The sequence below is a fragment of the Sorex araneus genome, chromosome X, assembly GCF_027595985.1.
Source record: "Sorex araneus isolate mSorAra2 chromosome X, mSorAra2.pri, whole genome shotgun sequence".
Taxonomy (NCBI): domain Eukaryota; kingdom Metazoa; phylum Chordata; class Mammalia; order Eulipotyphla; family Soricidae; genus Sorex; species Sorex araneus.
In genome coordinates, this window is record NC_073313.1 from 319167287 (window position 1) to 319239375 (window position 72089).

Here is a 72089-nt window from a genome sequence, read left to right on the forward strand (position 1 = left end):
GCCAGGCTGATTTCACCGGGGTGCCTCAGATGGGAGCAGGCATCGTTCCTCTACCTGCCCCATGTGAATCCTGGTGGTCGTGAACCTCCAGAACTCAGTGAAAAACCCAGGTATGCAGGACCAATGAGGGAAAACACCAGGCCTCAAGGGACTGGGGGTGGGTCACTCCTTCTCATCACCCTGCCCCTTTGGGGTCCTGGCTGTCATGCCCATGAAATGCCTCTGGGTGCCATTTAAGCACATTAATAGGCCATGATCCAGAGACTCACAAATGAATATTGGAAGCGATCAGCTTGTTGCAGAGATGTCTCCGGACCCCAATCATTTAACATTTTAGAATTCTTAGAATCTCATACTATTCATAACAAGCAATTCAAAATAAATTATCTAGCATTTGCCTGTGGGGCAGGTTTGAGTGGTGATGGGAAAATCTGAAATATGGTGGTGGGATTGACGTTGAAATGTTGAATGTAATTATTGTGAACAACTTTATGAAAAAATAAAACTAAAAAAATAAAAGGAGCAGCTCTCTTAACTCATTATTCTGGGACTAAAGACATAGGTACTCGCTTTGAACACAGACGTTCTAGCTTGTGAAATAGTTATAGACAGTAAAGCTGTTAGGCAAAGAGGTGAACTGTAAGATGATCAAGAATAAACTGACATTACAATATATAAAGAAAAAGCAGGAAGAGAGCCATTATAGCAGATTTGATGTTTCTAATTTTTTCAGATATTGCAGTCTTTTCTAACATGTACAAATGGCTTTTAATAATATTTACTGATTTATAAAGTAAATAAGAGAATATAGGCTACTTTGAATAAAATAAAAATGACACATGTAAAATGAGCATTTTAATACAAATGATTAGAATATATTTATATTATATATAAATCTACATATTAGAAGACTCAAGTGAAATTTTGTCCTACAGAGTAACACTTTAGAATTCTCTCTTATAAATCATGGAGAAGAATTAGATGATGACTGTGGAACAGATTCTCCAACTACAATGCTACTTCTGTCATTTAGAGTTTTGACAACAGTTGTAGCTGGAGACTGTAGGACTTTACGAGAAAGTCTCATTCTTCCATCAGCTGGATCACGTCCAAAGTATTTCACCTGTATTAGAGAAAGAAAATGAAAAATTAAAAACAATTGACATCTGAATGAAAAGACAGATTAAATAATGTCATCCAAATAAGGGCGAAGATTAAAGTTTTTATTTGTTCTAAATGAAGGAATATGCTAATAAATGTAATTTGGTTAAGCAGTGAGTATGGAAAAATGAGACTGGGGCCATTTTATAATCTTCTGTTACACTCATCCATGCCTTTATTTTTCTATTGGTAAGGTATCTATACTGGAAGCCCTGGTAAATGATTCTAGTTAAGGGTGTCTGGAGCCTAATTAAGTTACAGGCTATACAGGATTATACCTAGGTCAACTGGACTCTATTGCAAATTGGAGGGTATTGGAAATGTAGTGTTAGGTTCCTTCTGAGGCTGAAATAAAAAATAAGAACAACTCTCTAGAGAGACTTGTCTTAGTTCTCACATCTTACCCTAGAGGTTATTTGAACAATAGGACTATAGAGTGGTAATAAAACAGAAGACTTAGTTACTTAGTTTATAGGTATTAAGTATAACTTGGAAGAAAATGTGATGTGGCCAAAAACGCCAGACTGCAGCGACATCTTTCACTTTTAAAGGGCTAGTTTAAAAAAGGTCACTTTTGTTATCAGAATTCTAGAGCTGAAAAATGTGGTTTTCATCATGCTCAAAACCAATCTTTTTTTGTTTCTGTGCCATACCCAGCAACGTTCAGGGCTGACTCCTGGTACTCAGGGATTGCTCCAGGTGGACCTTGGGGGACCATATGGGGTGCCAGGGACTGAACTAGGATCAGCTGCATGCAAAGCTGTACCATCTTTCTGGTCCCAAGTACAGAAAAAAATTTTTCCCCAAAGCTCAAAATTTTTTTGCCTCAACCAATGAAAAAGCAATTAAAGTCTTAAATCTTCAACGATGCATGCAATGCCTTCAACAAAGTTTTATTATCAGGATGATGGATTTGACATATAATGGTATCATCATGGATATCCAAATCATTGATTCCATATAGCCATCGATAATTCCATGCATTTAAAAAGCCTCTGAAGGTGACTAATATCCTAACAAAACTTTAACCTCCCAGAGCAAAAGAATCCTGTCTTAAGTCGATAATGAATCCTGATGTTGTGTATTAAGACTACAATCAGGTATAGATCAAGTTTTTTGTTTTTTTTTTTTTGCTTTCTGGGTCGTACCTAGTGATACATAGGGGTTACTCCTGGCTCTGCATTCAGGAATTACTACTGGCAGTGCTCAGGGGACCATATGGGATGCTGGGTATTGAACACAGGTTGGCTGCCTGCAAGGCAAACGCCTTCTCCACTGTGCTATCGCTCCAGCCCCTAGATTAAGTTATTTGTTGAAAGTAGTTGAAATTCTCTGGCTTGCTCTTCAAGTCAGTGTTCTTCCTTGTACATGTATCTTGCTTGACTGTCTATGTCTCTTTACTTTTTCCACTCTGAAGAAGCCTGTGTTCTCTTTTGAGATTCTTCCTCTTTTTCTATCCCCGCATCTTTGTAAGTTTTAATAAAAACTATCTTGCATTACAAAAAAAATGTTTAACTTTTTGAAATTTAATTTTAGACGCCAAGTACAATAAGTCCAATGAACAATTTAAGGCTAAAATTTGAATATAAAATACCTGAATTTCTTGACCAACTTCTAATCCTAGAGCAGTGGGATGTTTAATCTGAAAGAGAAGTTTAATTTATTAGTTATGCATAACTACCACATAGTCATATTAGTATACATTTTCCCCCAACTAACAAGTTTTATTGATTCTTCTGATTAATCATAAAGATTAAAAATACAGAAATGTTTAGGTTAAAGTAAAAATTATCCACAATCCTTGTTATAAAAAACTACTGCTAATATCTTTAGTGTGATGTATTTCATTATAAAAGTTGATGGAGAGAATAGTAAAACAGGGTAGGTGCTTGCGTTGCACAAGACCAACCCAAGTTTGATCCTTAGCACCCTATGTATATGTTGCAAAGCTCTAATCACAGCTGGGAATGGTTTAAAGGACTTGAGTGCATGATCTGAATGTGGGAGTCCAGGTCTGGTTCGGTTATTTGCACCTGTACTGCACAATCTCCTGAGTACCATCAGCAGCAACCCCTAAGCATAGACAAGTTGCTCAAACCCCCACAAAATAAAATATATTGAACTTTTAATTCAGTAATATGCTGAGGACACCTTTACATATTTAATAAGTGAAGTACTATAATCAAATATCTAAACTGTATTTTTTTTTTTTTTGCTTTTTGGGTCACACCCAGCGATGCTCAGGGGTTACTCCTGGCTTTGCACTCAGGAATTGCTCCTGGCAGTGCTTGGGGGACCATATGGGATGCAGGGGATCGAACCCGGGTCGGCCGCGTGCAAGGCAAATGCCCTACCCGCTGTGCTATCGCTCCGGCCCCTAAACTGTATTTTTTTAATACTCTGAAGATGATTATTTTTAAATTGATGATTACTTTAAAAGAAGATGATTGTTTAAAATTCTAGTTAGTGTTGGATGAGAAGGCTAACTCAGTGGATTGAAGCTCATGCTTTGCAGCATGAAGCCTTCATGTACTAAACTGGGAATAACCCTTGAGCATCACCAGCTATAGTCCCCAAACCAAAAATAAACATGTAAGTTCCAATGTTGCTAACTGTTATCAATAGGTAATCTAAATGAAAGATATATGGGTGTTCAGTACGTATGTATATATGTAGTTTTGCTATTTATTGAGCTCCCAAAGGTTCTCAGGGAGACTATGTGTCATGGGGATCAAACTCAGGCCTCTCACATGCACAAAACACATGCTCAGGCAATTAAGCTAAATTTTTGCCCCCAGTGTATATATTTTTATTATTCCATGGGTAGAAATTTTTCAAAAGAAAAAGCTGAGAAACAGTAAATTTTTTCAGCATTTCAATGGCTCTTATTAAAATTAGAACAAAGATCTAACGCATGGAAATCTAGGTCCAAAATTATTCTTGCACATTCACAAACACTCTCCAAAAAACTGTAAATTTACATTTCGATTAACATTTCATATGACAGTATATAAGGCTATTCATTTTCTCTTCACACTCTAACCTAGACAGGTTTTAGTGGTAGAGTATCTTGGTTGGTGAGTACACACACACACACACACACACACACACACACACACACACACAGGGGCCAGAGAAAGTACACACATACACACACACACAGAGGCCAGAGAAAGTACACACACACACACACACACACACACACACACACCAGGGGCCAGAGAAAGTTCACATACCACCCCCCCCACCCCCCCACCCCCCAGGCCAGAGAAAAGTGTATAGGAGGTACGAAGGCACTCTGACTTGAATGTGGCCACAGCAGCCACAAACCTGGTTTGATTCTGTGCTTTATATATGATAGTTTCCCAAACCTTTCTAGAGGTAACTCCAGAGCATGCAACCAGGACTAATTCCTAAGCACCACTGGATATGATTCCGAAGTAAAAAAACAACTAGAAAACAAAAACCCCCAACAATTTTCTAGGCTAAAGACGCAGTTTAATTGGGTGGAGTCCATGCTTTGAATGCAGAAAGTAAGGGTCAGTCCCAGGTACCACATGATCCCCTGAGCACCACTGGAAACAATCCAATCCCCAACCCCCAAATCAAGAAAAGAAACTGCTTATTCCAGAAGGGCATTAGGTGGTGCATCACCATGACCACCGGGCTTCCTGATGCACACCAACTGGCACTCTCAAGCCAAAACATACAAAAAAAACTTTTTTAGGGGGGCCAGGGATTTAGCTCAGCAATGCAACACTTGCCCTGCATATGGAGTTGGCCCCTGACAAGACAAAAACAAAAAACAAAAAACCTCAAATAATGTTTTATTTCTGTTAAACATTTTTATTAAGTTTTATCTTTTTTAACAAAGTTTTATTTTTATTAAAACACTGTGATTTACAAAGTTGTTCATATTAGAGGTTTTTTCTACTGACGTATACGTATACTGACGTGACGTATTAAGGCTCTGTCATGTGCTCAGAGATCACTTCTGGTGGGCTGGGGGTAACTGGGGATTGAACCTAGGTTGGCTGAATGCAAGTTAAGAGCTCTAAAGCATAAATAAGAAAAATTATTTTGGTTCACACCTGGTGGTACTCAGGATTTTAACCTGGCTCTGTGTTCAGGAATCACTCCTGGTGGTGCTTTCCTCACCCACTGTACTAACTTTCTGACCTAATCTAGGTGCATGTAAAACATCCTATGATTTTATTACAAGAAATAATTTTGTAATTATTTTGATCAAGAAAATTTAGAAAACAAGCTACAGCTAACTACTATTGATAAATCTGTGTTTTAAAATTGAAGTAACCACTTTAGATGGTTACTTCTAACTCAGAATACACATTCTGTCATGGAAGGAGAAATTACCAACAGTACATAATGTAAAACTTTTGTCAATAGCATCTGTCAGTTTTTTTGTTTTCTTTTGTGATACAAGTCATGAAGAAAACGTATAAACACTGACCACATTTCACTATGGTTATTTTAAGGCAGTTTTAAAAATAAATCTTTTTTTTACCTTCCGTTGATCAAGTTGTGTGTTATGAAGAAGTACTGCAGTCATATTTGGGTATAGTTTAACCATTACTCCAGTGTCTCTATGAAAAAAGAAATAAATCCGATTAAAGCAATAAACATTCTGTATAGCTACTGATAATCAAACTATAATGATGTTTTCATAACAGAACAAGTTAAAAAAAGAAAAAAGAAAAGAAATCCCACCAAACATGCTTGTTTTATTTTTTTTTTTTTGGTTTTGTTTGTTATTTGGGCCCCACCCAGCTGTACTCTGGACTTACTCCTGGCTCTGCACTCAGGGATCACTCCTGGAGAGGTTTGGGAAATCATCTGGGGTCTTGGGAATCAGACCCAGGTCAGGAGAGAGTGAGGGAAGTGGCCTACCAACTGTACTACTGCTTGGTCCCCAAGAACATGTTTTTATAAAGTATGTAAATATGTAAAATTTATAATAATGTATTAAGACTACTTAGTTTTTTCAACTGAAATAATATTCTATAAAAATGGAAATGAAGACTGTAGTAAATATAGGATTTTAGAATATAAGATTTTTCTCTGTATTTCTCTTTGTTCCTGAGTACAGAGCAGGGATAGGGCATGAGCACTGCTTGGTGCAACCCTAAAACCAGTGGGAAAAAAAAAAAAAGTAGTGTAGGGGCTGGAGCAATAGCACAGCAGGTAGAGCGTTTGCCTTGCACGCGGCTGACCCGGGTTCCATCCCTAGCATCCCTTATGGTCCCCTGAGCACCACCAGGGGTAATTTCTAAGTGCAGAGCCAGGTGTGACCCAAAAAGCAAAAAAAAAAAAAAAAAAAGACATGCATCTATGCTGCCATTCTTTTTTTTTTTTTGCTTTTTGGGTCACTCCCGGCAATGCACAGGGGTTACTCTTGTATGCTGCCATTCTTGACTATCCGGATGTAACCGGTGTGCAGATACATTAGTTATGAAAATTTCTACTATGGAAAACAATTGCTGAGTTAAGCAAGTACCCTCGATTGTTTTTTGTGAGGGTTATTTGTATGATGAAAACGGGAAATTTATAGTTTAAAACCACAAGGAATAAAATGCTAACTTACCACTTAAAAATTTACTTTCCTGGGGGCTGGAGCGATAACATAGCGGGTAGGGCGTTTGCCTTGCACGCGACCGACCCCGGTTCTAATTCCAGCATCCCATATGGTCCCCTGAGCACCGCTAGGGGTAATTCCTGAGTGAAGAGCCAGGAGTAACCCCTGTGCATCGCCAGTGTGACCCAAACCCCCCCCCCAAAAAAAAAATTTTACTTTCCTATGCTTTTCCTACTCTGTTGAATTTCACCTGTGACAGTAAACAAATTATCCCATTGCCTTTTATTATTCTTTTCGAATAGCTCTGAACAATCATACTACCTGTGATAACATTTTTTCTTAAAAGTGGATTTTCTGGGGATGGAGAGATTGTAAGAGGGAAAGGCACTTGCCTTGTATATGGCTGAGTCCTGGTTCAAATCCCCAGCATTATATATGGTCCCCCGAGCACCACCAGGAATCACTCTATTCAGTCATAAACAGTCCTTGAATTCCTTCCAGGTGTGGTCCCCAAACAATGGGGGAAGTGGCAGTAGGGAAAAAAAAAATTAAGTCTCTTTTGGGTCTGTTTGCTGACTTGGGAAAATTAAAGTGGCAGATCTGATTAAAAAGAAACCAATTCATTAAAAAAATTTATTTAGGGAGCTGGAGCGATAGCACAACAGGTAGGGCATTTGCCTTGCACGTGGCCAACCTGGGTTCGATTCCCAGCATCCCAATGGTCCTCCGAACACCTCCAGAAGTAATTCCTGAGTGCATGAGCCAGGAGTAACCCCTGTGCAATGCTGGGTGTGACCCAAAAACCAAAAAAAAAAAAAAATTTTTTTTTATTTAGAGGAAACTCAAATAGAAGCATGTCATAAAGTTCTATATAATCATATATAAAAATAGTGTCAACATGAACTCGTATTATAAATTCATAATAATCAGCACAGCAGGGCCAGGCACGTAGCTCAACAGACTGGAGCACATGCTTTGTATGCCCAGTCTGGATCCCCAGTATCACATGATACCCAAATTGCCAGTAATCATCCTTGAGCACTGGGATAGTATGAGTAGCCCCTGAGCACTGCTGGGTATGGCACCCTAAACAAAAACAAAGTAAAAAACCCCAGCACAGCATATTACTTGGTATTACCTAATTTCAGTTATTGTGGCGGTATATACAGCTCCAAATTCCAACTGCTGCTCTTGCTGTAAGTATAAAATAAGCCATCAGGTTCATGAAGGAAATAGCAAAGAAAATAACTACTATAAATCTATACTTACATCATCTTTGCAGATTTCAGTAATGAAGTCTCTTGCTTCATGCATAGCACTGGGTGTTGGGGCAAATATAGAAAATGTTTCTTCATCCACCTGACTAATCGTTACTCCTTTAAAAAAAGGTAATTTGACATACTGAAATAAAATTGCTTATTTTATTGGACACTAGGTCCTAAAATTAAACAAAGGAGTGATCAGACGGAACACAGAAAAATTGTGATGTGTTTAAGTCCTGCTTTAGAACATTATTCACATATTCACGTATACTGGTGAATGAAGGAACTTATTCACCAACATATGTGTCCAACAATGTGGTAGGTTCTAGAGTTAAGTAAGTCAACAGTAAGTCAACGTACTTCTTAGCATTTACTATCGAAGGTGGGATATAAACGCATGTAAATTCTAATTTTGGATGGCTTAGTTCTACTTTCTTTTTTCTATTATTGGGCCACACACATCCAGCGCTGCAGTCAGGAATCATTCCTGGTAGGTTTTGCAGGACAGTATGGAATGCCTGTGATCAAAGCCAGGTTAGCAAGCTGCAAGGCAAGTATTAGATGACTGCTCCAGCCCAAGTTCTGCTGTCTTAATTAAGCAGAGACTAAACTAGCTTGAACCCTTTCTGTACCTTTTCTTCTTTCTCTCTTTCCCTTTTAGACCCTGTAGCACTACACCAGGGGAAGAATCCAAAGGAATTATGAAAGCTTTTTCTCTCAGTTCATTATCAAAAAGATCACGAGGGGCAAATCTATTAGTTTTTAAGTGTAAGAAATTTCTTCAGGCTGAGGGGCCTCTGCTTCTCCCTCTCTTCAGTAACCTCAAAGCTGGTAAGTACTAGCTAACCCAAAGACTGTTTCTAAAACAAACAGAACAAAACAAATTAAAGACACTATTTCTATACAATTTACAGAACCTATAGCACAGCCGGTAGGGCGTTTGCCTTGCATGCAGTCGACCTGGGTACAATTCATCCGTCCCTTTTGGAGAGCCCGGAAAGATACCGAGAGTACCCCGCCCACATGGCAGAACCTGGCAAGCTACCCGTGGCGTATTGGATATGCCAAAAACAGTGACAAGTCTCACAATGGAGATGTTACTGGTGCTTGCTCCAGCAAATAGATGAAGAGGAGATGACAGTGTGACAGTGAGTGCTACAGAGTAAGTTACAGTGAAAACTAGTATAGTAAGATAAACTGTCTTCCTAAATCACTGTCACTGCCATCCCGTTGCTCATCGATTTGCTTGAGTGGACACCAGTAAGACCTCTATTTGGAGACTTGTTACTGTTCTTGGCATATTGAATACGCCACGGATATTGAGTTTAAAACATGGCACCCAAACAAAACACACCTAATTAATTCTAGGTCATACTTTGAATATAATTAAGGACAATCATTTAATTTATAATTTATTAACGGGCACTCAGAAAACTTAAAAGACATGTCAGTGTTAATCCCTATCAGAGATAAAATGGCAAATTACATGACGTAGTTTAAAATAAAAAAAACCCAAACTTCAAACAATTCTTACCTGTTTCAGCCTGAAGTTTTTTTAAATGATATCCACCTGGTCCAACAAATTTTGCTCGTTTTGATAATGGAACCTGAACTGTTTCTGAAATGTAATACAGATAAAAATATAAATATAATGAAAACAAACTATTCAAATGCACATGATTCCAGAACACTTTACATTTTATTTCTGGTTTAGATATATTAAATGACATTTCAATATAAAAGAGAAAAGGTTTTTCACTTGACTAAAGTTACTGAAAATTCTAATGCTTCAAACTATCCCACCTTAAAAAAAAAAAAGAGAAATAAATGCTCTCTACCTGTGGGGTGGGAGAGAATCTAGAAATTTTGGTGGAGGAAAGCTAACACTGATGGTATTTGTATTGGTGGTACTGGTATTTGATCATTGTATGCCCGAAACTCTATTATTTGCAAATCACAGTATCTTACCAAAAAACCCCAAAAAACAACAAGTTATCTCACCAACTATTTCAACTATAAAAGTATTTATACATTTTTGTTTTACATATAAAAAATTTAAAAACAGCATTAAGCTTTCATATGCTAAGGTTTATTTTATCTGAAGTAAATATTAATAGTATATTACCTACAACTGGTCCATTTTCTTTTCTAGATGCTCGAGGTTTTGAAATAGTTTTGTTCATAATTTGTAGTATCTCCTTCTTTGCCACTAGAGGGGTAAAAACATAATAAAAATCATTCCTACATAAATGTAATCAGATACGGCAGCAATCTTAGGCTATCTTTTTTTATTTTGGCGGGGGGATGTTGCTGGGGTTTCAACCCATGGCCTGATACATACCAGTTGTAGATTCATTTTACCACTGAGCTAGCTCTTTATTCTTAATTTTCTTGCATAAAATTCAAATTCTATAGTTTAATAAGTTCTGCACATTCCAATTACCTTGATAATTCTCTATTCCTTTCCCCATAAATCCTATGTTTGAGTTAGTGTATAAGAACGTATTTTTTTTTTCCTGCTTTTTGGGTCACACCCAGCATTGCACAGGGATTACTCCTGGCTCATGCGCTCAGGAATTACTTGTGGCGGTGCCTGGGGGACCATATAGGATGCTGGGAATCGAACCTGGGTTGGCCATGTGCAAGGCAAATGCCCTACCTGCTGTGCTATTGGTCCAGCCTCAAGAACATATTTTCACTGGTCTTTTACTTTAGTGATTAGTTATGTATCCTAGAACTTAATAGTCATGATCTAAGTTATGAAAAAAATTTTTTTTTGGTATTGATAATTAAACCCAGGGTCTCACATGTGAGGCAAGTGCTCTTCTAAACTATCCTCAACCCCTAAAATTTTCATTTTTTATTACCACCTACCTTTTCTTGGCACTAAGGGGGGAGGGGGAATGATCATGGGGACAGACACCTGGTGGTGTTAAGGGATTATTCCTGGCTCTGTATTCAGGCAGGATTCAGGGAGTCACACGAGGTGTCTGGGACTGAACCTGGGTCTGTCACATGCAAGGAAAACATGTACTATATCTACCCACTGTACTATATCGCTCCAATTCCAAATTTCATTTTAAAAGCAGTATTTTAAATTAAGGCTACTTATTTATAAGCTTAACAGGAATCACAGCTCCCATTACCACATACACAATCTTGTAAGGACAATCAGGCACACTGGCTCGTCTTACCTGAGGCTTGTTGAATGGCTTCCATTACAATTTTTAATGGTATTCCAGGTAATTTAATGTCAGCCTGATATGGAAAATCAAAAATTATATACTGATCCAACATAGTTTTAATATTATAAAAATGTTTTTTTTTTTTTTGCTTTTTGGGTCACACCCGGCGATGCACAGGGGTTACTCCTGGCTCTGCACTCAGGAATTACTCCTGGTGGTGCTCAGGAGACCATATGGGATGCTGGGATTTGAACCCGGGTCGGCCACGTGCAAGGCAAATGCCCTACCCGCTGTGCTATCACTCCAGCCCCTATAAAAATGGGTTTTAAAAATACCTGTAATGCAGTTATTCCCTTATTAGTGCCAGCTATCTTGAAATCCATGTCACCGTTGTAATCTTCAATCCCCTTCAGGAATTGAACAAATTATGATATAGTTTTTGAACAAGAAAAAAATTCATTCATGATTACTGTTAACTGTACTTTGAAATAAAAAAAAGTTTTTAAAGTATGCCATGTCACCTAAGCCTACATTAACTACTGCTTCAAAGTTGTGACTTTTTAAGATATAAACATTTAATCAGTCACTTTTTTCAGATCTTCCTCCTCATAAATGTATAAGGATTAATTTAGGATCATCCTAAAATGAGGCATGATAGATAGTAAAATTTACTTTTAATTCATAACCTAAAAATCTAAGGCAAATATGCAGCGGAGAAAAGAACAAGGACCTTTATTCCTTGCATACTAGCCTTCTTCTATGCAGATGATGCTTGTAAAGTTTACATAATCTTCTCCATTAAATATTTGAAAATGTCAATATACATGCCAGAATATCTGTCAGCAAGCGATAATCTTCTATTTCACCCTTGTCAGGATTGTTTTTGGTGACTAATCCTACTGCAACGCCTGCAACAGCAGATGAAATCGGAACCCCTATAATGGAGAAAAACATGTCTGTGTTCAATATGTACATCCATTTAATAAACATATTTATCATCTTCTAAACATTTACTTGACTGTAAGGGAATGATGTTCTAAACCAACAATCACCAAAACTAAACTGGAAAGGTTTTAATATAGTACGTGACTATAAACTTTCTTCTTAAACATAAAATCCAATAAAATAAATCTAACCATTCTCATTTAAAATTCCTAGTTTTCTCTATTCTTAGCAAAATCCTCGTTTTCAAAAAAAATTTTTTTCTTTTTTTTTTTCTTTTTGGGTCACACCCAGCGATGCTCAGGGGTTACTCCTGGCTTTGCACTCAGGAATTACTCCTGGCGGTGCTTGGGGGACCATATGGGATGCTTGGAATCGAACCCGGGTCGGCCGTGTGCAAGGCAAACACCCTACCCACTGTGCTATTGCTCCATTCCCCCAAATTTTTTTCTTAAATTTAAAAAAAGATTAGCAAACTTAGCCTTTAGTGTTTGCCTTTTTTGCTTTTGATGACTTTCTCGTCTCAGAAAAGTTCCCATGTATTTTAATATTTTTAAGCTGAATCACTGTAAAATATAATTACAAAGTTGTTCATGATTGGACTTCAGTCATACAATGTTCTGATACCAGTGTACATTTCCCACTACCGATGTCCCCAGTTTCCCTCCCTCCCTCCCCACCACCTGCTTTTATGGAAGACACTTCTCTTGCTCTCTCTTTTCCATTTGGTTTTAATCCCAAAGGTCTGAATGTTTGCAATATGTTAAGGGTTTGAGCCCCTTGTTTTTCGTTCTGCTTTCTCCCTATTCCCCTTCATGGAATGATTATGTTGACAAAAAATGTAAAATGTACTTTCTCTTCATTCTATTGTGCAGAATTTCTCTGGGCTTTTGAAAAAATTTTCCTCTTTGGTTTATGATTCAACACTGTTAAAGGGGGTGTTCCACTGTATTTCTGTAAATCTATCTTTCAGTCTACCTCCCCATGAAAATTATTAGTCATTTTGTGTACTCTTAAAAAAACTCTTCTTTACTCATGGAAGCAAATAAAATGCATTTACCTGCATCTTGTTTTTAACCTTGGATTAAACATCTTGATAGAGACATACAACCCACACAAAGGCCTACCTTACTCTTTCAAATGACTGCATAATACTTGTGTTTTATAATCAACACTCAATAGAAGTGGTATTTGTTTGGAAGGCCAGAAAGATAGTATGGCTGGATGTGGCCCATAAAGTTTAAAAAAAAAAAAAAAGCCAGGACAGTCAGTGCTCTGGGATCATTCCAGGCGGGGTCAGGGACTATATGGATGCCAAGAATCAAATCTAGGTTGGTTGTGTGCAAGGCATATGCCTTACTCGCAATACTATCTCTGGCCCCTGGAAATAGTATTTCTCCACATCAAAGGAGATGTGAATTTATATTTTTATAAATACATATCATATTCATGAGTTTTTTTCATGGCTCTAAAGATTTCTGCTTTAGCTTATCTTTTTCAGGACTTGTTTCATATTTTCCAATGAAATTTAAACTGATAAATAAATGAAGGTTCAAAGAGGACCTTCTTGTTTTGTTTGCCATTGACTGCCAACTGTTTAGATACTTGGCATGTAGTTGGGATAAAGCTTTGTAAAATGGATACAAGAATATGAAAGTAGTATTTTACCTGTGATCTTAATGATCAGATCATATTCTACTGAACAAAACTAAAAATGTACTTTTTTGATTTGGTCCAAGTTTTTTTTTTCTTTCTTTTTTTAAATTGAGTTACCATGAAACTACAAAGTGATTCATGATAGGGCTTCAGACATACAATATTTCAATACTAATTCCTTCACTAGTGTCCACTTTCCTCCACTAATGCCCCTCCCTTACCTCCCACCCACCAGTCTGCCTCTAGGAGAGGCCAATTTTTTTTTTAATTAAGTTTTTGCATTGTAGTTTACAGTACTGTTGCTGACAGGGTTGATACATTGCACTTTACCACTTTTCAGCACAGGCTTCCCTCCACCATAGTCATTGCCCTCTCCCTGTTCTACCCCCAAGCCCCCACAAGGGACTTGTTTCCTACTGAATATCAGTTCTCACCTTCTTTCTTTTGATTGTAAACTTGGCCTAGTTTTAGCCCTTTTTGATAATATTATACATTAAACGATGTTTTCATTTTATACTTGGTTATGTAGTCCTTGCTTTCATACCTATAGTGTGAATGTGTAAACTCATCACGGAACTTTGCATGTGGACTTTTGATTGTCTTTAGGCTCCTTTTCTCTTTCTTCTTGAATAACCTTGCTGGTGACTTTTTTTTTTTTTAAAGTTTAACATGTTGATGCTCTTTTGGTGTTTTTAAAAAAAGTGCTGTAGGGGGCAGAGCAATAAATAGCACAGCAGGTAGCACACTTGCCTTCCACATGGCTGATCCAGGTTTGATTGTTGGCACCCCAGAAGGTTCCCTGAACCCACCAGAAGTGATCCCTGAATGCAAAACCAGGAGTAAGCCCTGAGCATTGCTGGTGTGTCCCAATAAAACTCAAAAAAAAAAAGAAGAAAACCCTGTTATTAGACTCACACCAATTGGTGTTTAGAGGCTTTCTTTTGGTGTTTTAGATCAAGGGATTATACTGAACCATTTGTAATCTTATTAAAATTCAGTATATGCTACTATGAGAGGTATTGTTTTATGCATGGGTATAAAATGGAAAATTAACCATATGGTTGTTTTCCATTATGGGTTCGAATAATAACTTCTTTAGTGATTGCAACCAATTTTAGACCTTCCCACCTTTAGAAGAAACAAGCAAAATGGCTAACCAGACCAATTAAACAGATCAACTTGCTTTTAACCACTAATAAGAATTTTAACATATATATGTAATAAAGCTGCAAATATAACTCTTTTGCCTCTGGCTTACTTGGTAATTATAATCTGACTTTCCAAGTTCTGTCAAAATATAATTTTAAAGAAATCCTATATTTTCTACAAATTAGGTACTACAAAATAGTAGTAGTTTTGAAGCATAATTCCTTTACCTGCATCCATTAATGCTAAACTTCCACCACATGCAGATGCCATTGAAGATGACCCTATTAAAAAAGAAATAGTTGCTCTGTATAGATTGATTTTTAAAACAGTTGCTATGAGTTATTTCCTTAGCATATTCAATTATAATAATACAAATATTTTCTTTCTGGGCTAGAGCAATAGTACAGTGGATAGGGTGTTTGCCTTATACTCGTCTGACCTGGGTTCGATCCCTGGCATCCTACAAGATCCCCTGAGCCTGCCAGGAGTGATCCCTGAGTGCACAGCAAGGAGTAAGCCCTGAGCACTGCTGGATGTGCTCCTTTAGCCCCCAATAATTTTTTTCTTTCCTTTTATAAACACTTAGGAAAATCTAAATCTACATATTTCTAAACACTTTCCTTTTTTTGTCTTAATTATAGTTAATAACTATAACTATATTTAAGAAACACAGTAGACTAACTTTTCTTAACCACAAATCTGGGGATCTGCATGGCACAATATAATAGCCATTAGTACGGCTACTCTCACTGTATCACTGTCATCCCATTGTTCACTGATTTACTCGAGCGGGTGCCAGGAATGTCTCCATTCATCCCAGCCCTGAGATTTTTAGCAGCCTCTCCTTACTAGTCTTTCCCAACAACTGGAGGCTCTTTTCAGGGTCAGGGGAATGAGACTGTTATTGTTACTGTATTTGGCATATTGTTACTGTATTTGGCATATCGAATACGCCACAGGGAGCTTGCCAGGCTCTTCCGTGTGGGCGGGATACTCTCGGTAGTTTACCAGGCTCTCCGAGAAGATCCCATGTACCACACACAAGAATACTTTAAAAAATAAATATATCAATGAAATAAAAGTCTAAAAATATGCCATACCCACAACTGACTTTTAAGAAAAACTCAACACAAGTGAGAACTGGGTAGCCTCCCCGACACTTCCCCACCACACTTCCAGAAGCTCTGGCTCCCACATCCACACCCCGCAGCCACTGCCATGTGAAGCCCAGCTCTACAGATCCTGGAGTTCCTAGATCACGCAGCCATGGCGTATGCAGCCCTGGGACACTTCCAAATTCCACAATACTGACATCCCAGAAACACACCAAATTAGCTGGGAAATTAAAATAGAAGTCAACTAAGATCAACAAACAAAAACAGTTAACACAGAAGGCTCAACTAGCAACAGTTTAGTAAACCCTCCTACAAGGACTTAATGACCCTATGGTGAGATATAAAATTTTCAAAAATTTTCCTTTACTGAAATAAATTTTGATAATTCCATTAGCTATTTCATTTTAACAAGCAATATGAAATAAATTATTTTGTGCCTGCTATGGGGACAGAACCAGGGGGTGGTTAGAATCACTCTCCCAAGAATCCACCTCTGTCACTCTGGTGGTGGGACTGGTGTTGGAACACCAAATGCCTGAAACAAACGCATCATGTACAATTTTGTATAGCATGGTGTTTAAATAATGTAAAAAAACAGAAAAAGAAAACAAAGGCTACAACAAAATCACTAAGAGATGCAAGGAATAGATAAAAACATGAAGACATTTGTAATATATTTTGATATAATAGCATAGCAGTAGGGCATTTGCCTTGCATGCGGCTGACCCAGGTTCGATTCTTCTGCCCCTCTCAGAGAGCCCAGCAAGCTACCCGTGGCGTATCCAACATGCCAAAAACAGTAACAAACAAGTCTCATAATGGAGACATTACTGGTGCCTGCTCGAGCAAATCAATGAGCAATGGGATGACAGTGATAATAATTAAAAAACTGCATTATAAGCACGGCTACTTTAGCTAAAATAAATAAGTCTCTTAAACGAGTGGTTCAGTGATCGAATTTCTATCATGAGAGAAATTTCTATTAAACAGTACTGCTATAAGGATTCTGATTTCGAGACTTCCTAGGAATTCCTGGCATGCCTCTTTTGCTGCTTAACTGCAAAGATACAGGGTGCTGGTTATCTCACTGGGCGACAGCCACAGTCCACTTACACCTGAGGAATAGAACATCTCGTTTAAATTTGGAGCTTTGTTTTATTCTTTTTAATCAATGTCAGCTATATCTCCGAGAGCTCTTGACACTCTTCAAATAGCCTTGCTCTACAGTTTATAAAAAATAAAGACATGTAACCTAAACAATCTATTTTAACAATTTTACAGTAAACTGATATTATATTGCTTTCAAGCCAAATTATTATCTAAGAACAAACAACACTATGCTTAGCTAAATGCATTTTTTCGCCTGCAATAAACTCAGACACTATAATAATGCAAGTAACATTTCTTCTGAAAGTTAAGAATATGACAGAGCCCCTAGTATTGAATCTAAGGCTCTATATATCCCTGGCCCAAGTGTATCTCTGACTACGGTAAACATAGTTCATAAAAGTCTTTATTTTGAGGCAGGGTGCTGGCGATAAAATCCATGACCTCATATGTGCAAAGTATACACTCTACCACTTAAATCTTATAACTGTCCTCCCCAAGACATATTTTAATACTATACCATTTGATTCTAGGACTTCGGATGTTACTCTTATGGTGAAAGGAAAATCTTTGGGAATAACAGGATACAGTGCTTTCTCAGCAAGAGCACCTAGGTTAGAATAAGAAACAATGACCAAAAGTGTACTAATTCATTATTAAGAATACCATAGAAGTTTATAGATTTGTACTTACCATGCCCAAGTTCTCTTCTATTTACACCAGTTACTTTGCCAATTTCATTTGTTGCGTAAGGAGGAAACTATAATGAATAAAACAAAACCCAACAAAGATGTATATACTAGCAATATTAAGATACCTAAGAAATAATACCAAAATAATAGAAATTGCAAAACAAAAAAACCCAAAACCATGAAGGGGTTTTGGGTGTGATGTTCCAGAAATTTTGACCTGAATAGCGACATATAAAATCACTGTACCATATTTTATCTTGTTCGGTTTTCTGAATCTATACTTTGTTTGGTTTGGGGGTCATGTTTTGTGACTTAAACCCACACTGTGGTTCAAAGGGCTTACTTCTAATTCTGTGTTCAAAGGATCAATACTGGCGATGCTCAGGGGACCATGTGTGGTGCTGGGGATCGAACCCAGGTTGCAAGCATGCAAGGTAAATGCCTTACCTGTTGTATTCTCTGGCCCATTTCACAATAAATACTGAAAAAAAAAATGGGTGGATGAGGCAATAGTCCATTATCCTTCTCCTGTGTACTCTCCCTAATAATCAGCTATAGTTGCATTTTTCATGGTTGCCTCTTTTAAAGTGTTCCATGGTTCTTCAGCTCAAGAAAAAAAAATGCTTTACTCAATTATAATTCCTCTCTTGCTTCTGTAGCATTTAGTTATCTAATAAAGAATTTTTATAAGGGATATGAACCATGAGAATTCCCAAGTTTATGGTTATTCTCTAGCAAACATTTTCTAGCTTAAACATTTTTCAATCATTTAAGTAGATTTAACAGAATTGTTTTTAGGATTCTGGATAGCCAACAATGATCATTAAAAAGTGAACCAACATTTTATACCAGTCTCCCTGGGCATATGTTTCAAATGATTAAAACTAGAGGTATTGTACTTGTGCTTGTTTCCTTAAAATTAGTTGTTTATACAGGGCCAGAGTGATAGTGTAGAGGGTAGGACATCACAGGGGGTAGGGCTTCTGTCTTACATGTGGTTCGATCCCCAGTACTCCATAGGGTCCCCCCAAGCACCACCAGGAGAACCAAGAGAAACCCCTGAGCATCTCCAGTTGTGGCCCAAAATAAAACAGCAAACAAAAAGATCGATTATGATTAAGTTCAATCACAAGCCCAATTATGTAATTTCATATAAAGTAACTTAATATTTAATACCTTGACTTTTAAAAATTATTAACTAAATATATAAATATCAAGATTTAAATGAATTAGATGGATAAAGTGACTTGTCAGATGAGATATTTCAAAAGCCCTATACTGTTAGGCACAGTTGTGAATAAGCACAGTCTTCGCTAACTAAAACTATACTGCCAACTTGATTTTAACTTTCAGGAATGGGAAAAAGTTGCCTTACCTCATAGTGCAGCATGAAATTTTTATCTTTTATCCCACTACAAACAAAAAATACACATTAAACTAAGTTACTGATAGAAACAAATTAATTCAATAAATGAAAGTATTAAGGGGATTTTAAAAGACAAGTGGGTTATGAGAGATGGCCTGAAATTAAAACTGTTAAGAATTAGAAAAATGAAGGTCAAAGCAGTGTTTATGAATTTAGAAGACAGATGTGAGTATTCAGTAGACATATTATCCTGTACTCAGGGATCACTTCTGGCAGTACCCAGGGGACTACATATGCAGTGCTAGGGATTGAACCACTGGTTGGCTGTAGGCAAGGTAAGCACTTTAAAACCCTTGAACAACTTCTCTGGTTCTATATTTATCATAATTGAGGAAAAGACCAAGACACACGGTATCTTGGCACAAGTAATATTCTTCTCAGATGAAATCACAAAAGGCATACTTCCTATGCAGAGGATTTAGAGCTAGAGCTGAATATGCATACTATAAATTGTGTAGTCTTGGGAAAAGATATCTAATAAGACTGAAGGAGAAATAAATTTTGGCAGTTTAGGGAGGGGTACAGGAATTATTAGCACATTTTCTGCATTTTACAAAATGAGGATGCCAAAGGCTAGAAAAGCTGAATGATAATGTACCCTCATGTATGCACGTTATAGATTTAAGATCAGAACATAAATTAATGCTCTGGTCAAGTTCAACGCAGGGCAAACAACTTTTGGCCAAAAGAAGAATTAAAATATAGACAAGGTAAAAGAGATTTAGAAAAACAGATTATGATTACAATGAACAGTTCAGAGTTAGGTATATAGTTGAAAGATCAAATTTATCAAACAGGTGTAAAAAAAATTGGTGATACTATCCTGAAAATACTGGAGATATCCCAATGAGATGTACATAGAAAAGGGAGGCTAAATTAAAAAGTCTTCTGAGACCCTTCATCTGACAAACGGAAGAAATGCTTTCAGACACTAAGGAAAGAAGAACTATGGCTGAGTCCAAAGATACTGATATAATAATGTTGGTATTATATATTCTCATCATCTAAAATTATATCCACATATACTTATGTAATGGTACCAACATAATTAACAACAACAATTAATAATTAACAACACAGAAAGCCCAGTATTTCTATATACAAATTCAAATTATGAGTTGGGATTAGACAAGGACCTCTACATTCTTTTCAGCAACTAGGGATCCTGCTTATATATTTGCTCCCTTGCATATTACAGAAAAACCTACACCTAGGAACTCTGTCTTAAAGCATAATTCTAGAGACAGAGAATATACAAAAATACACAAAAATAACATCAAAAATTCATGAGCTTTGCCAATATTTGTTTGACAAAATGGGTTAAAAGATAGGGGCCGGAGTGATAGGACAGCTGGGTGGGTGTTTGCTTTTTTATGCAGCCGACCTGGGTTCGATTCCTGGCATCCTATATGGTCCCCCGAGTACTACTGGGAGTAATTCCTGAGTGCAGAGCCAGGAGTAATTCCTGAGCATTGCTGGGTGTGACCCAAAAAGCAATAAATAAATAAATAAATAAATAAATAAATAAATAAATAAATAAATGGGTTAAGAGACAAACTACAATAAGAAAAATCCTGTTATGTAAACAGGAGAATTAAGTATAGACATATAGGTTTAAAACAGTAACAATAAGTAGCAATGTATCACGTACACTTCAATTTTATGTACAACATCAGTACTAAAATGTAACTTACTTTATAGCTGTTATAATTCGGTCAGACTTAATATTAGATTCTAATGAATCAAACGTAACAGTACAAAGCACCTAAAAAAGAAGGAAAAATTTCTTAGTTTTTAATTTACTAATAACAGACAAAAACTAAAAATGTCTGAAGAACCCAAGTAGCTCTTTTTTTAAAAAATTAATTTATTCTTTTATTGAATCTCCATGTGGAAAGTTACAAAGCTTTCAGGTTTAAGTCTCAGTCATACAATGCTCGAACACTCATCCCTTCATCAGTGCACATATTCCACCACGAAGAATCACAGTATACCTCCCCCCTCCCTCCACCCCCAAGTAGCTCTTAAAGAAATGGGATATATTCATCTTATACAAAGGCTGACATGACAATACTGAATACAGAAAACACTTATTCACAAATATTAAGAGTTATGTATAAACTACAGTTAACTAGGACCAGAGAGATAGTATAGTGAGTAGGGTGCTTGCCTTGCATGAGGCCAACCTGGGTTCAATCCATCCCATATGGTTCCCTGAATAGCACTGTGTAATCCCTGAGCATCTCTGGGTGCGGTCCCCAAACAAAATATAAACCACAGTTAACTAAAAGTCCAACATTATAAGACTCAAAGCACATATGTAACTGCGGGAAGAACAGGAAAAAGGGCTACTTACAAAAATGTACCATTAGGGAAGACTCAATAATGATCAACCAGAAAAACTGCCCACTTAAAGTTTTCAAAAGTCAGTCATCTTTGGAGGAGTATAACATAATCCACAGACTCTATAATATATCATTCACAATATCAAGGATATTATAAACTAAAAATTTAGAACAAAAAATAAAAAAGAAAATTGGGTTCACCCTTGAGAAGATACAATGAATAGGACTGGTTAAGTCACTAGGTTAACAGGCCATGTTTTTCAGTTTTTTGTTTTTTTTTTTTTTTGGTAAGGATTTTGGTTTTGGCAAGCACCCTATTCACTGTACTATCCTTTTGGACCCTAAGACTCTTTTCTTTTGAAGTTACTTCCTGGTCTTCACACAAAGATTTTTGAGAGCTACTGCAATTGTACTGAAAACATCTTCCCCTTTGTTTTTAATTTTGGGGTCACACAGCTGTGCTCAAGGCTTACTCGTGGTTTTCTGTTCATGGATCACTCCTAGTTGTGCTCAGGGAACAATGGGTGGACTGGGAATGGGTAGGGGAAAGAAAGCTGCTTGCAAGGCTAGTGTCTTACCCCTATATTATCTCTCTGGCTCCATAAAAACATGTTCAAGAAATTATGACTAAAATGCTTTAAGTTTTGTGAAATACAAGTTTGTACATAAAAATTAAATTAACTCTTGCCAGAAAAACCATTCATTTCACAACTGTATGCTAAAAATCAAGACAAAATCTTTTTTTTTTTGTCTTGATTTTTAAAAATCAAGATTTTGACCTTAAAGTGTGCTAGGGATGTGTCTTTAAATTGTTTAGCAATACAGCATTTGTGTTGTGTGTGTGTGAGGTTCTAGATGTGATTCCCCAGTACCATAAAAATAACAAAAGCACATCAATTAAAAATAAAAATAGGAGCCAGAGTGATAGCATAGTAGGTATGGTGTTTGCCTTGCATGTGGCCAACCCAGGTTTGATCCCTGGCATCCTGTATGGTTCCGCGAGCACCCCCAGGAGTAATTCCTGAGTGAATGAGCCAGGAGTAACCCCTGAGCATTGCTGGGTGTGATTCAAAAAGCCAACAACAACAAAAATAGGACATTGGACACAAAGATTTAAATAAGTTGGCTTTTCATCAGAAAAAAACATAAGCCCATAATTCTGTAGCCAACAAGGAGGCTGCACACAAAAGCAAAGAACTTTTCAGATTAAAAAAATATAAAAATTCTTAGAATACTTAAATAATAATACCAAAGGAATACCCTTCTCCCTCCCTCGCCTCCCCCCCACTGAAGAGCTATAATAAATAAGATTTTGAAAAGAAATTAAAAGTTTAAAATTATACACTTGATCCCTGATCACCAGCAGGAGTAGTCCCTCAGGACAGAACCAGGAGTAAGCCTGCTATGTGTGGCCCCAAAACAAACAAGAAAAAGATAAAGTTGGGGGTCACTTAAAAAAGAGTATTTTCCCTCTTTTTTTTTTATTAAAAAAAAAATTTAGAGGGCCCTCCAGCACACCTCCATTCTTTAGAGCTGTCTGTCCAGTACCTCTACTTGCACATAATCTTATACTAATGGGTTCAATCCCTAGTACTGAATATGGTCCTCTGACCTCTGAGGAGATACAGAGGGAGGAGAGGCCTGAGCAGAGTCAGATGTGGCCCCATACCTCCAACCACACCAGAAGGAAAAAAAAATGTATATTTTAAACATTAATGAAAATATTTGAATATATAACACATTTCACATGATACATAGCAGATACCATACCATTAGGTCTAATTAGCTCTGAATTAGAGTTAGATTAGAGCTTTTAGAATCAGAGTTAGAGCTTTTAACAGCTATTTATTACCTGTGTTTGGCCCCTTTGGAATAAGGCAGATCCATGAAGAATTTTAAACATATCTACTTCGCAATTTATATTCCTAAGTGAAGTCAAATCTCGACCATCACACCTATAGTAATAAAGGAAATCAGTATTCAAGTGGTGCAAATTTTCTAACCCCAGTGGCATCACATAAAAATCACACTGAATCAGAATCTTGAGGGTTTTGACCCATATGTACCTGTACTGTCAAAAAAAATTTTTTTTAAGCACTTCATGCTTTTCTCTCATTATGCAGTTGGGGCTGCTTGCTACATACACATTCTCATAGATACACACATCAAATAATCTACACATCCATTTATAAAGCATACAATTTTAAGGGTTGGAGATAAAAAATAGGGGTTAAGGCACTTGCCCTGCATGTGACCACCCCCTCTTTGAGATGCAGCACTACATATGATCCCACATATCATACCATCAGGAATGATCCCTGAGCAGTCAGGAGTAAGCCCTGAGCACTGCTGTACATTGCCCAAACCACCCCCTTCCAAAAAGTAAGATAAGCCTTTTAAAATTCATTTGGAAAAAAACTACACAATTTGTCTTGAACAAGATACCACAAAAATATGTCTATTTACCTTTTGTATTCATTCAAAATGATACTTCTGAAAACTTCCTTTGCAACGGTATTAAAGGATTCTATTAGTTCATATGGATCAGCTTCTGGAAATTTTTCTATAGAAGACAAAACCAAAACAGATTTTCAGTTTGGTAATTGGATTTTCACTTAAGTTCAGTAGTACCAAGGCAGTTAACTAATAAGAGGTAAGCCAAGAAAGATCACTCTGAATATTTAATCCTTAGGAGTAGAAAGTACATTAAATGTTCTCAAGTAGGAGAGACATATCAAGTATTAAATACCTCAAATATGCTGCTATGGGAACTTAGTTTACTTGTTACTGGAACAAAAGTATGTTTAAAATCATCTCTCTATCACAATATATTACCTGACTGTTGGATAATGACCCTAAGTGTTTTAGGCTTCATCAGTTAATTGTCCCTTTTTCTCCTTCCAGAGAAACTTACAGTGCTCTTGCGAGTATCCCTAATCCTGAGTTTATCTTTAACCTTTTCTTTGTGTTTCACTCTCACTGTCATAGTTCCCCAAGTTAGTCTTCATTATATATAAGCCAAAACTTTCTGGTAGCTTTGGATTTTGCATTTATAGTGAATTACCTGCTTTTCTATTTCCCCTATAGCCTTTTTATGTTTTACCATAGAGCAATGTACTCTGTGTAAACACAGAAAGACCGTTAATGCTGTGCTCCTAATATCTGGAAGTTGATTGACTCTGAAATATGTCTACTCCTGGGCATCTGTCATAATCACTCTACTCAGGCTTTGATTGCTGTAGTTTCTAACACCCCAAAAGGGAGGTCCCGCTGTGGAATTGGGATGGATCTGGGTGGACTGGCAAAGCTATCCCAGCATCGAAACTGCACAGTTTAGAAAGCATAAATGCATGGTCTTGATGCAAGCTGTTATGACTTAAGAGAGGACCCCCATGGGGAAGGTCAAGCTGAACTGGTCTGAGAACTTAGTCTGGGATTTACAGTAAAAGTCTTGCTTGCTCTCAGAGAACTAAAAGCCCATGGGATCTTTATCTCTTATTGTGTTTATCCAAATAACTGAGAAGTACTGGTAAGAAGCAGACTTAATTGTTTAACTTAATTGTTTGATATAATGACTAGAGGGAAAGAAAAAAGCAATAAAGATGTCCTTGGGAGATAGAGCATCTCCTTGAGCTTATCTCCCCCCAGATAACTGCCTCTGCTGGAATATTTTACCTCTGTAAATCACAGAGAATGCAATCCTATACCTCTGACCCCTTGCGATGTTCTATAAGTATGTTAGCAGCTCTGAATTAAACGGGCCATTTGCACCATCATCAGTCTGTGGTCCCCTGCCCCTTTGTCTCTATTAGAGAGGCCTGGGGAGGACAGGAAGCGGCTCTTAGCCACCAAATACACGAAGAACCCTCACACTTTGTGAACCCACACCTGACAAATTCAGCAAGAGATCATGAAAGAATCTAATGGATGTTCTTTTCCCCATATCCCCCTTCTTGGGGAGCTTTCCAAGCAATGCTCAGGGGACTTCGTGGCAATTCTCAATAATACTTAGCCAACTGGCAATTCAATGTTAGGTCCTAAGGATGCAGAGCCACCCTGGGGGTGCTTGGGGGCTTCCAGGGCCACCCAGCAGTGTTGTGGAAAGGGGACAGGAAATGTGGGGCTTGGATTTGAACCCAAACTCTGTGAACACAAAACATGTACACCTGACCACTGGGCTCTCTCCCTGACTTCTAACACTTGCTAAGAATTGTCTCCTTCACTGTTTTGTCTGGGGAACACTGATCTTAGTCTGCAAAATTACAAATCTCCAACAACTCTTATTTTAATCATTTTATCAAATCATTTATGAGTCAGGTATCTATTTGTAATGTTAGTGCCTTTAATCTATGTAATGATCTATGAAATTCTATTTTTTACCTCTATAAGTGAGGTAAATTGAGGTCAAACAACTAGTAACCAACATAGCTGTAATCTGAATACAAATGTTTACGTAAGAGGCTTTTAATTAATTTATTTTTACTGATTTTTACTGATACATTTCAGCACAATTCCTGGTTCCTGGTATTCAGATATGATTTGTCACACAAAATTTTATTTAAAATATTACTCAATGTACCTAAAGAATACCAGAGAGGGACTGGAGCGATAGCACAGTGGGTAGTGCATTTGCCTTGCACGCAGCTGACCCGGGTTCAATTCCCAGCATCCCATATGGTCCCCTGAGCACCGCCAGGGGTGATTCCTGAGTGCAGAGCCAGGAGTAACCCCTGTGCATTGCCAGGTGTGACCCAAAAAGCAAAAAAAACAAAACAAAACAAAACAAAACCCAGAGAGTTCATTATGCTAAAAAACAAAACAAAACAAAACAAAAACCACTTTTCTCTAAGTGAGAGGAAATCATTATACAAACTCTGAATAAACAGGATGAAACATAGCAGTAAAAGTAAAAATCTTGGGCTGGAGTGGCACAGCAGGCAGGCTGCTCTTGCCTTGCAGACTGCACCCACACAATCCCCAAGCACCAACTGAAAAGATCCCTAAGCTGTGCCACAAGTAAACCAGGAGTAATCCAGGGTGTGGCCCCCCCAACAAATAAAAGACACATTTTTTTGTTTGGGGGGGGCACACTCAGCAATGCTCAGGGGTTACTCCTGGCTCTGTGCTCTGCAATTATTTCTGCCGGTGCTTGGGGGACCACATAGGATGCCGGGGATTGAAGCCAGGTAGGCCGTGTGCAAGGCAAATGCCCTCCCCGCTGCACTAGCCCTACCCACTATTGCTCTGGCCCCAAAAGACAAATCTTGTAGTAGTTGTTGCAGACTTTTTTTATTATTGGGCTGGAAGAGGGGCACGGTTCACTTGGCTCTGTGCAAAGGAATCACATCTGGCACTTCTTGGGGTGTTGGTGATTCAAACAAGGTTTGTGGCTACAGCCACATACAAGGCAAGCACTTTTTTTTTTAAATCTTAATGATAGTTACAAGCTTTCATGTTTGAGTTACAGTCATACAATGATCAAAGACCCATCCCTCCACCAGTAAGGCAAGCATCTTAACCTCTGCTAACATACCAATGCTAACAGTCCCTGTTACTGTCATCCCATTGTTCGTCGATTTACTCGAGTGGGCAACAGTAACTGTCTCTATTCCTCCCAGCCCTGAGATTTTAGCAGCTTCTCTTTACTCATCTTTCCCAATGATTGGAGGCTCATTCAGGGTCAGGGGAACGAGACCTATCATTACTGTTTTTAGCATATTAAATACGCCACGGGTAGCTTTCCAGGCTCTGCCTGAGTGGGCAGGATGTTCTTGGTAGCTTGTCGGGCTCTCCAAGAGGTGTATATATATAGATATATATAGATATCTATCTATATATATAAAACTCCCTACGAGTAATATATGGAATGCTAACAATAGTTATTAATTTTAAAATATTACACTAAGAGGTATTTATTAAGAACTCATTGTCAAATTTGGTATACATTCAGTCTTGACTGATATATAATAAAATTATTTGCTTAATAATTTCTAAAGGGGGAGGCATGTAATCCCATCAACACTCCCCCACCCATGTAATGCTCTCGTGTACTGAATACTTCCTACATGCTAGGCATAGGTGTAAATAATTTACTCACTTAATCCCCTTAAATCACATGTAGTATTCCAATATCAGATTAGAATTTTTTAAAAATATCAGGTTTTCAAGTGACAGAATAAAGGATATCCCATTTTATAGGATAAGTGTCTATAGAGTAAAGATTATACAGTCAACATTATTTGATCCCACTCTTTGTTGGGTGTAATGATACATTTATTTATTTACTTTTAGTTTTGGGGACGCATTAGCATGCTAGGTGCTCCTGGTAGTGCTTAGGGGACCATATGTGGTGCTGGGAATTGAACCCGATTTGACATGTGCAAGGCATACTACCCTGGTTGGCTGTGTACCACTGTGGCTCCACACCACATTTATTAACATTCTTGAAATGTACCATTTTTGCATATAACTGCAAAATTTTAAGAATCACTGAAAAGAACTGATTTCTGCACAGTTTCACAACTGAAAACTATAAAAAGTCTATCATTTTATTTAAATAATTTTGAAATTAGGGAAAATGAAACTTACCTTTTAGTTGTTCTTCTGTATCTAACCTTATCTTGTTGACAGCTTCATCTCTGGAAATCTAAGGGTTGAGGTTCAGTTACTATACACAATGGCAACACTGAAATAGCACTATTTTAAAATTATTTACAAGCAACACATCATAAGAGTATTCATATTTCTTTAAAGCCAGTATTTCTTTTAAAAACAGATTAGAGCTGGGTGGGAGTGGTGGTACAAGAGTTACTGCACAGCAGGTAGGGTGCTTGCCCTGCACGCAGCAGGTCTAGGTTTGGTCTTGGCATCCCAAATAGTTCCCTCAAGCACTGCCAGGAGCAATTCCTGAGTACAGAGCAAGGAGTAAGCTCTGAGCATTGCCAGGTGTGGCCCCCAATAAAAAAACAGAGAAAACAAAAAAGATTAGAACTGGTTATTGGTAAACAAGAAACATTACCCATTTAACGTATTTACACACATTCATAAAACCTGTACTAACAAAGAATAGAGAAGCAAACAGCTAAGCTTTTCTTTAGTTTTCTATTTAAAGACTTTTTTGTTTGTTTTATTTTGAGGCCACACCTAGTGGTAATGTAGGCTTTCTCCTGGCTCTATGGTCAGGGATCATTCCTGACAGGCTCAGGGGGTCACATGGAGTGCTGGGGATTAAACCGTGCAAGGCAAACACCTTACCATTGTATTATTGCTCCAGCCACACAAAGAATTTTTATATAGCACTAAGATCATAACAAAATTAGGAATTGTGACAAAAGAATCCCCAGAATTTTCACATAAAAAATTAGATATACATACTTTATCATGTTCATAATCTGTAAAAACTGCATAAAGTCTTTCCATGGCAAGTCTGTTTTAATAAAAAAAATAATGTCAGCATAACAGTATCTAGAAACCAAGGCAGTTTGCACTGTAAAAATTTAACTGAAATACTAAAGTGTATAATAAATATTTCATAAAAATTAAAAATATGTATTCATAATTCAACACTGCTAATAAGTTTGCTACTTATAGTGACAGAACAGATCTCTCTTTTCATCCACTTCTTGGGCATCAATCACACATAATGATATACAACCCCTTCTCATTATAACTGTCCAATTAATTTCATCTTAGATTTTCCACATACATACTCCACACACTTCCTTTAATTTCTTGCTAAAAGAAATGATATTTTTTGCTCTATGCATTTTGTATATTACAAGAAACTTGTTGGCACGTTTATATACATCATTCTTAATCTCTGATAATTCTCAGATTAACAGTCGAGACAAATATTAAAATGAAAACTCATGATTTTCCATATTAATTAATTTGCTCGTATTTTTGGTTTCTGTGCAAAATCTGGGGTGTTTCGGGGGACCATGCAGAGCCAGGGATCAAACCTGAGGCTCCTGTATGAAAATTAAGGCCTCTTGAGCCTGCCCTTAACTCACTTCATAACTACTGAGCGAACTATGCATGTACAATCACACTTGAAGTACTGCCATGAAGTGTTTATACCGCATTACTTTGTAAGAACCTAAGTTTCATAGATATTTAAATACTTTAAGCTTTATTCTCTGAGAGAGCAATATGTGAATAACATGGATGTTGATCAGTATGTCTCCCCTTTCATTTTAGATTCAAACTTGGGCCCTTGAAAAATAAAGTATGCTTGTTCCTTTTAAGGTATTAAGCTGCTATTTATAATAGCATTGTAGCACTGTCATCCTGTTGCTCATCGATTTGCTCAAGTGGGCACCAGTAACGTCTCCATTGTGAGACTTACTTACTGTTTTAGGCATATCAAATACACCACGGGGAGCTTGCCAGGCTCTGCCGTGAGGGCGAGATACTCTTGGTAGCTTGCCGGGCTCTCCGAGAGGGACCAAGGAATCGAACCTGGGTCAGCCACGTGCAAGGCAAATGCCCTACCTGTTGTGTTATCACTCCGCCTCTTTACTTAATTTACTTAGTAATTCCAGAAATTTTAGGTACCAAAAGTCTCTCAGCGATCAAATAGAGCACTGGTAGGATAAATTTTGCAACCAATTTTATAACTCTAGAAACTTATGTTTAATTAAACTAAACCATTACTTTTTGAACCTGTTTTCATGTGTCATGATTAGTTCAACTCACAAGATTTTCTAGGTCAAATATTCTAATCCAATACAGATACAAATATGTATATTTCCATAACAGCTTAAGACCTTTGAACCATCAACTTTTATGAAACATGAGAAAACCTTTTTTTCTAACTTAATTTCAATAGTTCTTGTACCTTAGTTATTTCAAATCATGAACTTTCTACACCAGATATTTTTAACAATTCCACAAGAATACAAACATGCTTTCAGACACAGAAAAAGGCCCTTAGTTTTTACCAAACTTTGATATAAGCATAAGAAAACATTTGAACTGCCAATGCTTATAAAAAACATGAGAAAACTTTATAGTAAGATTCCTAAATAGAAGAATAATTTTTATGAAGGAATGCATGCACAGTGGCATCTATTGGAAGTGTTTTCCTGAGAGAAAATTAAGTCTGGTGACAATTTCAAATTTTCTTTTGTACCTAAGTTCTTACTTATGAGCCTGTTTCACAATCTCTGGTGATGGAGTAAATAGCTTCTGAGGTGTCCTCTTGGTAACTCCCATTTCCTTTACCAACTGCTGGATCCCCTGAATTATTTGTTGGGTGTATTTCACTCCTACTTTGATAGCATGGCAAAGGTCCTGCTGTAAAATGTTTTCTGCAGAGGCTTCCAACATGACTATTGAAAGAAAAAAGAGAATAAAAGATTGCAACTGAGCCTTTTAGCAATATGGCATTTTAAATACCACAACATGAACACTAACAATCAATTTTATTATCTTTTACTTTTTCCTCAGAATCAACACACTGGGGTCCATTCTCTAAATATTCCAAGAGGTCAAGTAGCAGTATTGAGTGGAACCCAAATATTTTATTGAATCACCAAGTGAAAAGTTACAAAGTTCTCAGGCTTATATCTCAGTTACACAATGCTCAAACACCCATCCCTTCACCAGTGCCCATATTCCACCACCAATAAAAACAAAAACAAAAACAAAAGCAAAAACAAACAAACAATAAAAAGTATACATCCCACCCCTCACCCCCCAACCCACCCCGTACGTGAGTGATAATTTCACTTCCTTTTCTCTTTACCTTGATTACATTCCAGATTTCAACACACAACTCACTATTGTTGTTGCAGTTTCAAAACAGACTCACTATTTTTGTTGGAATTTATCCCCCAAGAATACAGCTCTATTGACAAGGAAATATTTGATAATAAGTTTTCCACTGATGAGAATGAAGAGATAAAAAGTCACGCGGTCGCGGTAGCGGCTGCGCGGTTTACAATTTCTGTATTATAGTAATTAAGTCCACGGAGATTTAAGTTGGAAAATGAATCATTTCCCTTCCTGGAACAGCATGTAGCAAAAGCTTAGTTCACAGTCTCCATACATGGTTGCAAGCACTTGCTGGAACCCCAGATCCTAAAGCTGTCTCTGGTTCCTGCTCGTTCCACATCCACCGGCTGTGCAAAGGCATGGCCACCCAGGTTGAAACCCGGCTCCGGCCTGAGACTGCCCCGGTATCCTGCGGCTGTTTCAAGTTCAAAGCACATTTTTTTTTTTTCCGAGCCAAAAGTTCATACCTGCTCAAAGGACCCACAAAATGTCGGACACCACGCCTTCTCCCGGAGGGGAGAGAGACCAAGAAGGAAGGATATTTCCTCCGTTACCCAGCGTGGGGCAAAAGCTTAGTTCACAGTCTCCATACATAGTTGCAAGCACTTGCTGGAACCCCAGATCCTAAAGCTGTCTCTGGTTCCATGAGTCCCTGGGAGCCCCAAGTGTAGAAATCGAGTACCTCTGGGTTAGGATTCTTAAGATGGCACCTGCCATGCGGTTGCTGCCGCCGCCGCCGTTTTCCGTGCAGGAAGACAGGGTGGGGAGGAAAAAAAAATCCACTCCCGGGCAGCACAGAGTTGAAGCCCAGTTTGCAGTCCCAGTGCATTGTTATTAGAAGCTGCGCTGGATGCCCGAGAGTGTTAGGTCTCTGGAATCAAAGTCTTTAGGCGCAGAGGGCCCTGCCTTCTGATATTTTATTATTTACATTTTTCATCTTGTACAAAGTCAATGATCATGTGAATACCTTTTCTTGTTTTAATGTTTTTGTTTTGGATCTCTCTTGGGGATGACTCCTGCAGGCTTCGGGTACAGGGATTGAACCCAGGTCAACCAAGTGCAAGGCAAGTGCCCTAGCTGCTAAACTAGCTCTCCAGCCCTGTGAATACATTATAACCATAGCAGATATATTAACCAACTTTGTTGTCTTTAAGGTTATTATCTAAAACAGCATTTCTCAACTGGGGTCTATCCTCAAAATATACTAAGAGGGTCACAAGTGAAAACTGCATAAATGGGAGGTGGCAGGAAGGCTTAGGAGACTAAGCTATGGGTGTGTGTGTGTGTGTGTGTGTGTGTGTGTGTATGTATGTGTGTGTGTGTGTGTGTGTGTGTGTGTGTGTGTGCGCGCGCGCGCGCGAGATCACTGCATCACTGTGAAAACTGCATAAATGGGAGGTGGCAGGGAGGCTTAGGAGACTAAGCTATAGGGGTGTGTGTGTGTGAGTGTGTGATCACTGTATCACTGTGATCCCACTGCTCATCGATTTGCTTGAGTGGGCACCAGTCATATCTCCATTGTGAGACTTGTTGTTACTGTTTTTGGCATACTGAACATGCCAGGGTAGTTTGCCAGGCTCTGCCGTGTGGGCGAGATACTCTCGGTAGCTTGTCAGGCTCTCCGAGAGGGGTGGAAGAGCCGCGTGCAAGGCAAATGCCCTACCCTCTGTGCTATTGCTCCAGCCCATGTGTTTGTGATATTAACTAAATTTATTTAATATTAAGAATTCAGTTATTCGGTTATTTTCACCAGGAGACTGGGTCTTGCACATGACTTAAACCACATCTCTAGAAGTAGCCAGGGTTACTACTGGATCTTTGCTCAAATGGGCTTGGGAGAACTAATGGGGATTCAAACTAAGGTTAGCTTTATATAAGTAAAGTGCCTTGCTTTCCAGACCATTAAAGGTATTTTTAAGAAGCCAAAACTTGTAAGCAAAATCTTGAACAAATGCAGTACTGAATCTACTTACCAATCTGACTTTTAGGGGCACCAGCAACCACTAAATTTAAAGTACTGGAGGACATTTCTTTTCGTGTTGGGTTAACAACAAATTCTCCATCAATCATTCCCATTCGTACTGCCCCTAAAACATTAAAATATTGGCAATGAATTAGAAAAAAGTCAATTTTAAAGACAGTATTTCAGAGATGGTTCAAATAACCTATGTTTAATTATGACCACAATAAAGTTCATTATTTCTACCAAATTTATTTAAGGCTCACTAAGTACTCTATCCTACTTTCTGGCCTCATTAGTCCCCTACAATTGTATAATTTCTTCTATATCCTGTGATCACACTCAGGCTGATCTAGACTATACATTTTCCATATATCATCTGACTGTACTAAAATTCAGCTTTAATTTTGATTATTATGTGTCACTGATACCTGGTCAATAATGGACTACATATCTGGGTGGTTCCAATAAGCTAAGCCATTTATCCAAGGTGTGTAATAGGCTATACTATTTAGATTTGTAAAATTACATTCTATCACTTCATTCAACAATACAAATGCTTACTGACCCAATTCTCAGAATGTATTCTCCTTGTTAAGTGATATATCACTGTCACTGCCATCCAGTTGCTCATCGATTTGCTCGAGCGGGCACCAGTAACATCTCCATTGTGAAACTTGTTGTTACTGTTTTTGGCGTATCGAATACGCCACAGGTAGCTTGCCATGCAGGCGAGATACTTTTGGTAGCTTGCTGGGCTCTCGGAGAGGGGCAAAGAAATCAAACCCAGGTTGGCTGCGTGCAAGGCAAACGCACTACCTGCTGTGCTATCACTCCAGCCCAAGTGATATATAATTGCATTTATTCATTTTGGGGTTTTGGCCATACCCAGCGGTGCTCAGAGCTTACCCCTGGGTCTGCACTCAGGAATTTCTCCTGGAGGTGCTTGGGAAACATGGGATGCTGGCGATGGAACCTGTATCAATTGTGTGCCAGGCAAATACCCACGTGCTGTACTATTCTGGCCCCCAATATACGACTGTATTTAGAGAAGCACTTCTTTTTTTTTTTTGCTTTTTGGGTCACACCCAGCGATGCACAGGGGTTACTCCTGGCTCTTCACTCAGGAATTACTCCTGGCGGTGCTCAGGGGACCATATGGGATGCTGGGATTAGAACCCGGGTCGGCCGCGTGCCAAGGCAAACGCCCTACCCGCTGTGCTATCGCTCCAGCCCAGAGAGAAGCACTTCTTGAAGAAGTGCTTGTTAAGTAACCTCATAGGACTAAGCCTGCCCTTTTCTATCATTTTCTTAGCACTTAGAATATATATTATGATAATTCCTCACTTAAAAAAGAAAAAAAAATTCATGAACAAAACTGGTGGCTCTGGTGGCACCTCATGTCTCAAGAGGAGCAGCACTGCATCCTGGGGCCCTAGCAATGAACTACCAGCCCATTTGGCTGACAACTGCCAGCAAGGTTCCTGGGTCTCCTGAGCATTGCTTGAGTGATTAGCCCCCCAAAAGGTCCTAAAACAAAAAAGGCAACTAAGAACTTAAGTATTTCTTGAGCTATAAAACCTCTAACACAATAATATTTGTTATTGGAAATATAATAAGGATAAAAATATCAAGGAGTTGAAAGGAGACTTAGATGTATTTAACTCCCTCAGAGATAATAAATGGGAATTAAAAAGGTGTATTTAAATCTTAACTTACCCACAGGTCCATTCCAGGGAATATCTGATAATGAGAGGGCTACAGAAGCTTAAACAAGAGAAGAAAAAAAAAAGTCTGTAAGAGAATGGTCTTGAAATAAAAACCCAACAAAAGAAGTGATAATTTTAATCTTTATTTTTATACATACCACCATTAATTGCTAGGATATCGGGTTCATTAATACCATCTACTGCTAACAAATTACAAAGGACCTGGTACAAGGGAAAAAATTCAGATTAGTTATTATGTCTACTTGATTTGGTAATTTATTATTTTAGTTAACATCTTGGCCTTAAGACAGAAACACTATATGACTGAAAATTAAATATTATATGATTAAAATTTGTAGTCAACCCCTCTTATTCTGGAAACCACTAAACAACACACTTGGCTTTAGGCAAATTACTTAAATTAATCCTCAAATATTTCTTCATCTTTAAATGGGAAAAATTAATAGCATCTGCCTAGTTGGCTCTGATGAAAACTACTGGAAATACTGTGTAGAACGCATTTATGATGTGAGAGGCCTGTTCAAAGTATTAAGCAAATGTCAGCTATTTCTATTACGTGAAAACAGTGTTTCCTGTTTGTAAGCATAGACAATGCAAAGCAGTATCATTTGTTTTACATTGCAAAAATATGCTTATCAAGGTGCTTGCCTTTCATGCAGCTGACTCAGTTTCCAACCCTGGCACCACATATGTTGCAAGGCATATTCATTTTTATCAAGAAAATTAAAATCATCAATTTTTTTTTTCTTTTTGGGTCACACCCGGCAATGCACAGGGGTTACTCCTGGCTCTGCACTCAGGAATCACCCCTGGCGTGCTCAGGGGACCATATGGGATGCTGGGAATCGAACCCAGGTCGGCCGAGTGCAAGGCAAATGCCCTACCCGCTGTGCTATTGCTCCAGCCCCCTAAAATCATCAATTTTATTGTTTTCACAATACAGTTAATCAAACTTTTCATGCATATAGAATTCTAATACCACATCATTAGAGAGCCCTCCTCCCCTCCAGTGTTTTGGGAAATTATTTTATTTTATATTCTTTATATAATGTTTAGCCCAAGAAGTATTAAAGAGATCTATTAAGTAATTTTGACTGAAATGAAAATTAAAAATGTGTCTAAAACAGAACTAACCTGTGTATCATAAAAGTAGCCAGCTGGAAAGAGAGGTCTGATTGAACGATCTGTGACGGGGGAACACAGGAAAAGACATTAAGGATAATACTGACTGAAGTTGCTGCTTTATATTTCAAAACTTTCCCTCCTTTGAATACCAGACTACAAACAAAACGACCAACCAAAAAAACCCAAGACCACAAATCAAACAACAACCAAAAAACCCTTGGATTGACTTACTAAGAGATTCATTGACGTTTATTCACAGATAAATGTCAATGTATCAATTAACATACCGTGAACTCTAATAACTAAATTATATAATAGAGCAGAAGTGCAGCATCCTAAAATTCAGAGGATACTTTGCACTCTGACTCCACTAACAACAGTGACCGATAAAAGCAGATGAAAGAGATGGAAAAACCTATAGCAAACCAAAAGAACATATTTCCGTAGTATCACTTGACAAATAAATACAGATAACTATCAATTTCTATGTTCAAGAGCTTAAAAACTACCAAAATATTGGCATCAAAATTTGGAAGATTATAGGTGTATTTTACTTTCCTCTTTTTTCATGAAATCACCTTGAGATAGTTATTAATGCTATTCATGATTTGGATTCAGTCATACAATGTTACAACACCCAACCCTTCACCAATGTACATTTTGTGCCACCAGACATTTTTCTTCTTTCTTCCCCATCCTTTCTCCTCCCTCCCTCCTTTCCTTCCTTTCTCCCTCCCTCCTTTCCCTCCCCCCTCTCTCTGTCCTCTATTCTTTTAGTCATTGTGGCTTACAATACAGTAAGTATTGTAGTCATTGTGGCTTACAGTACTGAAAGGTTATCTATCAGGTATATCACTTTACCTTCTTTCAGCACTCAGTTCTTGTAAAGACATTATTTTAATAGTTGGTGAATATAATGCTTTCAAGAAATTACACTGCTGAACATAAAAAAATTGAGAAATACTAGAAACAGATGAGAGAGCAGAGGTAAGGGTCATGGAATTTATATATCCAATCATTAGAAATTCATTTATTTAGTCAACAGATTGGGCAACTATTCTATGCCTTATGTAGGTTTAGGGGATTCAGTAATGGTTAAAGTTTTTATTTCCATGGTGTCCACATTTGAGTGACTGGATACAGGCAGTATATAATCTCAGGTGGTAATAAAATGAAAAAAAAATTAAGAGATATTGTCTAAGACAAGAGACCGATGCTCACACATTATGAGGTGATGCCTCTCCGTTAATATCTTACCTATTACCCGACTTGTAAGAATTTCTTTATCAGACGAACCAATCTCTCTTCTAAGATAATTTGTGGGAATTCTACCTGCTGCAGCAGCCTTCTGTCTATAGTCAACCTGAGGAAGCAATGTGGGAAAAAAATTCATTTCACTCATTTTTGCATTTTCCCAGAAATAATGTGCAATTACTTATTTTCTTGAGGTTGCTAACAACATTACAGACTGAATGTGAAATATTTTATTTACTGTTATTGTTTTGTATCTCCTCTAGAAATAAGAGTTGATAAAAATGTCTCTTATTATAACCTACTCTTATTCTCAAAGTAGCTTATTCTAGTGAGGCTAACCATTATCTTTTTTTTTTTTGTATCCACACTATTAGATATAAATGCTGTCTCACTTTCTTTAATAGAAAGAAATCATAAACCCTTACTAATCCTTTACTATAATATATACTCAAAGACTCATATTAATGGCAAACCCATAACCAGTGAATCAACTGCTTATTATAATTTTGCTTTTTTTGGTCACACCCAGAGATGCACAGGAGTTACTCCTAGCTTTGCACTCAGGAATTACTCCTGGCAGTGCTCAGGGAACCATATGGGATGCTGGGGATTGAACCCTGGTCGGCTGCTTGCAAGGCAAACGCCCTACCCCTACTCCCTGCCCCCCTGCTATTGCTCCAGCCCCTCCGATAGCTTATTTAATATCAAAATAATATGTAATTTTACTATTGTCAAACTACGCACTTTTCCCTTTTGGTCATGCTAGGGATCAAACCTAGGCCTCAAAAATGCAAGGCAGGAATTCTATTGCTGAGCACATCCCTGGCCTGTACCTGGACATTTTAAAGTAAGTTTACGACTAACACAATTAGTTATAAAGCTGTCAGTTTATCTTTTTTTTATTTTGGGAGAACACTGTTGGTATGTGGGGGCTTGCCTGGCTTGGGAGACAATGTGCTGCTTACGACTGAACCTGGAATTACCACATGCAAAGCACGCCTGCTAGCCCTTGAACCATACTCTGGACTCCCCAAGCTATGACAGTAAATTCTCCTAGTTAGTATCAAACAACTAAGGAAAACCCATTATTATATTAAGTTTACATTTTGCACTCAATATAGACTAGACAAAAATATTAGAAATTCTATATTTATGTTGTGTTAATAAATTTAGTTCAGATAAACCAGGAAAATACTTACCACCAGAGGCATAAATTGAGAAGGTGATGGTTTTGTTTTACTGACTGCTGTGACCATTACTGCAGTGTCACCTGACTTAGTTGAACAGAAACAACACAAATAAGTTATTTTAAAATCAGATATTAACATGTTAAGTAGTAATTCAATCCTATTCTAGTTCTTATTCTCTTTTGGAGGTTATTTGATGACAATGAAAAATAAAAATAGTTATAAGTAGTTCAATCTGTAAGATAAGAAAATACATTAGAAAAGCCAGTAAGCTTGGGCTTTTTAAGTGCAATAGAAAAGGAGAAAACGGCTAACTGATAGCTCAGTAAGACCCAATTATATCTTCTACTTCTTATGTGGACATTTAGGTTTTCCCAAGTACTACTATTGAGGAACTAGTAAAAGCATTTTCTTAAAAAAACATTACAGAATATATGAACAGATAAAGAGAAATTCAAGTTTAGAAGAAATATGGGATGCCAGGGATCGAACCCTGGTAGTCCTGCCCAAGGCAAACACCTTACCCACTGTACTATCTCTGGCTCTAGAAGAAATTTTGAGACTAACATATGCAAGTCTCTGGCTCTCTGGTTATCTGAATTGGATATGAAAACACAAATGGTTTGAATTTCAAGTACCACAATTCTAAGAAACTGCACATTGTAAAAGTATTTTCTTCCACTATCCATAACAGGCAGAGAGTCTCTTGCCAGCACGCCTGGCTGTCTTCCCCGGGGCCCCTAGGAGGGGATGGGCTCCAGCTTCCCTCCCCATCCCAAGCAGAGCTCCCAGCGGCCGAAGACCACCAGAACTTAGCTATAGCCATGCCTGAGGCCCCTCTTCACACGTTCGGACAGGCCTCATGCATGAAGGTACCGGCAGAGGAGCCCAGGTGTGTGTAATCCCATCAACAGCCAACATCCAGAGAGAGACTTAAAAGCAAGCTCTCAGAAGCGCACAGCCTCTTGTAACCTACTTCTCTGTCTGGGAGAAACTGGCAATCTTCTGCGAGTTTCCTGCCCACATGGGACAGCCTTGCAAGCTTCCCATGGTGTATTCACATGCTAAATCCAGTAGCATGCTGGATCTCATTCCCCTGATCCTGAAAGAGCCCCCAGTACGACATCGACATCGTTGGGAGGGTCGAGTCAAGATAAGACTTCTAAGATCTCAGGGAAAGGACAAAATGAGAGGTTACTGAGCCCGCTTGAGAAATCGGTGATTAATGGGATTTCGTGATCGTGATCCTTAACAGTTCTTAAAATAAAAACGTAAATATCTGAACTTTTTACCTGTACTACTGCAGAGCCGTCTGCAAATCTGGCCAGTTTTCCAGAGGATAATTCTAATTTTCTGTTAAAAAAAAAATAGTCAATACAAGAGGACTCAGGTCATAGTTCGTTTCCTAGTTTGAAATAATCAGGATTCTGGTAGAAAGACCCAGCAAAACACAAATCAGAGAGTGAACAGTCATAAGAATGAGAAGTAAAGGGCTCTTAATTAGAAATTAAGGTATAAGATGACTCTCAATAAAAAACAATTATTTTGGGGGTGAAGAAGCTGGGTTATCTTTTTGGCGTAAGCCCCACACCCAGTATAGCTCAGGCATGACTCCAGGCACAGTGCTCAAGAGTTGTTCCTGGTGGTGTTGGGGGAACCTTGTAGAGTTGGGGAATGAACCTGGGTCTTTTAGATGCAAAGCATGTGCTCCAGCATACTGAGCTGTCTCCAGCCCCAAGACACTATCTTTTTAAATGTTTAAAAAGATGTTTAAAATGTTTAAAAATGCTTCCTGTTTACCACTTTACCTATAGTGGTAAAAGGGAACAATCCTATGCCTTTTTGACCAAAATGACCCCCAAACACACAAATAAAATCATATTCTTATTTAAAATTCTTTAAAATCTTGGGGCCGGAGTGATAGCACAGCGGGTAGGGCGTTTGCCTTGCACGCGGCCGGCCCGGGTTCGATCCCCGGCATCCCATATGGTCCCCCAAGCACCGCCAGGAGTAATTCCTGAGTGCAAAGCCAGGAGTAACCCCTGAGCATCGCTGGGTGTGACCCAAAAAGCAAAAAAATAAAAATAATAAAATAAAATAAAAAATAAAATTCTTTAAAATCTTGGCCACAGCTTTCATGAAAAAATATAAATATCTGATTATTATATTATTATATATTATAGTATATATAACATATACTATATTATAGATAATATAATATTATATAATATTATATTATTATTATAGTCTACAAAAACCTCTTTGTTCAGTAACAGTGCCAAGACAAGTCAACGGTGAAAAAGTCTTTTCACAATGGCATTGTGAAAATTGGTATTAATTCCTATTACAAACAAAACAATTCAAAATGGATCACAGAGCTAAGAGTTAAACTTAGTCATGAAGTTCGCCTATAAATGGATGGACATGGAGAGTATCATGCTGAGTAAAATGAGTCGGAAGGAGAGGGACAGATATAGATTGACTGCATTCATTTGTGGCATGCAAACATGTATCTATATAGTAGAAGACTAATTCCATGGCCAAGGAAAACAGAGGTTAGAAGGACAATGGTTGGATCTAACCACATGTGGGGCTGAGAGTAGGTAAGACAGAGAAGAGACCAGTATGACAATAATAGCAGGGAATGACCACGCTGGACAAAAACTGAGTTAAAAGTACATAAAGCAATATTCTTTTTTATTTTTTTCCTTTTTGGGTCACACCCGGCGATGCACAGGGGTTACTCCTGGCTCTGCACTCAGGAATTACCCCTGGCGGTGCTCAGGGGACCATACAGGATGCTGGGATTTGAACCCGGGTCGGCCGTGTGCAAGGCAAATGCCCTACCCTCTGTGCTATCTCTCCAGCCCCATAAAGCAATATTCTGGATAACCTTTCAGTATCAATACTGGAAACCACAATGCCCAAAAGGAGAGAGAGCGAGAGCGTGAAAGAGAGCGCTTGAGAAAGAAACAGAGAAGAAAAGCATCTGCCATAGAGGCAGGCAGGGGGTGGGGAGAGGGAACCTGGGGACACTGGTGCTGGGAAATGTACACTGGTGGAGGGATGGGTGTTGGAATACTGTATGACTGAAATCCAATCATGAACAGCTTTGTAAGGGTCTATCTTACATTGTAAGGGTCAATCTTAGTGGTTCAATAGAAAAGTTAAAAAAGTTAAACTTGGACTAGTAAAGCACAAGTCCTACATGTGCAAGACCCTGGCTTGGATCCTGGTGTTGTTCCCCCCGCCCCCCACACACAACCAAGCATTTCAGTTTTTAAGAATATCATCAAGAAACTGAAACAGAGGCAAGGGAGACAGAAGATAGAAATGGATCAGTGGCACACAACTAGGAGCAGGCACAGCCTGGCACCCTTCTCTGAGCAACGCTGAGAAACTCACAAACACTACCCAGGTGGGGCTTGGTGGCCCCCAGGGCACTGGGGTGGGGACCTGGTGGTCCCTGGTATGGCTAGGCTTTAGCTTTAAATCACACCACCTAGTTGCCTTGGAGTCCAGGTCCTCTGAGCACTAGCTGAACTGCCCCCTTCCAATGAACCAAAACCTGAAATAAAACTTAAAGATTAGGAGAAAATATTTGCAAATGCATAGCCTTGATACAAATGTGAGGTATTAATACAACTTAACAATATATTTTTTAAAAATTGGCAAAGACTTGAGATGTCTAAGGAAAGGCTTACAAATTTATAGATAAAAAATAAGTGCATGAAAATATGCTCAACATCATCAGCCCCTGGGGAAAAGAGAGCACAAGGTTAAGTAGGGCTGTTTCCCCAAGTCCTACATAATCTTTTTTGAGCCTCTGTTATCTTCATTATAAAATGAGAGTCACAGTATGTTCACTGCCAGATTTAGAGTTTTAAAAGCCGGCACACTGATCAGTAATAAATTGATGTTTACCTCCCCTTCCTACCCAGGGCCAGACTTTCAGTGGTACTTTCAGGCACGTGTTTAGGCAACCATTTGATACGGTGGCATAAACACTGTCAACTCCTTATCACCGCAGAACGTCGCCCACCAAGGCCAAGAGTACCTGACAGCAGAGGGGGCGGGAGGGCAGGTGGTCAGATTGCGGAAAGAAGGAAACCAGGACAAGAGTGAAGACTACGAAGCAGAGGGCATGAGGCTGGCACCGCACAGGCGGGCTGGAGGGTGTCTGACGCCCGGCTCCAAACTAGAGAAGGGAAATCTGGAACTTAGGGTTTGGGGCTAAGCGCGGTGGAAGAAGACACGAAGGCCGAATTCGTACCCTAGAAGATGAAAGTCCATGTTGGCCCACGCGCAGCCTGGTGCAAGGACAGAGAACGCACGGCCCTTACCTGCTGCCTAATTCCACCGCCACGGCTCGAGATCCCGCGCCGCCCCATAGAGCTCGCACCTGCAGCTGGGTCAGCGCCCGGTGCCGTCCCGGAAGACGGAGCGGACCCTCGCCCAGCGGCCGGAGCCGGAGACACGAGCAGCAGTGCTTGCAGGCCGCCATGACACTCAGCACGCCATGGCCCGGGCTGCATCCTGATAGGTCGATCTGCGGGTGTTGGGCGGGGCCAGAGGCAGTTTCGTTTCCGCGGGGTAGGCGAGGCGGACGCCGGGGAACTGGGGCCCCGAGGTCTCTTTCTACGAAGGCCACAGAGGGCCAATTCTCTCTGAACGCGGTCGCGACTGTCGCCTGCCTCTGCGTTTCAAGAAAGGCAATTAGAAAAAGAACACCTGTTAAATACCAAAACTTATTTTGCTATCAGAGTTTAACAGCAAGTCTTAGAACAATGTGTTTGATAAGAAAAGTAAATGTAGTGATACTAGAAGCCAACGTAGTCCACACTTTTTTCTTGCGGACTGAGAGTATTTGTAGTGGTAATAGGCAGAGATCTCTCTTATCTGGTTTTTATAAATTCCTTAGGGCAAATACATTGCTGCAGAGATTTATGTTCACTCTTTTTTAGTAAATTGATTTTATTTTTCGTTGAAATAAAATCTACAGCATAATTTTATATATTAATGTCATTTGGATTAATTTCCTTTGTTAAAATTAGCTTTTTCAGCCCCTTTTGATCGAATCTCAGTATTCTGTTTTTTGGTTTTTTTGGGGGGGGGCAAGGGTGCTCATATTTACTCCTCGCTTCTGGCTCTGAACTAAGGAATCACTCCTAGGGGAGACTATATCTGGTGCCTAGGATCAAATCCCGGTAAGCTGTGGCTAAAAAAAGGCAAGTGCTTCGGCCATGGTAGTTAATATTTTCTAACATCAGAAACTTTTTTAAACGTCAGATTTTTCCTGTAACATGCGTTCAAAAGATTTTTTTTCGAAAGTTTGAAAGTCTGTAACTGTACTTCAGGGTGATTCATTAAAAAAAGAAAAAAAAAGGTTTGTTTGGACTAAGAATAGTTGTGGTTTTTTTTTAATTAAAAAATTTTAAATTGTTGTTTGAGGTAACATAGTTACAATGGAGGTTTTATGGTTTTGGTATGAAATATAAACAAACTTTTGGTTTTTTAAAAATAACTTTATTTTGGGGCTGGAGAGATAACACAGTGGGTATGGCGTTTGCCTTGCAAACTTGGCTGACCCAGGTTCTATTCCCAGCATCCCATATGGTCCCCCGAGCACCACCAGGAGTAATTCCTGAGTGCAAAACCAGGAGTAACCCCTGAACATTGCCAGGTGTGACCCAAAAAGTAAAACAAACAGACAAACAAAAAAAACTTTATTTCTCCACTGTCTTAGAAATAGCACCAACTACATTAGTAGATTTTGTATTCTTTTGACTAAATGGGAGAATGAAAAATAACTCTTAATAACTGAACAAGTATTTTCTTTTGTACCAGGAAGTATTTCTTTAGTACTTTTCCCAGGCTCAGTAATGTTGTTATGATACGTGTTTACATTTCTTTTGTTTTTGTTTTGGAGCCACACCTGATGGTCTCAGGGATTACTCCTGGCTTAGTGCTCAGGGAGCACTCCTGGCGGAGCTCAAGAGCATGAAGTGGTGCTGGAGATCAAACTGTGGTTTATCATGTGCAAGGCAAGCACCTCTACCCTGTCCAATCTCTGTGTTCTGGGAGCTTATTTTTCTTATCTATTTTTTTTTTCTTTTTGGGTCACACCCGGCGATGCACAGGGATTACTCCTGCTGTGCACTCAGGAACCACCCCTGGCGGTGCTCAGGGGACCATATGGGATTCTGGGATTCCAACCTGGGTGGGCTACGTGCAAGGCAAATGCCCTACCCGCTGTGCCCCCTCCAGCCCTCTCCTTTTGTCTTTTGTTTGTTCGTTTTAAGTCACACCTGGGGCTACCCCAGCTCTGCACTCAGAAAGGTGCTGGTGTTAATTTTATTTATTGCCTCTCTATTACATTTATTCTATTACATTTATTCTACTCATATTATAATGGGATCTTTAGGGTTTTTGATGCAGATCCTCAAGCTATCTATAAATAGTGAGTTTATTACTTTGCAATCTGGATTTTTAAATTTTTTAAAAAATTTTTTATTAGTGAATCACTGTGAGGTACAGTTACAAAAAAATATAAACAAACTCTTAGGGCAAACTGCTGGCTATTAGAAAAATGAAGAGAAAAGGTTTTTAGATTTGAATTTGAGTCATTTTTAGGTGATGGATAAATTTAAACAACTCTTTTTTCAATCTTTTTCTGTTTTTTATTAAAAATTGATTGACGTTCTATGACTTGCAATACTATTAATAGTGGTTTCCATGCTCATAATTCCAACACTACATCGATCACTAGTATACCTACCTCTTCCCTAAGGACCCTAAAGCCCCTTCCTTCTAGCACCCCGGCCCCAATTCAGGTTTGTGAATTTGTTTCCCTTGTTGTGTTGCCTTTGGCCCTTTGTTGCTACCTTGCTGTGTATCCTTAAGTCTCACAACTGAGAGATCCCTTTCCTTCAGACTGACTTTATTCAGCACCATATTCTTTGGTTCAATCTATGTTGCAGCAAATTGCATGATTTTGTTCTTAGAATTGCATTTCATTTTTTTTGCATTTGCATTTTATTGTATGTATTGCCACATTTTCTTGATACATTCATCTATAGTTGGGCATTGGAGTTTTTTTCATATCTTTGCTATTGTAAGTGTAGCGATGTAGTGATAGTTAATTTTTTTTTTTGTCTTTTTGTTGTTGTGTTTTGTGGATAGCTAGATAGATGCCTAGAAGTGGTCACTGGGTATGGTAGTTCTACTCCTTTTTTTTTTTTCTTTTTTGATGATACCTGGTGATACACAGGGGTTACTCCTGACTGCACTCAGGAATTACTCCTGGCAGTGCTTGGGGGATCATATGGAATGCTGGGGATCGAACCTAGGTTGAATTTTGGGAGGGATCTTCATATTGCTTTCCAAAGGCAGAACCAGATGACATTCCTGTCAACAGTAGATGAGTGTTCCTTTCCCATCTACAATTCCACCAACACTGTCACTATTCCAGGGTTTATATATATATATATATATATATATATACACACACACATATATACATATATATGCCATTTTCAATGGTGTGAAATGATATTGTTTTTATTGGTGTTTTTCTAATTATGAGTAACAACGAGCACTTTTTCACCTATTGTCCATTCACATGTCTTCTTTGGGAAAGAAGGGTAGGGCATTTGCCTTGCACGGGGTCGACCTGAGTTTGATTCCTCCATCCCTCTTGGAGAGCCCGGCAAGCTACTGAGAGTATCCCACTCTCATGGCAGAACCTGGCAAGCTACCCATGGCATATTCGATATGCCAAAAATAATAACAAGTCTCACAATGAAGACATTACTGGTGCCCCCTCGAGCAAATCGATGAATGATGGGATGACAATGCTACAGTGCTAATGTAGGAGTACTGCCATTTATTCAGCTATTGATTAAGATGATTGAATTGAGCATAAATTTCACATTTTTTTATTGAATTGCTGTGAGATACAGTTACAAAGCTTTCATGTTCCAGATTCAGCCATACAATGGTGAACACCGATCCCTCCACCAGTGCACACTTTCCACCACCAGTGTCCCCAATATATTTCCGCCATCCCTATCCCTGCCCCATCTCACCCTGCCTCCCTGGCAGGCAATTTCCCCAACACTTTCTCTACTTTGGGCATTATGTTTTGCTCGAATTTTCCCACCTTTATTCAAGCCTGCCTGCTAGGGACAGATGCTAGATCATTTATTTTCCATTGCTCATTTTCAATGTCATGGGTGCTGTGACCACATGCTTCTGGAATCCTAGATTGTAAATGATTGGGTTCTGGAGACATTTCCGTAGGGCACTAATCTATTTTGGGATTCATTGGACATCTCTGGACCAGGGCTGTTGGTGTGGTAAGATGGTGCCCGGAGGCACATTGTGGGTGTGACACCCAGGCCTATGAGCAGGCAGGGAGCTGGGGAGGGACAGCCCAGCAACTCTGCTACCATGCAGCATGGAGATTTAGTCCTGGAACCCGCATACCTGGGCCTTGCTTATAGAAGCTCTTGGTAGCCGGAATTCCATCTGGAGTAGACAGGGAGACTGTATCTGCTCCATCTGGGATGTTGTGGTGAAATTGGTTTGGTATGTGGCTGGAGAGACCTCCAGTTTTGTGGTGTCTTCCGGGACTTGCTGCTATATCTCTGGCTTTTGATCTCTTTCGAGATTCATTTATGGGTCTCTGAAGAGAGGCCAGTAATTTACAGTTTACAGGATGGTGCTGGAGTTGGTTCGTAGGGGTGACTGCCAGTGCCTCCATGTATATTGGGAAGTGGGGGAGGGGGATGTAGGATAACATAGGATTTTTCCTTTCAGCCTTGCTGCAGAAAACTTAGGTTTACCTGGTTACACTCATCATGGTGCTCCCGAGTCACTCCCATTCCTTTGTTTATTGTAAACTCTTCTCTGTACCCTTCTTCTCAACTAGTTAATCACCTTTTCCCTAATCAAATTCTGTTAGCTTGTAAGATCAGGTCTTCTAAGGACTCTGAACTTGTATTGTAAGTTAGTGTCTTTTGCATAGTTTGCCTTAAAGCAGTGTCCTTTCTGTATGGACACAGGAAGAGAGTTAATATTATGCTTTGTAACTTGGAAGTTGATTGACTCCAATAATATTTACTCCTGGGCATCTGCTTTCTTGACTCAGTTGCCCTTAGTTCCTAGCACCCCAAAATCAGGTTTCCGACGAGGGATGGAATGGACCCAGGGCAAGCTGTGAGCTACCCTGGCATCGAAATGGGTCAGGCCAAAGCGCCACAATACTCAACTAGTTGAAGGCATGATCATGGACAAATGCTGTCATGATCCAAAAGTAAAGACGAGATTAGGACTCTGCTGGGGTTAGGAAAATTAATTTGGCCTGAGGACTATAGTCTGGAATGTATAGTGAGATGTCCTCAGGAAGAACCAAACTTTAAGTTTATATCTCTTACTATGCTCATACAGAATGACATTGCTAGAAATATTAGAAGTAAATTTACTATAACTATTTAAGTGGATTACTAGTTGAGGAAAGAAGAAAGTTACACACCCTGGATGAGATCCTGTCCTTAAGAAGTGGATCTCCTAGTAATCTGGAGTAATCTCCTTAGATGAGATTTTGTTAATCTCCTGGGGAAGTGGTCTTACCCCTCTTTGTTGATTTGTTAATGTTCAACCCACCTTTGTGTCACTACCCTATGTGATTGCTATATAAACTAGACTGTAAGAGAAGTAGGGGAGAAGACACAGAAGTGGGGAGAAGATACAGAAGTGGGGAGAAGACACAGAAGCAGAGAGAAGACACAGCAGCAAGAGAGAAGACACAGAAGCAGAGACAGAGAGAGGTCGGAAGAGACCAGAGGAGAGACTACAGAGACAGAGATAGAGATAGAGAGACAGACAGAAGAGAGCACAGTGGCACACACAGAAGCAGAGCACAAGGAGCAGCCATCTTGATCCGATCTATGCACAGAGGCTCTAGAGCACCGAATGTGAGTGGCAAGAGAGAGAGAGAATGAGAGAGAGAGTGAGATAGAGAGAGCACCACCCCAAGAGAGCCCACGAACACAACACACACATCACATCCCCCTCCTGCGCGCGCTTTTATATTTTTACACCCCCCTAAACAAAAAAAAAGGAAAAATAACTTCCCCAAATCCCCACAAACAAAAGAAGTGTCCTTAGTCTAGTCATATCATTGTGTTTTTACTTTATTCCATGAAGACTATGTGCATATCAAGATATTAACATCATTAAAGTGTGTGTTATAATTATAATTATTACTATTATTTGTATTTTGGGGTCATACTGGGCTGTACTCAGGGTTTACTCCTGGGTCAGTGTTCAGGAATCACTTCTGGCAGGCTTAGGAGACTACATGGGGTGCTAGGGATCAAATTAGGGTTGGCTATGTTCAAGGCAAGCACCCTATCCTTACTATACTAACTCTCCGTCTCTCCAGTATGTTTTTTTCTCTTATTATGTATTGTCAGTTTAAACCAGAGACTTCAGGTACTGAGCATAAGGAGAGAGGAAAAGTTTGTGAAAACACCTACTCATCACTATAGATCCGCTAAGAAAGTTGTTCCTGGATACCACTACTGGTCCCATATTCTATTGTAAAGAACATTAAAAGAGGGGTTAAACATTTCCCTCCTTTGGAATGATCACCAAATCTTGGTCTACAGGAAGCAGTCATGTCTCTTGTATCTTCCCTGGAAGTAAGTGAACCAAGTATACTTGGAACTTTTGGGATCATTTCTATAATTAAAAATTCCCACTATAAGATGAAGGATAGGAGCAGGTTAGGTAATATATGAATTATACTGGTTGCTGTCCTTTTAGAGTAGACTAAGGAATAGTAAAAATTCCTTCAGCACATATTTTTAATTTTTTTTACTTATTTATTAATTAATTTATTTTTGCTTTTTGGGTCATACCCAGTGATGCATAGGGGTTACTCCTGGCTCATGCACTCAGGAATTACTCCTGGCGGTGCTCAGGGGACCATATGAGATGCTGGAAATTGAACCTGGGTTGGCTGCGTGCAAGGCAAATGCCTTACCCACTGTACTATCTCTCTAGCCCCTCAGCATGTATTTATCTCTCAGTAAATTGAAATTTCCCCTTATTCCCATAAGGATTCAGTCAGAGTTCTATCTCAATGAGGTTGTCACCTTTAATTTTCCTTTGCCTTAAAATAGCTGGATTTAATATGTAGATCATCAGACTTCTGGGTATATTTCTTTATGGTGCCATTACCATTATTTGTTATTTCCAATATCAACAACAATGTCACTAGACATTGTTACCAGCCATTGACTATATTTCTCATGTCTTTATTTGTTGTCAGAAATGAGAATATTTTATGGACTGTAATAAATACAATCACTTAAACAGTAAGGGTATGTCTGTGTGTCTTTAGCAGCTAACTAAAGGAAAATCCTCCACTGCATATTATTAAACTTGTTTGAAGGTCTCCCATAGAGTACTCAGTAGGTACAGGGGCCACTTGCAGAGATTCTTGGCCAACCAGACCAGCAGTGTACGGCGGGGACCTGAGGATGCATTGCTGCTTGTGTCTTGTAATGTTGGAGATTACTAGAGCTAATATATTGGTGTTTAGGGGTATCTAGGGCTGCTCATTCTTAGGTATGTGTTATCTCTGCAGCACCTTATAGTGTGTATGTGTATGTGTGTGTGTGTGTGTGTGTGTGTGTGTGTGTGTGACTGTATGATAGTGGGCACCAATCCCAAAACCTCACACTGGTTAGTTGTTTTTAGGATAGTGGAATTATTTTTCAGAACAACATAAATGAAACCTAATTGAGCATAAAATATTTTACCTGGTCAACTCTACATTGCTGTTCAGTCAGATTTGTTAAGATCATTATGATTTACTTTAAAATGTTTATTATTTGTAATATAACATGCTGTGCCTGTCTTAGGGGTGAACAACTGTTCTTCTCTTAGAATGGTGTGAGAAGGCCAGATTTTGGGGAAATGAGGTCAGTTCAGTCTGGTTATGTTTATGTCACTTAATGATTCCTTCTTTGCTAGTCTGTACACTTCATCTGGTTTATTAGTATCCCAACATAATTTGTTCTACTATAATTCAATGAGGTCTCTTTTTTTGTTTGTTTATTTTTGGGCCATACTTGGTGGTGCTCAGAACTAACTCCTGGATCTATGCTCATGGATCACTCCTGGTGGATTTGGTGGACCATACTGAATGGAGGGAATTGAACCTAGGTTGGCTGCATATTAGGAAAGCGTCGTACCTGCTATACTATCACTCTGTCCTCAGATGTCATTTATTTTTAAACAATAAGCATGAGAACTATATTTTGTTTTGTTTTTGGACCACATTCAGTAGTTCTCAAGGGTTATTGCTTGGTCTGTGCTTAGGAGTGCTCAGGGGATATGTGGTGCTGAGGATTGAACCTGGGTGTCTCTTTGCAAAGAAAGTCCTTTACCCACTGTACTATCTCACCAACCTCCATTGATATCACTCTCAAGATATTTTTCAGTATGCTTTCTTGGGGGGGGGTGGATACCCAGTAGTGCCCAGGGCTTACTCCTGACTCTGTGCCCAGGGATTACTCCTGGTGGGGATTACTGCCAGGTGTGGTCTAAAAATGAAAACCAACTAACCAACCAACCAAGCAACAAAAATAATATGACTTGCCATCTTTGTAATATTGTCGCTGTCACTGTCATCCCGTTGCTCATCGATTTGTTCGAGCGGGCACCAGTAATGTCTTTCATTGAGAGACTTATTGTTACTGTTTTTGGCATATCCAATACGCACAGGTAGCTTGCCAGGCTCTGCCGCGTGGGCTCGATACTCTCGGTAGCTTGCTGGGCTCTCTGAGAGGGGCAGAGGAATCAAAGTCGTGTTGGCCGCATGAAAGGTGAATGCCCAACCGCTGTGCTATCACTCCCAAAAGAGTGTTTTATTCAATATTATTTTTGTTTCTGGTTTTGATTTTTAGTAACACCCAGTGGTGGCTCAGGACTTATTCTTGGCTCTGTACTCAGGGATAACTTTTTTCAGGAACATATGTGTTTGCTGGGATCAACCAGGGTCAGCAACATGCAAGACAAATACTTTAAGCCCTTTACATCTCCTCAACCCATATAATTTATTCTATTAAAGCATATTGTATTCACACATATATATCTACATATTTTGTTTTTGTTTTGTTTTATTTTGGGCTACACCTGGCAGTACTCAGGGCTTACTCTTACTTCTGTGCTTGGTGGTCATTCCTGGTGACAGTGGTGCAGGGGATCAAATTAGAGTCATAGCCAAAATAGCAGCATACAAGGCAAATACCTTACTTCCTATGCTATCTCTGTCTCCTTCATTTATTTTTTAACATTTGTATGCTCCATGCTTTGCTTTTTTATATTTCATAAAAGTGCTATTTCTGGCCTAACTAATTTTTATCATGTAAATTATGCCTATGGAGGGCAATATAACCAAGAGGTACTAAAAGATGAGTGATTGTGAGGAAGATTGAAATAAGTCTGAGCAAAGGTAAAGAAACAGTATACAGAAGAAGAAGAATATATTCATGAAATTGGAATTAATTTAGTATTACTAGATAACAAAATAAAGTATAAAGTGGTATGGCACAAAACTAAAGAATCTATGAGGGGCTGAAGTGATAGCACAGCACATAGGGCATTTGCCTTGCACGCGGCCAACCCAGGTTCAATTCCCAGCATCTCATATGGTCCCCTGATTACCACCAGGAGTAATTCCTGAATGCAAAGCCAGGAGTAACCCCTGCGCATCGCTGGGTGTAACCCAAAAAGCCAAAAAAAAAAAAATAAAAAAGAATTGATGAGTCTATGCTATGCATTTTGGACTGTACTATGTAGACAGTGAAGAACTATATTTTAGATTAATCGAGGAGTTATGGGAAGAATCAAATGTTAGAAAGATGTCTTGTGAGATGATGTGGAAAAAGAATTTGAAGGGACAGTTAAAGAACATAGGACAAAGGCTATTTAACATAGGACATAGCAACTAAAGGCTAGTTGCTACTGTTTTGTCAGTTATGAAAACACAAACTAGGACATTAAAGAGGACTGAGTGGGTGATGGCTAGAAATGTTCTTAAAGTACAAATTTTGACTTCTGACTCCAACTAAGAGGTGATGCTAATGAAAGTATTTAGGATAACCCCTAAAGGTTTGTAATGTAGGTACAGTTTGGTCATGCAAAGTTTGAGTTTGAGGTGCTTGTTAACCAATGGATTATTCTTGTAACTAATCCATTAAAAATAATAAATGCCCAGAGGAAATAGAAATAGAGCTCAAAGGAGCAGAAATAAAATTCAGTTTTCAGAATTAGGGCAGATTAAATCATAAAGCAAGTATTTGACATAAACTTTGAAGGATTCGCAAGATTTGGGTATAGAGTATAATGGAAGGCAAAGTCTTAGTCAATGTATGAATGCCCAGAGAATATATGTTTTTGAGAATAATAGATTTTTGGTTACTAGAGTAGGGAATTTTGTAAAGATAAATAAGCAGATAAGACTGGAATGATGGCATAGAAGCAAGTTATGATAGACTTTGGTGTTCTGAACATGATGGGCATTGGGGAGTGACCTAAATAGAGTCACACTTTGGGAAGAGTGAGAAGAGATATTGCATGGCAGAATAAAAGTAGAGAGATTGATAGTAGACAGTGGAATTAGGAAGTCATATTATGATACAAGAAACAGGAATGCAGAGGAGAAGATCAGCAACAAAAAAAGAACCGGCAGAATTTGCTTATAAATGGATAGACATGGAGAGTATCATGCTAAGTGAAATGAGTCAGAGAGAGGGACAGATATAGAAGGACTGCACTCATTTGTGGAGTACAGAATAACATCACATGAGGCTGACACCCATGGACATTAGATACAAGGGCCAGGAGGATTGCCCCATAGCTGGAAGCCTGCTTCATGAGTGGAGGGGAGAAGGCAGATGGAATAGAGAAGGATCACTAAGAAAATGATGGCTGGAGGAAGCAGTTGGGATGGGAGATGCATGCCGAAAGTAGATAATGGACCAAACATGATGACATCTCAGTGTCTGTGTTTCAAGCCATAATGCCCCCAAAGAGAGAGAGAGAGAGTATGGGGAATATTGTATGCCATGGAGGCAAGGGGTGGGTGGGAAAGGGGGGGTATACCAGGGGTATTGGTGGTGGGGAATGTGCACAGGTGGAGGGATGGATGCTTGATCATTGTGTGATTGTAGCCCAAACAAAAAAACTTGTAACTATCTCACAGTGATTCAATAAAAAAAAAAAAAAGAATAGACAGTTTATTGCATATGACAGTGGGGCTCAAGTTAGAGAGGTGAAAGATGTAAAGAACTGAGAAGATGTTACTTCCCGTATAGAAATAAGAGTCTTATAGAGAAACAGAATTATAAAGAAAATGCGTGGTAACGTTAAATGTCAGGGCAACTTCAAATGTCTTGTTCTTTATTGTAGGCAAAAACATTTTTTTTTAAAATAATTTATTTATTTTTAATTAGAGAATCACCGTGAGGGTACAGTTACAGATTTATACACTTTTGTGCTTATACTTCCCTCATACAAAGTTCGGGAACCCATTCCTTCACCAGTGCCCATTCTCCACCACCCGTAAACCCAGCGTCCCTCCCACCCTCCCCAATCCCATCTCCCCCCCAACCCACCCTGCCACTGTGGCAGGGCATTCCCTTCTGTTCTCTCTCTCTAATTAGCTGTTGTGGTTTGCAATAAAGGTGTTGAGTGGCCGCTGTGCTCAGTCTCTAGCCCTCATTCAGCCCGCAACTCCCTTCCCCCACATGGCCTTCGACTACAATGTAGTTGGTGATCGCTTCTCTGAGTTGCCCTTTCCCCGGAACGTGAGGCCAGCCTCGAAGCCATGGGGTCAACCTCCTGGTACTTATTTCTACAGTTCTTGGGTATTAGTCTCCCACTCTGATATTCTATATACCATAGATGAGTGCAGTCTTTCTATGTCTGTCTCTCTCTTTCTGACTCATTTCACTCAGCATGAAACTTTTCATGCCCATCCACTTAACTACAAAATTCTTGACTTCTTTTTTTCTAACAGCTGCATAGTATTCCATTGTATAGATGTACCAAAGTTTCCTCAACCAGTCATCCGTTTTGGGACATTCGGGTTTTTTCCAGATTCTGGCTATTGTAAACAGTGCTTCGATGAACATACATGTGCAGATGTTGTTTCGATTGTACTTTTTTGCCTCTCTGGGATATATTCCCAGCAGTGGTATTGCTGGGTCAAATGGGAATTCAATATCTAATTTTTTGAGAATCGTCCAAATTGTTTTCCAGAAGGGCTGCACCAGTCGGCATTCCCACCAGCAGTGAAGAAGGGTCCCTTTCTCCCCACATCCTCTCCAACAGCGGTTGCTTTTGTTCTTTTGGATGTGTGCTAATCTCTGTGGTATGAGGTGGTATCTCATGGTTGTTTTGATCTGCATCTCTCTGATGATTAGTGATGCAGAGCACTTTTTCATGTGCCTTTTGGCCATTCGTATTTCTTCCTTGGTAAAGTTTCTGTTCATTTCTTCGCCCCATTTTTTGATGGGGTTGAATGTTTTCTTCTTGTAGAGTTCAACCAGTGCTTTATATACCATTGATATCAACCCCTTATCTGATGGGTATTGTGTAAATATCCTTTCCCATTCTGTGGATAGTCTTTGGATTCTGGTCACTGTATCTCTTGCGGTGCAGAAGCTTTTTAGTTTAATGTAGTCCCATTTGTTGATCTCTGTTTTTACTAGATTGCTTAGTTCTGTGTCACCTTTGAAGATACGTTTATCTTCAATATCGTGGAGGGTTTTTAGGCAAAAACATTTAAACATGAAAACATAGTGTATGCTATACTTGTTTAGAATGTAACTAAGAATTTTGAGTTTAAAATCTCTACTCTGTTTATTGCTAGCTGTAGGACCTTAGGCAAGTATTCTCACAAAGTTAAGATTAATGTCCTGATCTATAAAAATAGAATAATAGAAGGTTACAATATCATTACAGTTGTGAATAGTATATATCCTTGAATAAGTGCTACCTAACATTAGATTTATGAGAAGAATGGACCTGGAAAGATAGTGCAAGAGGTAAGGTACTTGTTTTGCCTGCAGCTGACCCTTGTTCAGACCCACAATTTGAATCACTTATTGTTAGCTGAGCACCTCATGAGCACTCCTGTGCACATAGCCAGATTTCTGAACACTGAAGGCTTTTTTTTTAAATCCTGCCCCCACACCCCAAGGAACAACAAAAAAAGATTGAAGCATTGTAAAATAGAAGTTTAATTCAGTCACCATGTCCAAAATTTTAATTCTAATAAAATTTTAATTCTAATAAAATAAAATTCTAATAAAACGTTTTATTAGTTTCCCTCATGAATTGAAGGATTGGTACAAATAAAAAATTGATCTTATAATAATTGACCCACTAATAATACAAGATAATAATCTAGCATTCTTTCAGAGCTTGTTGTTAGCTCTTAGATTTAATATTTTAGAGGTGTTCAAGAATTGTAGAAACAAGTACCAGGAGGTTGACTCCATGGCTTGGAGGCTGGCCTCACATTCTGGGGAAAGGGCAACTCAGAGAAGGGATCACCAACTATAATGTAGTCGAAGGCCATTCGGGAGAAGGGAGTTGCGGGCTGAATGAGGGCTAGAGACTGAGCACAGTGGCCACTCAACACCTTTATTGCAAACCACAACAGCTAATTTGAGGGAGAGAACAGAAGGGAATGCCCTGCCACAGTGACAGGGTGGGGTGGGGGGAGATGGGATTGGGGAGGGTGGGAGGGATGCTGGGTTTACTGGTGGTGGAGTATGGGCACTGGTGAAGGGATGGGTTCCCGAACTTTGTATGAGGGAAGCATAAGCACAAATGTGTATAAATCTGTAACTGTACCCTCATGGTGATTCATTAATTAAAAATAAATAAATTTATTATAAAAATATTTTAGAGGTGTTCTTTTATTTGTTTTGTTGTGTTTTTGGTTTATACACCGAAATATTTGGAGCTCACTCCCAGCTTAATGCACGGTTGTTGTTCAGAGGATCATTTAGTACTGGGAGTCAAACTCAGAGGATCTGAGTTTACAAGGTAAGTGCTCTGCCAATAAGTCATATCCCTGGCCCTTAAAGGTACTCTGAATCTCTTAGTCCTAGTTCTGAATTTATGAAATTGTGATGTGACTCCCAAGAAATCTATGTGTCAGGTCAGAATACTTTACAAAATGTAAAAGATAGCCCTGAAAAATATTGAGTAATTAAATAGAAATAAGACTGGCAACTTCAACAAAATTCTTAGGTATTTTTGTTTTGGGGGCCATAGCTGACAGTGCTCAGGGCTTACTCCTAGCTCTGTGCTCATGGATCACTTTTGGTAGTACTCAGGGCTTACTCCTAATTCCATGCTCAGGAATCATTCTTGGCAGTACCAGGGATCAAACCAGGGTCAGCCATATGTTTTTAGGGGAATAAAAATATTTCCTGTGATTATAGTATAGCGGGTAGGGCGTTTGCCTTGCACACGGTGGACCCGGGATCCATTCCTCTGTCCCTCTTGGAGAACCTAGCAAGCTACTGAGAGTATCCCACACACACAGCAGAGCCTGGCAAGCTACCTGTGGCGTATTGGATATGCCAAAAACAGTGACAACAAGTCTCACAATGAAGATGTTACTGGTGCCCATTTGAGCAAATCGATGAACAATGGACGACAGTGCTACAGTGCTACAGGCAGGATCACCAATGGAGTTAAAAACTAGTGGGAGAACATTTGAGGAATAACAAATTTGATTTAGGTAAAAAATGGATCTAAAATTGGGAGGCACAAAGATAGTAAGTATAGTAGGTAAGGAGCTTGCTTTGCATGTGGTCTACTCAGATTTGATTTTCTGTACCCATACCCTTAGCCCTCTGGGAGTAAGTCCTGAGCGTTATTGAGTGTGCCTCCCCCCCAAATTAATTGTATTTTCATAAAAAAATTCTTAAAAATCTTTCTACTCCAATCATTTTCTTCATATACATTTTTCATATGGGTGGGATACTCTCTGTAGCTTGCCACATTCTCCGAGAGGGGAGGAGGAATCAAACCCGGGTCGGCTGCATGCAAGGCAAACGCCCTACCCGCTGTGCTATAGCTCCAGTCCGCTCTAGCAAATCGATGAACAATGGGATGACAGTGCTACAGTGCTACAGCATATTTTTCATAGAACGCCAACTTTAAAGGCTTAAAAAGTAGTTGAATTTTTTCCCCTGTTTTTCCATGTGGGCACTCTTCTGCAGTTTTTCAACTATGAAAGAAATCATTTCCCACCAGAGGGAGCTCTGGTTTTACTTAAATCACCTCTTTAGATTCTAGGACCTCCTTCATAACCCAAACTATGAAATGAAATTTTAATTTTTATATGTGTGAAATTTTAAGCATGTTCTATTTTATATATTAATTAGAAATTTTGTGATTAATATAACGCTAACGTTTTATTTGTGTATTTTTGATTAAAAAATAAAGAAATTATTGCACATATCTTAGATTCATAACTGAGCACAGAACTGGTTCAGAGTGTCACAAGTCCAGGGCAAAGAACAAAAAGGGATTTTTAAAGATAGAATCTCCATGAGCTACAGTTACAAAGCTTTTATGTTTGAGTTTCAGTCATACAATGATCAAACACCCATCCATCCCTTCACCAGCGTACATTTTCCACCACCAATGTTCACCAATCCCTCCACCATCTCCCCCCGCCGGCCTCTATGGCAGACTGTTTCCCTCTGACACTCTCTCTACTTATTGGCATTATGATTTGCAATACAGATAATGAGAGGCCATCATCTTTATGGGTCTCTAAAAGGTGGCCATGAAAATTGGACCACAATGTGTATTTGAGATTCACTGAGAGAAGTTCTAGATAATAGCATACAGTACAATAACAGTGTCTCTGGTCTCCAACATTCCTTATTTCCTCTCCTGTCTTCCACATGTGCACAAGTTAAAAATTTGCTCATCTTTTTTCTTTGGTGTTTCTGAAAATTCACTTCTTCCCTTTTTAGCTTTTATAGTGCAGAGTTTTCAAAATTTGACTCTAAAGTTTGAGAGCAATTTTAATGTTTGAGAGCTTGAATGAATTTGTCTTTACTTTCAGATTAATAATAATCTCCAGGGCCAGAGTGATAATACAGTGGGTAAGGCTGACCCAGAACTAATCCCTGGCATCCCATTTGGACCCCATGCATTGCTAACAGTAATTCCTGAGTACAGAGTCAGAAGTAGCCCCTGAGCATCACTGGGTATGGTCCAACTAACCATCTTCCCTAATAATAATACCCCAGTAACATAACATAGCTATCATAATCTCTTCCAAAAAATAAATAGTATAATAAAGGAGAGAAAGAGAAACATTTAAACTTCCACTGAACAAATTATTTTTCAATAAACACTGATAGTCCAGGTTTATTGCAGATTTGAGAACCGTTTCTTCTCCATCTCTTTCCCTTACTCTAGACCCAGGGAATTAAGGGCAGTGAAGGGGTTTCCTTATTTTCAAACTGGGGATAATAATAATACCTATTTCTTTCAAAGAAATGGAGCACATGCTGTTAAAATTTTTATGAAGCCGTAACACTCCCAAATAGCTAGAGCAATTTTGAGATAAAAGAAGATCAGAGGAACTACATTCTCTGATTTTAAACTATAATACAAAACTATAGTTAAAAAACTGTGTGGTATTGGAATAAAGGCAGACTCTAAGATCTGTGAAATAGAATTGAGAGTCCAGAGATAAATTCTCAGATTTGTGGGAAGCTAATTTATAACAAAGAAGCTTGTAGCACTAAATGGAGCAAAGAGAAACTCTTCAAGAAATGGTGCATGACCTTGCCACAGAGGCAGGGTAGGGTGGTGGGGGTGGTGGGAGGGATACTGGGAACATTGGTGGAGGAGAATGGGCACTGGTGGAGGATGTAAACCAAATGCAAACATGAAAGTTCATAAGTTTGTAACTGTACCTCATGGTGATTCACTAATAAAAATTAAAAAAGAGAAAAGAAATGGTGCATGAAAACTGGTTAGACATATGCAAAAATAAGTAAAAAGAATCTATACACCACACAAAAAAGTTCATTTAAAACCCAAAAACATTGGGGCTGGAGTGATAGCACCGCGGGTAGGGTGTTTGCCTTGCACGTGGCCGACCCAGGTTCGAATCCCAGCATCCCATATGGTCCCCTCAGCACCGCCAGGGGGTAATTCCTGAGTGCAGATCCAGGAGTAACCCCTGTGCATCGCCAGGTGTGACCCAAAAAGCAAAAAAAAAAAAAAAAAAACAAACCCAAAAACACACAGCAGAAATACCATCTGCATTTTTCTGTTCATCACAGCTCTATTCACCATAGCTAGAATTTGGAAACAAATGAGTGTCCTAGAACAGATGATTGGTTAAAGAATCTATGGTACATTGAACCAGAAGAGGGACAGACATAGAATGATTGCACTCATTTTGGGAATAGAAAAAAATATGAGCCTAATACAGGACAGTAAAAACAGGGTCAGGAGGATTGGTCTGCAGTTGGAAGTCTTCCTCAAGTTCTGGGGAAGAAGACAGTTGGGATAGAGAAGGAACCACTATGACAAGGATAGTTGGAAATGATCACTCTGGATAAGAACTATGTGCTGAAAATAGATAAAGGAACAAACATGATAACTTTCATTATCTGTATTGCAAACCCCAAAGGGGGGAGAGAAGGAGAGAGAAAGAAAGAAAGAGAAATAGAGAGAGAAAGAAAGAGAAATAGAGAGAGAAAGAAAGAGAAATAGAGAGAGAGAAAGAGAGAGAGAGAGAGAGAGAGAGAGAGAGAGAGAGAGAGAGAGAGAGAGAGAGAGAGAGAGAGAAGAAAGTGCCTCCCATAAAGACAGGTTACAGGGATTGGAGAGAGGGAAACTGGGAAAATTGGTGGTGGGTGGTGGGATATATGTATGGTGGAAGGGTGGGTGTTGGAACATTGTATGACCAAAACCCTACCATTAACAGCTTTGTAACTGTGCATCTCATGGTGATTCAAAAAGTTTAAAAAGTTAATTAAATAGGACAAGAGACCTCGATTTTAGACCTGAAACAATAAAATTCATCAAGGAAAACATATGCAGAACTCTATGATTTGACTTCAGAGGTATCTTTAGTGATTTGACACTATTGGTAAAGGAATCAAGCAAAAATAAATGAATGAGACTGCATCCAGGTAAATAGTTTCTACACTGATGATGACTATAAAAGATACCCTACTGGATAGAAGAAAACATTTTCTTCTTATCTGACAAAGGGCTAATATAATAAATATATAAAACACTCCAAAAACACAACAGAAGATTCAGTTCTATAAAAAAAGGGCAGAAACGCTGAACAGAATTTTCTCAAAATAGACATATAAATGGCCAACAAGCATGTGAGAGTCAAGTATCATAGATATTTTATAGATATATTTCCATAATATCACACATATTATGGAAATGAAAATAAAAGCAACAATGAACTTTCACACTAGTGAGAATGACATAGATATACACATGTATGTCTATATATAATAGAAACAGCTGGTGTTGGTGGTGATATAATGAAAAACAAATGCTTATTGACTGTTGTTTTGTTCAGCTTCTATGGAAAATAATATTTAAACTTTCTTCCATGTGATCCAGAAATTTCCCTCCTTAGTATTTATCCCAAGAACACAAAACCATTAATTTGAAGCAATATGCCTACGTTCATTGTTTCACAATAATTGAGATTTATAAGCAACCTAAATGCCCAAGGTCATATCAGGCAATTATGAACGATATACCTGATAGAATTTTTTTCCTTTCACAATGATCAAACACCCATCCCTCCACCAGTGCACATTCCTCACCACCAATATCCTCGGTATACTCCCCCCCCCTTTTCCACCCTCCCCCTGCCTCCATGACACACAATATTCCCCATACTCTCTACTTTTGGGCATTATGGCTTGCCACACAGAAACTGAGAGGTCATCATGTTTGGTCCAATTATCTACTTATACCCGATAGAATGGCAGAGAGTCTCTTGCCCGCATGCCTGGCTGTCTTCCCCAGGGCCCCTCGAAGGGGATGTGCTCCAGCTTCCCTCCCCGCCCCAAGCAGAGCTCCCTCGACCGAAGACCTCTGGAGCCTTAGGCACAGCCATGCTCAAGGCCCCTCTCCACACATTCGAACAAGCCTCACTCATGAAGATACCGGCAGAGGAACCAGGTGTGTGGGACCCGGGCTGAGACCTCCAAGCCTGCTTGGATCGGGACTGGGCTTTTTCCACCCAGATTTCCTATTTTCCAGTAGCTAGGCTAGTCCCACACCCAGGGACTGCCCCCCGGCGCCATGTAATCCCACCAACAGCCAGCATCCAGAGACTTAAAACCAAGCTCCTGGAAGCCTAGACATCTTATAGCCTAGTTCTCCCTCTGGGAGAACTGGCAAGCTACTGAGAGTTTCCTGCCCACATGGGAAAGCCTCGAAAACTCCCCATGGTGTATTCATATGCCCAAACTAGTAACCATGCTGGGTCTCATTCCACTGACCCTGAAAGAGCCTCCCTTTTTTGGAAGGACGAGTAAAGAGAGGCCTCTAAAATCCCAGGGCTAGGTCAAATGGAGACACTACTGAGACCGCTCGAGAAATTCGATGATCAACAAGATAATAATGATGATGATGATGACCCGATAGAATAATACACTGTTATATGAAAAGATGAAATCTTGAAGTTTGTTGCAACTTGGATAGAATTGGAGAAAATCATGCTTAGTGAACTAAGTCAGAAGAAGGACAAATATCAAATGATCTCACACGTGAAGACAAAAGACACAAAGTAAGACCATAGACAATGGCTAATAAAACAAAACTTGAGTTTTTGCCTACAAAGGCAATGTGGACACCATGGGAGTAAAAACTTTGCCCATTACTGAATCCCATAAGCCTGGTATACAGAATGGAATAGACATCCAATTTGTTGACTAAATAAATTTCTAATGATTGAGCATACAATTTTTTCCATTTTATTACCAACCAAGATTACATACTTTATGTATCCTGTAAAAATGTGGACACCTTAGGAATACAAACTTTACATTCCTACCAACAGTGAATGTAGGTTTCTTTTTCCCCCCTTTTGTCAACTCTGATTGTGTCATCCTTAGAACAAGTAAGTGATTTTCAGAATAATAGTTACTAAATGGCTTAGGTGTGCATGGGTTATTGAAACACTGTTTCAAAGAGTATCTAGAATACTGGGGATTCAGTTTCTCTGGCTACTCACATCCATCCATATATTTCTTCCTACAACAAGTCTCACAATGGAGACATTATTGGTGCCCACTCGAGCAAATCGATGAACAATGGGATGACAGTGACAGTGCTACAGTGCTACCCATACATTATTATATGTAGTTATGACTTTTCTTCAAAGGGAGATAATCCGGGACCTAGTTGAATCTCCAAGGCCAGTCTCTCTGTTCTCCATCAAGTGTGGACAAATCTTCATAGTGTAATGATCTAGAGGGCCTGCTTCTAGCAAAAACAAGTGAGAATTGTGGAAATGATTATTTCAATTAGACTCACAATGGGAAACAAGAGGCTAGAATCTAGTACAGGTATTTTTCCTTGTCACAGCACACATCATATCCCGCTGTTGTAGGAGTTTTTAGTCCTCCTTGCCCTTTATGGAATATCAAGTCTGGGCAGAGAGGGTAGGAAGTAAAGCTCTAGACATAAATTGATAATGGATTATTGAGGGTATTTTGTAATTTTAGCCCACAGTCAATGGGAGAATAAAGTGGATCATTGAAGGTTTTTTTTAAAGGATAGTAACATGATCAAAATTGCTTTGGTAAAATTTATTTGGAGATACTTTACAGCATAATTCACAAATCCTATGAAGATAATGCCCTGAAGACAGATTTCCTTACATAAATGAAAAGTGATGCTAACAAATTCCTCAGTAAAATCCATGTATAATCCAGGTTTGTGTCTTTGCAAATAGAAGTTATAAGTTGTTTCTAGGCACCTACATGAAACAAACAGGGTGGTTCATGTTGTGACACTTCCCAGGTATTAATCTGGAGCTAGGATGAAAGCACCTTTAACACTCTTTTAAAACAATTTGTACTAGAAGGTAGAATTCATGGTTAGAGAGTAACTGGGATCAGGTTTATATAAAAAAATAAAAGTGGAGAATACAGTGGAGAAAGTATTTTAAGATAATAATAGCCCTTCACTTAAGTGTTTTAAGTAGAGGGTATAATGAAACACAAAACATACTATTCATTTTGTTACTTAAATTCTATACAAATTAGCTGTGTCAAAGTTTTTGTAGGTTGTGAAGCATTCGTATTTCTTAAAATAATCAAATTGGGAGGGTAAGTGAAGTTGTGGGCCTGAAGCATCTTCTATTATAAAGGACAGTTATTAGCTTAGGATAGGAAGGATATCCTGTACATAGTGATAAAGCTTATGGAATTTCTTCTAAGATGATGGAAAAAAATCAATATAATAACTGTTAGAAAAATGGATTATGGTTCCCTGATAATGCGGAACTTTGTGATCTTGGACTCTGGGCTCAATGGGACCCGGGAGCAGAGATCCTCTGCCTGCTTCCCCCAGTCTCCAGCAACCCGGGGGTCATACCCATAAGCCACCTCCTGCCGGTGCCAGATAATCTCCTCATCAGCCACCCTCCAGAACTCATGGCTGCTTCTCCCTGAAGAAACATAAAACGAGGCCCCCATAACCATGCTACCGAACTCTGTGCCAGACTGTCACTCAGGGCTCCCCAGAAGGGGGCAGGTGAGAGACCTCCCTGCCCCAAGGGACCAAGCCCTGCAGCCAACCTCCTCTACTCAACTGCCGCCATGCTCCAGGCTGCTTTCCACATGCTCGGGCTGAACCTCACACATGAGTGAACATATTCCTGGACTGCTCAGCCTTTGTGGCCTCGGGACACAACATCATAGAGGGAAAAATATATATACGCCTCTTGGAGAGCCCAGCAAGCTACTGAGAGTATCCTGCCCACATGGCAGAGACTGGCAAGCTCCCCGTGGTGTATTTGATATGCCAAAAACAGTAACAATGACAGGTCTTATTCCCCTGACCCTGAAAGAAGCCTCCAATCGTTGGGAAAGACGAGTAAGGAGAGGCTGCTAAAATCTCAAGGCTGGGATGAATGGAGACGTTACCAGCACCCACTTGAGTAAATAGATGAACAATGGGATGACAATGATACAGTGATACAGAATTTAAGTATGAGTGAATGAAATATATAACTAGAAACTTTTTTTGAGGTAGAAATAGATTCATCATTGAATTTTCCTGCCAAATTCAGAATTAGATAGTGGAAAAATTCTATTTATTTTAAGTTTGTGATTCTGCCAGCAAACTGTTGGGAAAAATAAAGACAAGCCAGAGGAGTACTTGGGATATGGAATAAACCATAAGAGAAGAATATAGTTTTTTTCTACTTTTATATCCAGTTTTAGGGAGTCTTTAATAACTTTTATTTGCAGCATGATTTTCTGTTACACTAAACTATAGCAGCAAAATGGAAAACACAGTGTATTGCTGTGTTGAAAATAACCTTAAGGGCCAGGAAATTGAAAATATCATGTTACCATAGTAACATTAATTTGGTCACACATATTGTTTCTGAGCCATTAGTTTACTCTTATGATGCTAAAAGAATATAACATTTACTCTGTAAAACTCTGTAACAATGCAAAACAGTCATTTCTGCATGCTTATTTTAAATATTTTTATTATGGCAAGCTTGATATTTGATTATTTATACTCATTTTTCTTTTTTCTTGTTTGGGCCACACCCAGTGGTGCTTAGAGGTTACTCCTGGCTCTGCACTCAGCAGTTACTCCTACAGGTGCACTGGGATCATATGGGATGCCAGGGATCAAAACCAGGTCAGCTGGTACAAGGCAAGCACCCTACCCACTGTATCATTGTTCTGGCCTCTGATTACTTACACTATTTTGGAAAATGTGAAATGTAAAAGTCTTTAAAAGTTTCTGAAGATAATTGAACAAGAAATTAGTAATATATCACAATTTAGAAGATAAGGATAAACTGGATTTTGATAGTGTGCACCAGAATTTTGGGCTAATTTTCTGAGATTTATTTCATCTCTTACAAGATTTGGTTTTGGTTTTCACAACTTATCACATTCTATACAGTGCATTTTTTTTTCAAATGTATTAGTACTGCTATTTATTCAGCCACTGATTAAACTGACTGATGTGGGTATGAATTCCACATTCCTTTTTTTAAAAAATATTTTTAGGGGCCTGAGCAATAGCACAGCGGGTAGGGCGTTTGCCTTGCACGCGGCCGACCCGGGTTCGATCCCCGGCATCCCATATGGTCCCCCAAGCACTGCCAGGAGTAATTCCTGAGTGCAAAGCCAGGAGTAACCCCTGAGCATCACTGGGTGTGACCCAAAAAGCAAAAAAAAATATATTTTTAAATTGAATATCTGTGAGATAGATCATTACAAAGCTGTTCATAATTGGGTCTCAGTCATACAATGATCCAGTGCCCATCCCTCCACCAGTGTACATTTCCTACCACCAATATCCCCTGTTTCCCTCTCATTAGTTCCCAATCTCCATCCCTTACCCCCAGCCTCCCTCTATGGGAGGCACTTTCCATTTTTCTTCCTCTCTCTCCTTTTCCTTTAGTGCATTATGGTTTGCAATACAAGTGCTAAGAGGTCATAAAGTTTGTTCAAGGCATTCAGTATTTTTATGAGGGTGGTAAGGCTGGAGTAGCTTTTTAATTGTGTGGCAACTTTGGGGTGTGAATTTGAATGAAGAGGTTTCCGGAAGTACAGGGAGGTAGGGGGAGATAGCCCATCCCGACCCCTAGAAAGCCTGCAGATTTCAGTCACAAAACCTGCATACCAGAATTTTCAGCACATTATGTCTCAGTGATGTCTGTCCTGAGATGGTGGAGTCAGGTTGAGGGTATGGCGGTGATTTTGGATTGTGAAGGCAAGCAGTTGCTGGGGACAATGCTTGGGTGGGCACCCAGACTAATCTGCCCACCTCTGATTTACCCCTGAGTAAATTTACCTCTGATTTATCTTATGCTGTTCAGCCATGTGCAAGTCTGAGATTAACTGTGGTTTTTGATCTCTTTTGAGATTAATTTATAATAGGTTATAATTATTTATAATAGGTTTCTGAAATAAGGCCAATCAGTGAGCTTATATAGCTGAGCTGGAGGTGATTTGTGGGTGTGGCTCCAATATTCCTAATTTTTGGCCATTTAACTTCTTTTTTTTTTTTTTTGCTTTTTGGGTCACACCCGGCGATGCACAGGGGTCACTCCTGGCTCATGCACTCAGGAATCACCCCTGGCGGTGCTCAGGGGACCATATGGGATGCTGGGATTCGAACCCGGGTTGGCCGCGTGCAAGGCAAACGCCCTACCCGCTGTGCTATCACTCCAGCCCCTCTTTTTTTTTTATTAGTTTATTTTTAATTATAGAGTCATCGTGAGGGTACAGTTACAGATCCATACATCTTTGTGCTCATGTTTCCCCCATACAAAGTTCGATAACCCATCCCTTCACCAGTGCCCATTCTCCACCACCAGTAAACCCAACATCCCTCCCCCCCTCCCCAGTCCCGTCTCCCCCCACCCCACCCTGCCACTATGGCAGGAAATTCCCTTTTGTTCTCTCTCTCTGATTAGGTGTTGTGGTTTGCAATAAAGGTGTTGAGTTGGCCATTTAACTTCTTGGTAAACTTGGTCCCAAGTTGTTGGGATCCGGCCTGACCCTGAGTATCAGGAAGCCTGAAGGCACCATGAGTGATACATTCAGCTCACAGGTACAGGTTGATCTGCTGGCGGCACCATAACATGCATAGTAACACTTGTCACTTGTAGTATCACTTGTAGTCCCGTTGATCTTTGATTTGCTCGAGCAGGCCCCAGTAACATCTCCATTTGTCCCTGTCGCGAGCCAGTGTAGTCCAATGATACCTGCTCGCTCCAGGAACAGAGCCTCAAATTGTTCACTGAGAGATTTGACGAAGAAATCTGACCATCTAGTTGGTGGGCGGTCACGAGGTCTTCTGATGTCCCGTGGAATCCAGTCTGTAACAGCTCTAGTCCAACGGTCGTCTCTGAATCTCATTACATGACTGGCCCATCTGATTTTTGATGCGTTGGCAAACGAGACAGCATCCCTAATTTTTGACCGTCGATGGAGGTCAGAACTCCGGATTCCTTCTCTCACTTGAGTGAGACATGATATTCCCAGCATAGCTCTTTCGATTCCTCTTTGGGATACCCTAATAGCATTCTCATCCTGCTTGCGTAGGGCCCAGGTCTCTGATGCATATGTTAGTGCAGGAAGAACGGTGGAACCGAAAAGATGTGTCCGGAGTCGGAGTTTCTTCATTCTCTTAACCACCTCTTTGACGCTCTTGAAGGCATTCCACGCTGCTCTCTTCTTCCTGCGCAGTTCTGGCACCAAGTCATTCCTCATGTTGATTTCTCGACCTAGGTACACATAGCTGCTCCATTAGATGTTCATTCCATTGAGAGCAAATGAAGCTTCAGGGACCAGTTTGTTTTTCATGAACATCGTCTTGTTGAGATTCAGCTGTAATCCGACCTTTCCACACTCGCAGTCGAAGTCGGCCAGCATTTGTGCCGCTTGGCTAATGTTTGGCGTTATGAGAACGATGTCATCAGTGAAGCAGAGGTGGTGTAATTGCCGACCGTCTATCTTCACTCCCATTCCTTCCCATTCCAGTTGTCACATGATGTTCTCAAGGGCGGCACTGAAGAGTTTCGGTGAAATGATATCACCTTGCCGCACCCCTCTCTTTACATCAGTGATCACTTCCTTGTAGAATGGTGAGATCCTGGTGGTGAATCCACAATACAGCTCGCGGAGGATTTTTATATACTGAGTTTGAACCCCCTGTTTGACCAAGTCTTCAATGACCGCCTCAGTCATACATAGTATACATAAGTGTATTCTTGACACATATTAGGGATTTGTCCAAGATTCCTTTTGATTTACTAATTCCATGAATACCATATAACTATGTCTATTGGCTTACTTCTTGGGCCTACTTTTCTACAAAGAAGGACATTTCCCTATAACTTTGTAAGAATGACTACAAAAATAATGCTGAAGAAAAAGATCAAATTTGTCTTCACAATTGGATTTCTCCTAGGCACATCTTCATGATTGGTCCTTAAATAGCATGCATGTGTAGTTAAAGTCTGCTTCTTAGTAAAGTAATCAAATATCTTATCTTTTGTATGTATAATAACTATCACATTGATTTTGGACTGCTGAACAGTCTTGCAATCTGGATAAATCCCACTTGGTCACAGTGTATAGTTCTTTTTTTAAGTCTATAGATTTAGTTTGGTAGTATTTTGTTCAGGATATTTATATATATATATATATTATTAGGTTTTATGGGTCCTTAGTTTTCTTTTCTGATGAATATTTTTCCACACCCAGTGGTGCTCAGGGCTTTCTCCTAGTTCTGGGCTCAAGTCTCACTCCTAGCAGGGTTCAGGAGACCATATGGGGTTCTGGGGATTGAACCTGAGTTGGCTGCATGCAGACAAGCATTCACTTACTGTAAAATTTCTCCTACCTCTGATAGAATTTTTGCATTACTATGCACTCTGTGTATCCAAATGCCTACTCAGTTCACTCATGAATAAAATAAACAAATTAGATAAAATTACAATTATGTTTTGGTTATTATATGTTTAAATATAGCTAATTTGATTTATTGCATAGATTATATCATGCCTAAGTAATGCTGAGAGCTTAAATTCAATTCAAGAAACATTCACCAAATACCTATTATGCTAGCATTGTATAATAGGTACAGGGGATATATTGAAGAATAGTGAATAGTAGTAGTAGTAGTAGTAGTAGTAGTAGTAGTAGTAGTAGTAGTAGTAGTAACTTTAGTAGTAAGATATTGCATAATCAGTACTAGAATTTGACCCCTAATTTTTTTCTTGTTATTTATTGCATTTCTGTTGGCCACACAAAGTGGTGTGGGGTAATCGGGTCAGGGTCCCTTCTAGGTGGTACTTGACGAGGCCATGCAGTACTTGGGATCTAATCCAGGACCTCACACATTTTGAGACATCTGCCCTACTAATTCAGGTACATCCTAACTCCTGAATATCTTCCTTTACTCCTTCCTGATATACCATAGACAAATGCTCAACCGCAGTTTCCTCCTCTGTGAAATGTGGCTATAAATGGCATGTAATCAGAGGCTTTCTATAAAGGTTAAATTCAGCAATATATGTGAGCAGTACCTGGTACTGGTACTACCTAGATACAGTTTATCTATTAATGACAATGACAATAACATTATTGTTAACTTATTATGTGCCAGAACCTAGAATTTTTTTTAATTTATTATTTTTTAAATTAATGAATCACTGTGAGGGTACAGTTACAGATGTATATATTTTCGTATTTGTGTTTCAGTCATACAATGCTCGAGTACCCATCCCTCCAACAGTGCCCATTCTCCTCCACCGATGACCCCAGTAATCCTCCCACTCCTGCCCCTCTCTATCACCCCTCCACTCCCCGCCTCTGTGGCAGGGCATTCCTTTTTGTTCTCTCTCTCCTTTTGGGTGTTGTGGTTTGCAATAGACGTATTGGGTGGCCATTGTGTTCAATCTATAGTCTACTTTCAGCATGTATCTCCCATCCAGAGTGGGTCCTCCAACCACACTTTACTTGGTGTTCCCTTCTCTATCTGAGCTGCCTTTTCCCCCAGCATGTGAGGCCGGCCTCCAAGCAGTGGGGCACACCTCCTGGTACTTATTTCTACCATTCTTGGGTGTTAGTCTCTCATTCTGTTATTTTATATACAGCAGAGGAGTGAAATTCTTCTATGTCTGTCTATTTCTGACTCATTTCACTTAGCATGATACTTTCCATGTTGATCCACTTATATGCAAAGTTCATGACCTCGTCTTTTCTGACAGCTGCATAGTATTCCATTGTGTAGATGTACCAATGTTTCTTTAACCAGTCATCTGTTCTTGGGCAGTCTGGGTCCCTTTCTCCCCACATCCACGCCAACACCGAGAACCTAGAAAATTTATTTAACTTTATTAACAACCATGTTGGAGAGACTGCCATTTGCAAAGCAGAACAACCAGGGCTTATAAAGGTCACTTTTCACTTTTCTTTCTTTCTTTCTTCTTTCTTTCTTTCTTTCTTTCTTTCTTTCTTTCTTTCTTTCTTTCTTTCTTTCTTTCTTTCTTTCTTTCTTTCTTTCTTTCTTTCTTTCTTTCTTTCTTTCTTTCTCTCTCTCTCTCTCTCTCTCTCTCTCTCTCTCTCTTTCTTTCTTTCTTTCTTTCTTTCTTTCTTTCTTTCTTTCTTTCTTTCTTTCTTTCTTTCTTTCTTTCTTTCTTTCTTTCTTTTTTTGCTTTTTGGATCACACCCAGCGATGCACAGGGGTTACTCCCGGCTCCGCACTCAGGAATTACCCCTGGAGGTGCTCAGGGGACCATATGGGATGCTGGGAATCGAACCCGGGTCGGCCGCGTGCAAGGCAAATGCCCTACCCGCTGTGCTATTGCTCCAGCCCAATAAAGGTAACTTTTCTAAGATGACCAATAGTATGACTGATGTAAGCAGAAATAACACCCAAAATATACCTGCTTGCTTAGACAATGTTCAAATATATAACTCTATTATAGCCTGCTCTTAGTTTAAGTTATTTTTACTGTTTGCAGAATGCCCTGTCTAGTACCTAGGTTATATTCTCTAGAATTTCCAGAGCAGATCTTTTGGTGCCATATTCCAAGGATTTATTTTTCTAAAGTTGTGAAAGGAAATAAAGAGCCTAACAGAACTCTTCTACTGCATTTGAATCCTATTTGTTCTGTAGCAGAAAGAGGAAAACATATCTAACTTTGTGGTTACCTATAGTAAATATATTATAGTATTATAATATTTTATTTTATGTTTATTTAGAGAATTTATTACACAATGTGGGAAAGGCACAGATTCTTTCTGTTGTTTTAGCTCAGTTTATAGTCTAGATGCATTTCTATAAGTCTCTGGGTGCCAAAATGGGTTAGTAGACCTGCTGGATCATAGTCTTTAAGAAGCAGAGGGGCTGTGTCATGTGTGGCTGCTCCGGATCTCATCTGGGCTGAGGGTGTGCCGGTAACACCCCTATCCCATGATCTCTTGTGAGCTATGTCACTACAAAGCAAGCACCTCTGGGTTGTGAGTCCTAGAAAATGGCGGACGCCACGTGGATGCCGGTGCTGCTGATGCTGCCATCTTCTCCATAGAA

General features: G+C 39.2%; 1 protein-coding gene across 1 annotated transcript; it reads right to left on the bottom strand.

Moving 5' to 3' along the window:
* Positions 1-836: 836 nt before the first annotated feature.
* Positions 837-43184, bottom strand: PNPT1 (polyribonucleotide nucleotidyltransferase 1). The gene is made up of 28 exons (XM_004609205.3): positions 43010-43184; positions 39959-40019; positions 38679-38753; positions 37483-37588; positions 36235-36284; positions 35238-35301; positions 35090-35137; positions 33384-33497; positions 30779-30965; positions 29008-29059; positions 28222-28279; positions 24100-24196; positions 23486-23588; positions 20983-21053; positions 19238-19274; positions 17864-17930; positions 17691-17780; positions 15176-15229; positions 12030-12136; positions 11537-11608; positions 11211-11274; positions 10142-10225; positions 9551-9634; positions 8024-8130; positions 7893-7948; positions 5687-5765; positions 2756-2803; positions 837-1123 (listed from the first exon to the last, which is right to left on the bottom strand). The coding sequence occupies exons 1-28, from the start codon at positions 43168-43170 to the stop codon at positions 965-967; spliced, it is 2355 nt and encodes a 784-aa protein (XP_004609262.1). The 5' UTR covers positions 43171-43184; the 3' UTR covers positions 837-964.
* Positions 43185-72089: the final 28905 nt, after the last annotated feature.

Excerpts from the sequence above, each read along its gene's own strand:
- PNPT1 (XM_004609205.3), bottom strand. The coding sequence starts at position 43,170 with ATGGCGGCCTGCAAGCACTGCTGCTCGTGTCTCCGGCTCCGGCCGCTG. Across the intron at positions 23,589-24,099 it reads ATTTTGAATGAATACAAAAG|GTGTGATGGTCGAGATTTGA; the intron begins GTAAATAGACAT and ends TTATTACTATAG. Across the intron at positions 10,226-11,210 it reads AGCCATTCAACAAGCCTCAG|TGGCAAAGAAGGAGATACTA; the intron begins GTAAGACGAGCC and ends TTACCCCTCTAG.